At 38.2% G+C, this 72,089-nt stretch overlaps 4 protein-coding genes and 1 long non-coding RNA gene across 6 annotated transcripts in view; 2 read left to right on the forward strand and 3 right to left on the reverse strand.

Annotated features, from left to right (window-relative positions):
- Nucleotides 1-5,617: 5,617 nt before the first annotated feature.
- On the reverse strand, nt 5,618-11,379 carry supt7l (SPT7 like, STAGA complex subunit gamma). Of its 2 annotated transcripts, none has more exons than XM_060879183.1 (5): nt 11,195-11,379; nt 9,507-9,985; nt 8,084-8,408; nt 6,918-7,155; nt 5,618-5,989 (listed from the first exon to the last, which is right to left on the reverse strand). In XM_060879183.1, the coding sequence occupies exons 2-5, from the start codon at nt 9,935-9,937 to the stop codon at nt 5,727-5,729; spliced, it is 1,257 nt and encodes a 418-aa protein (XP_060735166.1). In that variant the 5' UTR covers nt 9,938-9,985; nt 11,195-11,379; the 3' UTR covers nt 5,618-5,726. The 2 variants fall into 2 exon arrangements, with proteins under 2 accessions (XP_060735166.1, XP_060735165.1); XM_060879182.1 differs by having other exon boundaries at nt 11,192-11,379.
- Nucleotides 11,380-11,570: 191 nt separating this feature from the next.
- On the forward strand, nt 11,571-21,885 carry slc4a1ap (solute carrier family 4 member 1 adaptor protein). Its single transcript, XM_060879181.1, has 14 exons — nt 11,571-12,390; nt 12,480-12,684; nt 12,929-13,057; nt 13,145-13,205; nt 13,614-13,753; nt 14,660-14,820; nt 14,970-15,039; nt 15,295-15,484; nt 15,682-15,790; nt 15,892-16,162; nt 17,818-17,913; nt 17,988-18,043; nt 19,944-20,013; nt 21,424-21,885. The coding sequence occupies exons 1-14, from the start codon at nt 11,614-11,616 to the stop codon at nt 21,471-21,473; spliced, it is 2,385 nt and encodes a 794-aa protein (XP_060735164.1). The 5' UTR covers nt 11,571-11,613; the 3' UTR covers nt 21,474-21,885.
- On the reverse strand, nt 14,611-17,938 carry LOC132852130 (uncharacterized). Its single transcript, XR_009649102.1, has 3 exons — nt 17,793-17,938; nt 17,049-17,098; nt 14,611-14,743 (listed from the first exon to the last, which is right to left on the reverse strand). It is a non-coding gene; the product is annotated as an uncharacterized LOC132852130 (long non-coding RNA).
- Nucleotides 21,886-27,126: 5,241 nt separating the features above from the next.
- si:dkey-16j16.4 (uncharacterized) lies at nt 27,127-55,177 on the reverse strand. Its single transcript, XM_060879190.1, has 5 exons — nt 54,436-55,177; nt 39,047-39,128; nt 37,244-37,686; nt 35,487-35,540; nt 27,127-29,535 (listed from the first exon to the last, which is right to left on the reverse strand). The coding sequence occupies exons 1-5, from the start codon at nt 54,502-54,504 to the stop codon at nt 29,410-29,412; spliced, it is 774 nt and encodes a 257-aa protein (XP_060735173.1). The 5' UTR covers nt 54,505-55,177; the 3' UTR covers nt 27,127-29,409.
- Nucleotides 55,178-67,769: 12,592 nt separating this feature from the next.
- The window catches only part of mrpl33 (mitochondrial ribosomal protein L33), a 4,995-nt gene continuing 675 nt past the window's right edge, over nt 67,770-72,089 (forward strand). Inside the window, exons 1-3 of the mRNA XM_060879098.1 lie at nt 67,770-67,900; nt 68,098-68,116; nt 68,981-69,087. Of these exons, the coding sequence (XP_060735081.1) occupies nt 67,879-67,900; nt 68,098-68,116; nt 68,981-69,087 (148 nt within the window). The 5' untranslated portion in view covers nt 67,770-67,878. The remainder of the gene's footprint in view (nt 67,901-68,097; nt 68,117-68,980; nt 69,088-72,089) is intronic.

Here is a 72,089-nt window from a genome sequence, read left to right on the forward strand (position 1 = left end):
CCCCTCTAACTGCTTTGAGACCACGTGAACTGTTAAAAGCACTATACTGTATATTGAATTGAATTGAATTGAATTGAATTCAATTCAATTCAATTGAATTGAATTGAATTGAATGCACACACACATGCACACTTACAAAATGAATTGTAATTCCACAGATTTTGCATGTGTATAAATATCAAGAATATTACACATGTATATACTGTAAATAGAACTTTAGCTTATGTACATACAGTACACACAGCTTTATTTTAATCAATTGTTTCTATTATTATTTTTATGAATCCATTATTCTTTTTATTTAACAGTACTTCTGATGTGAAGGTTTTCCTTCATGTTACTCCTATTACGTAAGCTGCTATACAGGGGATTATTAAAGGTACATCTTATCTCATCTCGTCTCATATCGCTCGCTCATTTCTCAAAAAACTTCATGACAGTCTTTAACATCGGGTTGTATTATATACCTTAAGTATCCATGGAAGGAACATTTATCTTCAGTTTCTTCTGTATCCTTGTAAGGGTTGTGGTGGATCTGGAGCTTATCCCAGAAATATTGTGCACAAAGTGTTGTAATCATGATACTCTCATTTTTAGATAAGCAAGGAAACCAGAAGGAATTCCTTGAAGACACAGAGAGGACATGCAAATTCCACAAAGACTTGAGCTCAGGATTGAACCAGGGATAGACCTGTGGGACCGAGTCAAGTCAAGCCAAGCCTACAATCTGGAAAAGTTTTTTTTTTTTTTGGGACTCTCTAGAATATAACATTCATACTCTATGCAGTCATTTGAATTGTTACATATTTACAGTGCCTGCTTTGGGTGGTGATAACGTACATAAGGTTTTTTTTGGTGCTTCAGCATCACTGTGCCTTCACATAGTAGTAACTCATTTGCACATCCATTATCCCTACTGTTAATACGGTACTTAATATAATCTGAAGGCACCATTACAGTCATTTCAAAGCTAAGCATGCAGACAAAAGACATAACCAAGCCTATTGTGTGATCTTTACAAAGTCAAGAGACAGTAGTAGCTAAGTTACTAAATAATCTTCTGACTCGATACACACACACGAGTTAGATTTAAGAGTATTTGGGTGCCTGTGTGTTCCTGGTGATGAGTGATGGACGCAGGAACCTTTCGTATTCTGTAAGTGTTTTGTGTGGAATTTTGTCGAGATTGCATTCGTTAGCGCTGGCAGACCAAAATTCGAAACGGCTGGAGCTCAGTGATGAGCTCTGCTTACTTTTGTATCAAAAGAAACCACAAAAACTACACATAAACTCTACAATGACAGGACTTTGAAAGAAAAGCAGATATTTTAGATACAGAAAATCATTTTCTTCCTGGAGATTGAGTCGTTTTGTTTTGTTTATAACCGATAGAATAGAATAGAATGCTTGCACACTTCCTAAAGTGAAACGTCTGCTGAGATGAAACCCTCTCAATACGTTTTATTGTGCAACACAATCTCACTCGCACAAGTGGCAGAAATAATTGTGTTTATGAGGTTTACGTGAAGCGTTTCCAACCTCAGAGCTGTAACAGGAAACATTCAAGAAGCACAACTGAACCTTTTTTAGAAAAAGGGAAGGAAGAAGTGCCAATGTTTGTCTAATTTTCATTAAAATCTGTAATAAATAAAAATATTAATCTTTAGAAAATCATCTGTTCTAGGAAATCTGTCATATTTGGCATAGTAATAATAGTTTCCTAAATATCACACCTTCCTGTCATTGATTATTTTCCCATATTTAAATATACCTCATATTTTATTCCTTATATAGTTCAGCTTTTCTTTTATTTATTTATTTATTTATTTATTTATTTATTTATTTATTTATAGTATTAAAGAAACAACAGAATATGTGATAACCTCATGGAGACATTTCCATGAAATCTGGATTGTTTTGTATACCTGGAACAATTCTTTCTTTGGCTGTTTGGTTTACTTTCAATGCCTAAGTAACATCTGTGAAACCTTCCATGTGAAATGTTGTTTTATTTTGTATTAGGTATTAAAACCTGTGTAGCTGCAAATTGAAATTCAGCGATTCAGAGAAGAATCCTCTGTGAATGACCCAGATTGAATAAAAGGACACCCACAGAGCCAAATGATAAATCTGTAGAGTAATTCCTGTTGCTCTCTTAACCAATATAGGTGAATACAGATTGTCAATAAAATCCATGAGATCTATGAGTGCGCCGTGCACTCAGCAGATGTGGGGTGACATAAACCTGATGTTAGCCAGTGAACCGATTACAGAAGCCAGGTGGACAGACTGAAACCCAAACGAGAATAACAAGCCCTGTTTATCGGATTGAACCATAGATTGAGCTGGCAAAGAGTGCAAAATATTTGTCTACACGTGTTTTGAAAATTGTGTCTTGCTTCCTTATTTTATTATTTTTTTTGTGGTCATTGTTTGCTTTTTTTTCCATCAGAAAGATGCAGGTATTTTTTGAGGTCTCTTGAGGATAATTATCCCATCAAGCTCTGAACATGTCTTCCTTTTATCGAGAAAAAATATAGAAGCTGTAAAGAAATTGTGGCTTCGGAATGAAGACGGACAGTTCAGACATGCTTTATGGATCGGTCCACCTGGTTAAACAGAATCATGGCTTGTTCACAAAGCAGGAGGTTTAATACCAAGCACAAGCAAGAAAAATACTGAAAACGTGCTGGGAAGCAGTGTGGCTCAACACTGACCCCTGCTGTTGTCTCAAAGCAGTTTTACATAAGTATAGGAACAGAATTTTATAAATAAATAAATAAGCTTCAAATTAAGTTACTATTTATTTTTAACACCTATCCCTAATGAGCAAGCTGGCGACTGTGGAAAAGGAAAAACTCTCTATGAGACGATATGAGGAAGAAACCTTAAGAGGAACCAGACTCAGAAGGGAACCTCATCCTCATTTGGGTGACACTGGGCAGTAAATAATATAAATGTATATAATGTTCTTTCTTAAACAGATTGTAGTTGGGCAAAATTAAGCAACCGAGAGCTCGATGAAGGTTTGTAATACAGTCCTATATGCTCATGTTGACTTTTCCACAGCTTCACAGCAGCATCACTCTTCTCATGACCATTAGTTAACACAAACTTTTGCATTTTTCATAGTGCCTATAAATATTCTCTTCTTTAGATACAGACACGTCCTGTATAACTGGTTATTTCCGAGTAAAAATATGTAGCTTCCCTTCCATATTCCTTCCTCCAAATATATTCAGCATTCAGAATCCACCTTACCTTTCAGATGCTTTCGGTTTTTTTATTAAACAGTTTTATCCATTGCACTGAAGGATGTTAGCCTGTACAGCATATGTACATTCGTCTGAATGCACTACTAAGACTGGGAAATGGCTCCAAACAACCCCAAGAATAATAGATCTACATTTCAAATCCAGTGACAGGTAACTATTCGTTTTCTATATCGTGTATGCGTGCAATACTGAGCAGCGATTTCAGCTACACCAACAAGCAACGTTTGAATCGAGATGTAAATCAGGTTTGACACAGTTAAGAGTCAAATCCGAAAGATTCAAGTGATTCCTTAGACCAACCTAATGTGGCCTGATGTTTCACTCACTCACTCATCTTCTACCGCTTATCCGAACTACCTCGGGTCACGGGGAGCCTGTGCCTATCTCAGGCGTTAAGGCAGGATACACCCTGGACGGAGTGCCAACCCATCGCAGGGCACACACACTCTCACTCACTCATGCACTCACACACTACGGACAATTTTCCAGAGATGCCAATCAACCTACCATGCATGTCTTTGGACCGGGGGAGGAAACCGGAGTACCCGGAGGAAACCCCCGAGGCACGGGAAGAACATGCAAACTCCACACACACAAGGCGGAGGAGGGAATTCGAACCCCGACCCTGGAGGTGTGAGGCGAACGTGCTAACCACTAAGCCACCGTGCCCCTCCGATGTTTCAGTTTTTATCTTATCCTGACATATATAATCACTCAGTAAATATGTACAGAGATATTTACAGAAAAAAGGAGATTGGAAGGAAGTGGAGCAGAAATGAAATTTGCTTTTATATATTTGATTTCGTAAAGAGTAAAAAAAAAAAAAAAGGCCGTTTGGAGCCAATCAAAACTCTCAAGGAACTGATTTTGAATGCACCAGAAAAGCTACATGAGATTTGTCCCTGGATTAAATGTTACCATATATCACTATTATTCAACTATATAGCTTGTTTAAGTGGTTATGTGTATGTTGTACATTGTGGGATTTTCTAATCAGGGTTTCATTATGGTATAAAAGTGCATATTCTTTTCCTCTTTTTTAAGATGAGAATACAAAAGTATTGACGTATTGAAACACACGAGCCTACTGATTATGCCAAGTTGTTAGTAACAGTATGGCATAACATTTTTATCATTATTTCATAAGATTCAGTTTAAGATGGCCAGACAATCAAACACAGCTACAAATTAAGGGAAAGCTTTAAGCAACTTTAAGTGTCTTGATAAGGTAAACCAGCGGTGTCCAATCTTATCCGGAAAAGTCCGGTGTGGGTGCAGGTTTTCATTCCAAACCAAACAGAAGCCACACAGGAGTCTAATAAAAGCCAAGAACAACTGATTAAACAGGTGGAATCAGGTGTGGCTTCTGCTTGGTTGGAATGAAAACCTGCACCCAGACCGGCCCTTTGTAAATAAGATTGGACACCGCTGATACACCATAGTCCAGATTTTGGAGCTGTACCTGAGAGATGAACAGCATTCAACATCTTTACAAAAATATCTCCTCAGTTGGTGTTTTGATGATGGAGGTTTGAAGCCTTATTTAAACCTTCACTTCACAATCTCCCATAGGTGTTCAAGTGCTCATTACGTTGAGTTCTGGTGAGTGAAGCATATGACTTCAATTCTTTTCATTCTTATCAAACTACTCAGTGAGTCCAGAGGATGGAGGTGGGATCATCCTGGAAGAGATCACACCCATCCGGATAGAAACGGTTTAATAATCGGGTGAAGTATAAAAGGTAGCATATCAAAGTTTAACTTTTGACACTGGGCTCACATGGATGGATAGTATAGCTGTACTGTATATGTGTGAGTATAATGAGTCACTGTTTCATCTACAGCTTGCGACAGAAATCTCACAGAAATTCAAGCACGAGCCCATGAGAGCTCATCCATCTGATACCAACACCGGGTTAATTTTTAAAAATGCACCTGTAATTTTCTGTGCTAATTGATCATTGATGGTAACACAGGATGCTGGTGTATGTTTAGCCTCAGCGGTATTCCTCGTGCAGGTGTCTCGCACACAAAGGCCCGCTTCCACTGTGGCAATCGGAAATGTTCAGTGCTGGAACAGGAACTGTAATAGCCTGTCTGTTTAATATGCAGATTTATGTGTTCTGTAATTAATTTGCCATTATCCCTTGATTGATGTACCTGTACATTCTGAAGCAAACACCGTCTATAATTATTCCCCATGAGGTGATTCCTGTGTCGCTCCATTACAATAAACAGATGCTTGTTTTTCATACACCGAACAATATGACCACGTGACACAGCAAGCAGATAAAACATTTACCAGGAAGCCATTTGCTAGAGTTGACTCTCTTTCTGTCTTCTTAATGTAACCACCATTTATTTATTTTCACTAATACAAAACAACACAAAAGCAAACCATATCTCTTATCACAATCATCTAGACTGTACAACAAGTCCTTGTTTACGCGCTTAGACTTTGCGCAATCGTTTCTTCGGCCGTTGGTTGAAAGGGGATGTGCCTATCAGTGAGTCCGGAGACTGAGAGCCGTAGCTGGCGTCCGTGTCGCCGGGAGACGGAGCTGTTCCTCCGTCGCTCATGGTGGACATCGGGCCGTCTTCGAAGACGTCACTTGTGAGAACGCCGTGGCCTGAAACCTGACCCTCCTCGCTGTCCTGTGGCTCCATCTTTACCTGCTGCAGCTGCCACAAGGGGGAGCCATTTCCTGCTGCACCTGATACATATATCAATACAAAATAAAAAAAATCTTATTTAGCTGTTTAGGCCTGCGCAGTGACATAATTACAGTTATAGGGCTGCTTACGGTTCTTGTGTGTGCTACATGTACAACACCTTCGACTGGTTAGCTCACAGTAAGTTCTTGTGAGAATCTAGACCAGTCACCTCACAGCAATTGAGTGAGTGAGTGAGTGAGTGAGTGAGTGAGTGAATGAGTGAATGAGTGAGTGAGCACCATCTAACATTAAATTATCCAGGTGCTGACTGCAATCCAGCTGTTCATTTATTTCTACTCACACTAAACGATTGCAGCTCCTTTATTCATTACCAGCCTGCAAGCTCATGCTCTGGTTTAGTGATTCAGGAAGCGTTTAACAGGGATACAAGAAGCTACAGCTGCCTACAAAATCACAGAGGTGTCTGTGAATATAATATTCAGACCACCGCAGAGATGAGAGAGAAAAATGAGCGAATGGCAGATCTCGCAGAGTAGCACCTAGCTATAGTGTAATTACCTCCCAGGTCTCCATGTTCATTTAGTCTTGTCTAAATTGCTCTCTTTACAGGGTCTACTCAATGATTTTATATTCAGAAGACTAAAATCTACAATGTCAACGTTTGTCTCGTCCCTGGAGAAAGTCCCAGCCTGAATTGCCTACTGATTTTTAACAAATCCAGCTGTGGTGCCAATTTTAATCCTGCCTGGATATATAGCTCTATATTTGCTTCTTACATTAGATGTTTTTGTGACAGATTAATAGAAACCATTTCCAGATTCCATCAGGGAATTAAACGTTCACACAAAACATTAAGCCATTATCTGCTGTAGTGGATATAATATGCCATGTCCTGGGTGGTGTAAAGTAAAAGAATTCCAAATGAAAGATCCTAGAAGAGCTGTATGTGATTACAGACTAAAGTACCTGAGGTGTGAGGCGAGTGTCCATCCTCCAGTCCACCAGCCAGTCTGTCACTCGGCATCCCCAGCACTCCAGTGGACATCGCTTGCTCGGCTGAAGTCATCTCCCCCTCGGCTTCCTCATTCAGAGTGAAGGGAAGATCACTAATAGGTTCCTCCTTCACTTTAAGCGGCTTGGAATCCTCCAGAGCCTTCTCAGGGTTTACCAGTCTTTCATACTCGTCTGAGAGCTCTTTGCTGACCTGCGCACCAAAAATAGAGCAATTCAGGTAACTGATTACCTACAAAACGTCATCAGTCTATAATAACAGAATGTCCAGCCTACGGCCATATATCTTTTTCTTTGGTTTCTTTGCTTTTTCTTAATCTGATGGTTGATGGAAATCTTTTATTTAGAACGTGTGTATAAAATACTTCAACTACTGGTGACATGGGGAGAAGTCACATGGGCTCAGAAAGTAGTGGTTTATGGTCATCAGAGCTGTAATGCTGATCAGGTGTGGAGCGATTTCATGTATAGAGTCAGACTCATGGCTGAAAATAGTGGAGCCTCTAATGATGCCCGACCATCCTACTGAGTGAGTAGTCTGAAACACTGACGTTGGTTTAGATAAATAACATTTATCCATCTAGCTTTTTGGATGGGTGGAGGTGGCAAAACACTAACATTCTTCAAAAAAAGAAATAAAAGTTAAGGACGACTGGTTATACAATTTATTGCGGTTAGATACCAAAGTAAAATACCCTGACTGCAGAATTCCAGCTATCAACTAATGCTGTTATTCTGTCCATGGAGCCAGAGTTTTGCGATAAGTTTGAAAACCATGACATAGTACACACGCATACACCGCTCAGTTGAATCCACTCCTGTGTGATGAAATTACCTTTATAGAGAGACTGAGCAACAATGGATTCTATAATCCGTGCTTTAAGAAGCTTGAACATATTTATTTATTATAAGAGTTTGTGTTTTTCAGTTTGCACTCATTTTAGCACATCAGTTGAGCTAGAAGAAATTTCCCTACTGCTGCTAATTTATTGTTGTCTGAAATGTTGCTTACGTAGTGAAACCCAGCATTATATTCCTTGTGTTCAGCAATATTTGTTCAGTAGAAAAGTCAGGTACCATGCCAGCCTAACCTTAGAGCTAGTGCTGATAGAGTGGCTTACCTGAAGCATGTAGCTGTGGTAGTCTTTAATGCGGACCTGCCAGAAGCGCTGTAGCGCCAACACACTGCCGATGCCCACCTCGTGGAAGACCTGTTCCACAACATCAGGAAAAGGAGTAGAGCCGAGACGGGCTTCACGGTCCACGGCTACGCGCAGCAGCTGAGTCAGACGCAGGTAATGCTCATGCACCAGGTCAGTCAAGGTCTCCAGCACACTCTCCATGGCTGACTCAAAACCTGCGTGTGCCAACACTGTGGCAACTGATTGGTAAAGCAGCTGGCGGCATGAAGGCCAGCTCAACTCCGTCACTGGCTCTCCTTCACCCCTGTACGGGAAAGAAACAGAATGAATAAGGAAAGAAGAACGCAACATGAACCCATAACGTGATTAATTCTGTCTGAATGTTTCTATGATGTTGAGTCTCTGAGGTAGCAAAACGGCTCCTAAAATGATGTGATATTGTGAAAGCACAAATCAACAGTTAAAGGTGGGGTCTCCGTTGTTTGAGAAAGGCTTCAGAAAACCGCGTTGGGCCGGCAAACAAAATAAAAACAAAACAAATGTATAGCCAATGAGCAGAAAGGGGCGTGTCTTGTCAATATGGGCAGAGAGTGTGTCCAGTGCGCATGTGCGACATTAGCAGAACGCGGTTTTAACATTGACATGGAGGATAAAAACAAAGAAAGAAAGCGAAGAAAGGCTTACGATAAGGCAAGAAGCAGGACCCGTGTTAATATAGGGTCAGCTTTCCAGCGCTGGAGAGAACTGAAGGAGCGGGAAGGCCTGCGATGGGACGCCAAGGTCGCTTTTTTCCTTTTCGATAGGTGAGTAACGTTGGTATTGCTTTGTTACACAGAACTAATATATGCCATCCTTTGCATGATTATGCTTGTGTGTCATTTTTGCGTGTTTATCTGCAATCGTATTGTTCCTCCCTTCATCTATGATAAAGTCACATTTCTTTCCAATAGTTGCCTGGGTTACGTATGTATGTGTGGGCGGAGCTATCAATACAGGGGTGGGACCCATTTGGGTTAGGGACGTGTTTGTTTTGGTGATTTCAAATGTCGACATTGGCTTTCAGACAACGGAGACCCCACCTTTAATTAAGACTAAGGTACACTAATATGCACCATAAGGAGTTTTCATCTGACTTCCCTTATTAGAAAATTTCTGTTTTATTAGGCATTAAAGGCTTTATCTAGATTTCCGGTACAAGATTTACTCAGTTATTTCTATTGTCTAGTGCAAGTTGGCACAAAAACTTTACCAAAAATGTCTTGTAAAATATTTAATATTATATATTTTAAATATAAAATATGAACTTATACCTCGTGCCAAATACCTTTTGTATTTTTTATTTTCTCTTGTATTTACAAATGCAAAACTATGGGACACATTGCAGAACCTAAATCGTATTTACTTGTAGAAGTCGCTCTCTGGGTCACTGTGTCGCAGCTGAAACAGCTCACAAGGGGCTTTGCTGTCCAGAGGCAGCAGATCATCCGGTGCCGCCGGTGTGACCGGACGTGGTGGTAGTGAATCCATATCTTCTGGTTTGATCAGAACCTGAGCCTCAGACCCAGTGCCCGAGGGTTGCTGGCCCAGCTGTGCAGCCGTGATTAGGCTGCGGAGTCGTCTGGCATGCTGGCACAGCTGCACCGTGTGGATTGTGAGGCTGCAGGGCTCAGAGGGAACGTCCAGCATGGTGGTGGGACGAGGACGCCGTGCTGAAGGCTGGTGCAGAGGAGGGTCTTGCATCTCGACTTGGCGAAATTCACGCTGCAGGAGATCGAAGGAGCTGCGGCCTGGTGGGGCAGAGGCCACCGGGAGCTCACCCCAGTAGCGCATCATATTTACTAGATTCCTTTAACTGGTGCCAGAACTTCCGGAGTAAATAATCTGAGAAGAAATTGGTACTGCAGTTAATTTACAACACACAGATACAGTTGGCAGACACAAATCAGACATGTGAAACCTAAATGATTTATCTTACCATAATTTATCAAAAATCACAGATATTTTACTCGGTCACTTGGGGTGTACCACTGTTTACAACAAACACCAATGTGTGTGTGTGTTTGTTTATGTGTGTATGTTTGTTTATGTGTTTATATGTATGTGTGTGTATGTGTCTGTGTGTTTGTGTGTGTGTGTCTGTGTTTGTTAATGTGTGTGTGTTTGTATGTATGTATGTGTGTGTGTTTGTTTATATGTATGTGTGTGCGTGTCTGTGTGTTTGTTAATGTGTGCGTGTCTGTGTGTTTATTTATGTGTATGTATGTATGTGTGTGTGCGTGTGTGTGTGTATGTTTGTTTGTGTGTGAGTGTACGTGTGTGTGTATGTTTGTGTGTGTGTATGTTTGTGTGTATATGTTTGTTTGTGTGTTTTTGTGTGTATGCGTGTGTTTGTTTGTGTGTATGTGTGTGTATGTATGTTTGTGTGTATGTTTGTGTGTGTGTTTGTATGTGTGTGTTTGTGTATGTGTGTATGTTTGTGTGTATGTTTGTGTGTTTATGTGTGTATGCGTGTGTTTGTGTGTATGTGTGTGTATGTATGTTTGTGTGTGTTTGTTTGTGTGTATGTGTGTGTTTGTGTGTGTGTATGTGTGTGTCTGTGTGTTTGTTAATGTGTGCGTGTCTGTGTTTATTTATGTGTATGTATGTATGTGTGTGTGCGTGTGTGTGTGTATGTTTGTTTGTGTGTGAGTGTACGTGTGTGTGTATGTTTGTGTGTGTGTATGTTTATGTGTGTATGTGTGTATGTTTGTGTGTGTATGTTTGTGTGTGTTTTTGTGTGTATGCGTGTGTTTGTTTGTGTGTATGTGTGTATGTATGTTTGTGTGTATGTTTGTGTGTGTGTTTGTGTATGTGTGTATGTTTGTGTGTATGTTTGTGTGTATGTTTGTGTGTTTATGTGTGTATGCGTGTGTTTGTGTGTATGTATGTATGTTTGTGTGTGTTTGTGTGTGTGTATGTGTGTTTATGTTGGGGGTCTCAGATTTTTAATAAGTCTCTTATGATAAATTCTCAGCTGATCCTCTATAATAATAATAATAATAATAATAATAATAATAATAATAATAACATTACAGAAATCATACTTACAACATCAATGATACAGATGTTCGCGGTTTAAAGCTGCTTACTAAGTAGATCACCATCTGGTTTTATAAAGACGATGTAACGCAGTAAAACGCAGCGAAACTTCAAAACATTGCAGAAATCTGGGTTTAAAAATAACTAATAACTCTGAACAAACGCAGGCTTGGCGTAGTGTATGCAGACCCATATAAATGCTTCCGTGTTGCTACGCCGGAGCTGTCGGATTAGTTCCGCTACTGTCGAAAAATTATTTTGTCCTAAATAATATGATACTATGATATGCCTCCTGTTTAATAACAAGATTTCAAAGGGTTTATTTTATTAAAAATTGATATTTACTTACAATAAACTATGTAAAATGACAACACAGCCGCCTTTCAGTCGGGAATAAACACGGAAGACTTACATCGACACACCAAACAGAAATGGCGGATTCTGCGCACGCACCGTTGGAGTCTGAATGCTGCTTAAACCTGGAAAACAAACCCGAGATGGAGACGCTAAAATCACCAGGACACAAAAACGACGAAGCTAAAGAAGAATGCACAAATAACATCGAGGATCCGTTCAAGAAACCGGACATTTTCGCCGCTCCGTCTGTAGCATTGAAGAAAAACAAAGGTGTTCAGAAGCTCGTAGCTGAAACTGACAGCGATGAACCTTTTAAAGAACCTTCAGAAAACCATCATCAGTCCTTAAAACAACATTCTGTAAGTCTAACCCAAATTGAGAAGCCTCTTACAAAAGAAAAGCAGGTCCATATAACACCAAAACCTGAGATCTCATGCAAAAAACCAGCCAAAGTGCCACCAAGTGGTAAATTTCCTCCTCTTCCATACACAGAGCCTCTATGGGCAGGGGTACCAGGCGTCCCTTACACTTTTGAGTTGCTTAAGAATGGTGCCATACTGGACACAGTGCCTCTCACTCAGCAGAGTTACTTTGTGGTGGGACGCTTACCTGTGTGTGATGTCTCTCTGGAGCATCCCTCCATATCACGCTATCATGCTGTAGTGCAGTATCGTGGGAAGTCAGGAGACACCGGTGTTGTTGGAGAGGAGCTTGGATTCTATGTCTTCGATCTGGGGAGTACTCATGGCACCTTTGTAAACAAGAACAAGATCCCTCCAAAAACGTATATAAGGCTGCACGTCGGCCACGTCCTGAAGTTTGGGGGAAGCACGAGGCTCTTTATCCTTCAGGTTAGGAACGTGTTTTAAATTTTACGTCGTCATAGAAGGATGTTTGTTTATGCTTCCTGGGTTTTCTCTCTCTCTCTCTCTCTCTACAGGGTCCTGAATCGGACGAAGAGGCTGAGTCGGAGCTAACGGTTACAGAGCTGAGAGAGCGGGCCAGGAAGCAGAAAGAACAGCTGGAAAAGAGGATGATGGGAGACGGCTCAGACGATGACGATGATGATAAGGAGGAGAAGAATGTTGAGAGCGTTGCTTGTGGAAGAAGTGCTGCAGAAGACAGTGGCTGCTCATGGGGAATGGGTAACAATGCAATCTTTATGACGTTAGATTCTTCTCGAAGGCTTATCTAATGCTAGAAAGACTGATTTTAGCTGTGTGCAGCATGTATTGTGCTCGTTACTACGCACATTACCACTAACCTCAAGTTGCCTTCATCCCAAAGAAAATCGTGGCGTCACATCACATCACCTGTCGATGGATTTAATGATCAGTCTGATCAGTGTGTAGTGTGATTTTTATGTATTTTGTATTTTTGAATGAACAGGTGAGGATGCAGCCCCAGAGGAGGATGAGAATGAAGAGAATCCATTTGCCACAGAGTTCCAAGAGGACCAGGAAGCAGCCTACCTAAAAGATCCCAAAAAGGCTTTGCAAGGGTTCTATGATCGAGAAGGTATAGGCTATGTTACAGTCTTAGTTGTAGCTAGTTTAGCAAATCGTTCTAGCTGAATATGAACATAATCTTTCTTTATGATTTCAGGAGAAGAATTGGAGTTTGAGTATGACGACAAAGGGCATGGAACCTGGCTGTGCAGAATCAAGTAAATAATACAATACTCTTTGTATTACTGAAACAAAACACTGCTGCTGAATTGTGAATTCTGATGAGAACATTCAGAACACCTGACTTGCTTTTCTGGATCTGAAATTCTGACAATAATTCCAGCTGCAAGAGGAATCAGAGGTTGATTTTAAGGAGCTCCTCCAAATCCTTTATTGTATGTTACTCTGTAGTAACAGCGTACACAGGAAGATGTTCCTAAGTAATAAGAGGGACTAGCTTGTTTCATCAACATCGTATAACTAAAACAGCTTGGGAAAATCTTAGAAGTAAATTTAAACATGTCACATGCTAACAAAATAATCAGTAAATAATATTTTTTTGGCTCTCATTTCAAGACGACGGTTTGTAAATCTTTTATTTATTTATTTATTTATTTATTTTGCAGGTTGCCGGTGGACGATGCTCTTGGTAGGCAGCTGATTGCTGAAGTCACACACTCTGGTAGAAAGAAGGAGGCGGCTGTACAGTGCTGTTTGGAGGCATGTCGTATGCTGGAGGTTCGAGGTCTGCTGAGGCAGGAGGCAGGTAAGTGGATTGTAGCAGCAGCCCTGTGCTTATATATAAATATATTCACAACCCAACATATAGTATAGAATTATGATACAAGCTCAGTGTTTCTTTCAAAATTGCTCATGGCTACACACATTCCTGCTATCCTCAAATTAATCTGGAAATTTATACTGTGACCTGGAATATTTAAGGGTCTTTCCAGGACAAGCTGAAGGAAGCCTGTAGGTTGTATTATTTTGTTTAAAAGAGCGTAATAAGCTTTTCCCGTTTAAAAGCCTGTTTGTTTGGTGGCTGATAGACTTGCCATAGAAATGGTCTAGAAATTGCATTTACATTTAGCCAGCTCCTGATTTGGTGTAAATGTTATGCCCTTATGATTCTAAAGATCTGTTATTAAATACCAATAGTAGATTTAGCAAATATACAATATAATACAGTTTATACAAGTGGTATCTTGTTGTGTTTTGGAGATATTGTTCACTGACCAAATAGCTTATATTAAAATAAATTATATATTGGTATCGTTGATGTCACTTATAATAAGTTTATACAGCTCATATTTCTTTGAGTCCAGTTCCTCACAAGCTGTTAAGTTTTTTTTTATGAGGTGTCACTGTGGATCAAACTCCATAAACTCCTGGATTAGTGTAAAGCTGAACTAGTCATAGAAATAGATGTTATGTATTGAACAAAATCTTTTTTTTTTTTTTTTTTTTATTCCAAATCAGTATGAAGTAGAATGCAGGCCAACATCCTTAAATATACTGTATTAAGTGCAATTGTGTATTAAGTGTATTAAGTTTCTGTGAAAATGAAACTTGATCATAAAACTTCACGAGGAGCAGGATATTGGAGTATTTGGTTAAGTGTACACACACAAACATACCATGATTTAATCCTCCTTTGGTCTCTTGACTCCAGTCTCTCGCAAGCGTAAAAAGAAAAACTGGGAAGAAGAAGACTATTACGACAGCGATGACGACTCCTTTCTGGACAGAACGGGTACTGTTGAAAGGAAGAGGAAACAACGCATGAAGAAAGCCGGCAAGATCCATGAGAGGCCCGAGACCTACGACTCTCTGGTATATAATATGTATTACATTCCCTGCTCTCGCAAAGTCACAATCAAGTTCTAAAGTGAAAGGTTTTTTTACTACTACAATTATTGTAGTTACTAGTAAGTATCTTATACTTCTTTTTTTTTGTCATCTTCACATTTGTTGTTTTCAAGGTTGCTAAGCTTGCTGAAGTGGAGAATGAACTGGCTAAGACTGAGAACACACTCAGTTCTTCTGGGAAAGGTGAGATGATGACTGAGTGACTGAGATGACTGGCTTTCTTTTTCTTATTCTGTTTCTCTCTTTTTCTCTCTCACTCTCTCTCTCGCACACACACACACACACACACAAACTATCCATTTCCCACCCTCATTATTTCTTCCTCTACCTCTTTCTTTCTTTCTTTCTTTCTTTCTTTTTTCTTTCAGCTTGTATGCTTTATGTAGTGCTTGCACATTTAATATGCATTATTTAACTAATATATAAATACATCACTAGAGGGCACCAGCTCGGCTACAGAGGACCCTCTGGATGCATTTATGAGTTGTGTGCGCAGTCAGGCTGACGTTGATGTGGTACAAAGGAAGAAGCTGCATGTCCATGTGGCTGAGCTGAAGAAGGAAGCGCAGCGACTGCAGAGGCTCATCGATTTAACCAGACCAACAGAGCTGCCCTCGTTGCAGAGCCGGTGAGGTTTACAGACAGAGGTCCTCAGAAAACACAAGTAAATGTGTGTGTGCATGAACTTGTTTGTGCGTGTGCAACGGCATTGTCCTATACAAGAACCACCTTCTTGAGATGATCCACTGTCCATTATCCTGTACAGGAAGAGGAATGAATGACAGATTAAGAAAGATACATAACTGTGTTCCTCTGTCGTCTCAGGTCTGGCAATGACCCATCAGAGCCTGACAAACCCAAGAAGTTAGCCCTGCCTTTGTTTGGTGCTATGAAGGGTGGAGGCAAATTTAAATTGAAGACAGGGACCATAGGGGTGAGACACCATCCTCACTGTCATCATAAATCATCACACATAAAACTGCTAGGATGAACCATGTCAGTCAATTATTTCTCCTTTCTCATGTTTACAAACAGAAGTTGCCTGCCAAAAAGCCCAACCTGCCGCCTGAGCTCTTCAACATGAAAGAACTACCGCCTGGGGGAGAGGAGGAAGATGACGAGGATGAGCAACAGGATGGAGAGCAAAAGACATATGACACGGACAAAGAGTGTAAAGATGAGGAGAAAGAGAGCACAGCTGCTTCAGAGTTTGATATGGAGCCATCACAGGCTGATGAGACACAACACGATGACACCTCAGATGCTGGAAGACACTCAGGAGAAACCTGTTCACAGAGCCCTAAAGGTCAGTGCGCAACTAAAGCTGATGCTGGATTAATGATTCCTATTACGTTATCGTTGTCTCTCACTAAATAAATCAATAAGAAGAAAAAATGCAGGTCAAAAACAGACATTCTTCAAACTTTTTTTTTTATATTATTTATATTTATGGCATTTGGCAGAGGTCCTTAACCAGAGCAGCTTATATTTATCTCATTTATACAGCTGAGCAATTGAGGGTTAATGGCTTTGCTCAGGGGCCCAAGAGTGGCAGATTGGTGGTCCTGAGATTTGAACTCACAACCTTCTGATCAGTAGTCCAACATTCTTACATTTTATATATTTTGAATATTTGTGATTAACGTAATGATCTAATTTTCTACATCAAATCATTTCTAAATATTTACTCATAATGAAAACATGATTTCATAAGTTATGACGCAAAATATCCCATTTTACACAAAGTACCTCAGTGCGTCGATGAAAAACGCCTGGCGATTGCAGCTTTTTAAGAATTAGTATGATATCTCTAGCATTAAAAACACAGACTGTTAATTTGATGAGTTTAGCCATGGGATATTTTTCTAATTTATGTATATTCAAATTCATTTTCCCTCACTTGTTAGAATTCATATTTCATGTGATGTTTAATGATTGTGTAATCTAGAAGTTGTAAGTCTTTTTTTTCTATCCTGCAGCTTTCTTAGCTAGTTTGCTAAGAATGTTGACCAGTTCTAGCTACCTAGCCAACGGTGCTAGCTACCCGTAGAGCCCTCAATACTGATAAATTCAGTAATTTCTTTTTGAAAATGTGTCTTGTCTATGCAGAAGTTTTGAAAGGATGTAAAAATTAGATAAAATTTGACTCATTACATCATGGAATTAAATATCAGTATTATCATAGTATTTACCTCAGGTTTGCAGTGATTCAGATGAAACTTTGCAGTTAACTACAGTATATCTGTGAACATGTGGTCAGGAATATACAAAACAGAAAGGAAAAGATTTAGGGAAGGTGTTACTTACTTTGAAGGTGATTCTACTTTGTGCTGCAGTGTTAAGTGCTAATAGACTGTTTGTTTATATTGATGATAAATAATATTACCAAGACCCTTTAGCGAGTGTACATAAGTTGAAGGGTTTTGTGTGTGTGTGTGTGTGTGTGTGTGTGTTTTGTGAACACTACTACTTTTAAATAGCTTTAACAGATGCTGTGCAAACCTATAGCAGGATGTTGAAACTCTGCTTAAACCGAACAAAGACAGTATAGCATGTAATCTAAACGTTATATACGATAGAACACTATAGACACAAAATCTTGAAAATTAAGCCCAGGCAATGTCTTTATGCAGTAAAGAGTACGCAAGCTCTCTGAAATGTTAAAAGCTTTTCTTTTTGAATGCGATACCATTTTAGCAGAGATCTTATCCAACAAATACAGGATAAAGTCTGTGGCTTTATGAAGTCAGCTTCTATCAGGAATTCAATTACTCGCATATTTAACAAAGCCTGTGTTGAAACATTTTGTTAGCTCAGCCTATTTTTAATCGTAGTAGTTGCTATTTAGCAGGGCGCTTAAGATGCTGTAACAGACTTTGACCACAAGACTGCACTGTTAGGCTTTTGTCAAATGTAAATAGAAGTCCATTACTCACAATCGGTTGATTTTGTGTTTTAAAGAGAGAACCCAGGACTCAGAGAGACCAACAGTAAAGAGGCCTTCCTCGCATGGAAAAGAGAAGGCTCATTCTAAAGACGCCTCCTCAGCACCTCAAGGTACAATCGTGTTATAAAAGGAACGTGGTCTTTTTGAGCAATACAAAATCCTGAACTTTTTTGAAACTTTCCAGGGGAAGTTCAACCTCCTCGGGGGAAGAAGAGTGGGAAGATGATTGGTCCCAGCAGGGTATGTCGTGTGTGTGTGAGTGTGTGTGTGTGTGTGTGTGTTTTCTCCTTTCAACATGTTTATGGCAAGAGACATTTTAGTATTTTATACAACTCTAGAGATTCCCTAAAGTCTTGTGCCTACACATAGTGCTGTGAGTGTTTGAGTTCATTGGTGCAGTGTTTGCTTTAGGATGACTCACAAAAAAAAAATTGCATTGCTCAAAGTACATTGTGATTTCATGACACATATATGAAGTGTTTTCACTGACAAGCCCTAAAAATCTCCAGATTTATTTGCACCCTTAGTAAAAATGGGTGAAAAGGTTATGAAAAAACTTTTCATGTACAAATGTAACCACATGTGACCGTTATTGGCACCCCTAAAAATTCCTCTGACTAAATTAGAACTCAAGCATGTTCCTGTTTTATATTCCGCTTTAAATTCACCTGTGTTCGGGAACTCTGATTCAACCGACTTCCTCTTTCACTGCTGTATAAATACCTGTGGGGACAAGACAACACAAAGCAAATGAGACACAAATGTATTGATTGTCATAAATTAGGTAATGGTTATAAAATTAGCTACACATCTGGAAATGCCCTGATAATAATTATGGTTTGAAACAACCAGACTTGTAATGAAGCTGTCTGGAAGAGCATATAGCATTTTGTGGTCACTAATGTCTTTACAACTACAATTAGACAACACATTCATGCCAATAAACTGGGGGGAAAAGCCTTTTCTTTCATCTAGACATGTATGTAACCACTGTGAGTTAGTTAAATGATACAGGAAATGGTTCTATGTTAAGACGAGGCAAGAAATACAAAAGGGGGGGGCAGTATGCAGAAAAAAAATCCTAATCCTGACTTAAGAATTGTGGAGGATCTGTGTGAGAATGATGTGGGCTGTTTTTGCTCTAAAGGCTCGGCGAACCTTGTTGGTATTAATCATTGTTGTTCATAAATATATCAACAGAAGATTTATCTTTTTTGTGAATGCCATTATTCAACAACTACTGGGATTTGCTCTTGTCTCTTCCCTACAATTATTTATGAACAAATACGCTGTTACTTTTCAACTGACTATTGCATATGTGTTACTCTTGTAATAGCACACTTTCAATGTATATTTGTTAAAAGGGAAGTTGGGGTCAGAGCATAGGGAGTTGAACAGTGGCAGCTTGGCATCTTGCCCATTGCATTCAAAGTACTGGATGCTCAAAGATTTTGTGACATAGTAGAGACACCATCACATCTTAGCACGAAAGATCTGTACCTATCTAAAAAAAAAATCATATTGAAATATGGATAAACAAATTTTTTTCCACAAATTGTCTGGGTAACATGATAACATCATGGCCTCCATAAAGTGGATCAGTGATTTACATTTACAGCATTTAGCAGACACTCTTATCCAGAGTGACTTACATTTTTCAGTTTATACACCTGAGCAATTGAGGGTTAAGGGCCTTGCTCAGGGGCCCTGCAGTGGCAACTTGGTGGACCTGGGATTCGAACCAATGACCTTCCGATCAGTAGTCGAACATGTTCCCTGATTGAAATCCCATTAAAAATGTGGGAAAATCTAAAAGGAGACCAGCAATTTGGAAAGTCTAATTTAAGGGGTCTGCTGTTACTCTTATTGCAGAAGATGTAGTTGATAAGGTGGTCACACACATAGTAATGCAGGGATGCTAATAATTGTTATACAACGTTTGTTTTTTAGATAAAGGTTCATATCATGTTCATAGATTAAATCTACTTCAGTTAAAGATGAGATGTTTGGAGTGTCAGATCAGGCAGACATACAATAGCTTTAGCAATGGTGCCAATCATTCTAGAGCTAACTGAATAGTGTACAGTATATAGTGTATAATATAATTTACACATAATGATGTATTTTTGTATTCCTCCAGCCTCCAAGTATCGTGTCCAAACAGTACCCAGAGGACGATCCTGATTACTGTGTGTGGGTTCCTCCAGCAGGTACTGTAGCAGTTGCTGGTTTAAGATTTTGCTAATCAGGAAAACGAAAACATAAATTCATTCCATCCCAAACCATTCCTTTTAATTACTGCTCACTCACTAGTTTTCGTTCAGCAAGTGCAATAATCATACTCGGCTTACTGGTTTGTTTGTTTTTTCCATCCTTAGTTCAGAAAACACTTGAAATGCTGATTTGACACAATTTATGCCTAGCCTAGACAATTTTTCAGACCCAAGTCTGTCAGGAAGAGAGTTAAAAAGAGGGAAGTAAATGTTTAACACAGCTTCAACCACCAGCAATTAGTAATTAGGGGAAATCCAGTAATCACAATGCATTTTTGTTTAAATCGCTGACAACAAAGCTATTGCGTTACGATAAGATAAAGTCTTGTTTCTGAAGCCAGCCTAAAACTTTTTGAACTTGACAGTTGGTATGAACGTTTTAGTTCCTTGATCTTGTTGACATTAATGACGTCTTAATACAGAAACTAAAGGCCTCCACTACACTATTGTATCCTACATGGTCTTTCATGAGCTTACAATAAGATAAGCATTACCATTTTGCAGATAGGTGGAAAGACTATTGGAGAAATCATAAAGGAACACTAGGTCCCTATCGGACTTTTATGAGCATGTTTTTCCGTCAATTATTCAGAGGAACGTTTACACAAAGAATGTGACATTCATAAAATTCTGGGTAGTTCAGGAAGAGAAAATCTTCCGATCCTACTAGAGCTCGGTACCTCTTGTTCATGTAAACCAGGTTTGATAAGTTTCACATTGTATAACTGGTGTGAGAAACTGCACTTTTTTTTATAGTGTCAAGTTTAAATACCTGATTTATTTAAACTGTACACAAATCTAGTGAAATTCAATTGTTTTAGTGGCAAAGGGAAATGTGAAACTACACATTTATTTAGGAGGGGAAAAAACTTTATAAGCTTTATAAAAGGTCCCAGAGTTGTCTGTTATCTGCAATGGCTGAGCTGCATTATTGGAAGATTTAGCACGCACCAGGCTTAGAAGGCACTCTTTGGCTGTCTTGTCATACTTCTGCTCTTTGAGCTCACTGATCTTTACCTTTTAAGGAGTTTCATAGGTGTTACTAAATGCAGATCAGCTATGCCATGAACGTGCTTTTGATTGGTGTTTATCAACATGTTTATGTAGGAGGAAAATTAGAAAAGATTGTAGTAATGTACAAGGAATTTTAATTTCAGTTTGTCCAACAAAAACATGACATCACTTTACTAAACGATTGATAAATGAGGCCCATTGACTATTGTTATGCTTTGCGATGCTTCCATTGCACATTTTTGTTTTGCTTCCAATTAAGGCATTAATGTGAGACACGTGTCTGTGAATACTGCTGTCGTGTGTAAACTGCATTTCTCTGCTTTGTTCGAACAGGTCAGACCGGCGATGGACGGACCCATCTTAACGACAAATACGGCTACTGAGAGCCCGGAAGGTTTTATTGGTGTCAGTGTGATTGGTGTAAGGGCAGCTGACAAAATACTCCATTCCCTCAAATGTCTGGATGGTTTATGGTGACTTGAGCACTTGAGACTTGCATTTTCTTGCATTTTTTTGGCTTCCATCTGTGTTCGCACTTACAATGTGTTCTTAGTGCACAGCACAAATGGGTCTGGAAAAGGAAGCCAAGGAGGACGATCGTGAATTGAAAACGCTGCGAGACGTTTCTAAATATTAAATCAGAAAATTAATGGAGATGGGAACACGACGAGCACTTAGATCTTCTGCATTCTGAATCCTGATATGTTCACTCACAGCTAGCTAGTCATACTGGATAATTAAAGGAAAATAACCACCATGAATGACTTGCATATTAAACGTTATAATTATCATGTGCTCATTGGCATCCTGGGTTAGTTTTTTAATTTTTGGTACATTTTTCACTTCCTTCCACGTTATCCACAGTGCCACAGCTGGTGCCAGTTATGTTTGAGATCATTCAATATCATTGTAAAATGCAATAGAGATGAACTCCTGTGATCAGCCAGACAAATATCCTCCAACATCTCACAGGAATAAAGCAACAAATTAGCCCCACAATCACTAAACCTGTTACTGATATTTCAGTATAAATATATTCCATGTGTTCCAGGGTGGAGTTTCCATTACTAGCTAACCTTCTGTGTATTACGGTACTTTAACCCTATTCATAACTCCCCACTCAAGTTTTAAGTGGTGGTCACCATACTGGTCACTATACGTGTAACACTAGCTGTCCTGGCTGAGATGTTAAGCCGTCCTCTGCAAGGTTTTTAAGCCGTTCAGCCAAAACTGCAAGCGTTCAGGCTAGATCTGTGTTCGGCTTGTGTTACCTTAGCTGAGAGAGGGCGAGTGTATTCACCAGCCATCTGGAGGCTTGCTCTGTCTCCTGGCTTTGAGAGCAAGCTGTCCATGAATTAAGTGACAAGTGTGTGTAAGTTCGACGAACATGTCGGCGGAAGGGTGAATGCGCTGTGTATGTGTTCCCTCTATTTGATATTAATGAAGAGTGACTCAGTGTTAAGGGGGCGATTTGGCATAAATGTGTGTTGTTTTTTCCAAGGAAAAATTAAGCCTCCCACAGACTTTACAACTCTCCAGTAATACTTTTTAAGACCGTTATTTAATTGTGCTTTAGTCCTGGACAAGATGTAAAAAAAAAAAAAAAAAAATTGTATTTTTATGACTACTTTTCATAAAATCAATGGCTCAATATACAGTATACTGTGAGAGTTTATATTATTATAGGTATTATTATTACCGTAAATTTATCATCTAGCAGGCCGTTCTTGTTAAAATCCCTGAGCTACATGTAGTATCCATTTGGACAAACATTAAAATATGTGTCACTGAAAAAGGAGTGCTGTCTTAAGTGTATCTTCTGACCTGAACGTATTCAGAATGAAAGAGTAAATTGGCTGTAAAAAAAGAAATTAACAATTAATTAAAAATCACCCAAGTATGTATTACAAATCGCTCTGCTTTTTTAATCTTTAAAAAAAAAAACTCTTACTTTTAGAAATAATAATTATTCAGTAGTTTTATTCTTAATCCTGGCTTTATTTTTGATCTATATTAAACAGGATTTTTTTTCATTCAACTGTATAATACACTAAACAAAATTATAAACGCAACACATTTGTTTTTCCACCATTTTTCATGAGCTGAACTCAAAGATCTAAGACTTTTTCTGTGTACACAAAAGACCTATTTCTCTCAATTATTGTTCACAAATCTGTCTCGGTGTTAGTGAGCACTTCTCCTTTGCAGAGATAATCCATCCACCTCACAGGTGTGGCATATCAAGATGCAGATTAGACAGCATGATTATTGCACAGGTGTGCCTTAGGATGGTCACAATAAAAGGCCACTCTATAATGTGCAGTTTTTAATCCCACAGCACAATACCACAGATGTCGCAAGTTTTGAGGGAGCGTGCAATTTGCATGCTGATGGCAGGAATGTCCACCAGAGCTGTTGCCCATGAATTGAATGTTCATTTCTCTACCATAAGCCATCTCTAAAGGGCATTTCAGATTATTTGGCAGTACATATAACCAGCCTCACAACCGCAGACCACGTGTAAGCACACTAGGCCAGGACCTCCACATCCAGCATCTTCACCTCCAAGATCGTCTGAGACCAGCCACCCGGACAGCTGCTGCAACAATCTTTTTGCATAAAGAAAGAATTTCTGCACAAACTGTCAGAAACCGTCTCAGGGAAGCTCATCTGCATGCTCATCGTCCTCATCGGTGTCTCGAACTGACTGCAGTTCGTCGTCGTAACCGACTTCAGTGGGCAAATGCTCACATTTGATGGCGTCTGGCACTATGGAGAGGTGGTCTCTTCACGAATGAAATTTGGTTTTCACTGTACAGGGCAGATGGCAGACAGCTTGTGAGCAGTTTCCTGATGTCAACATTGTGGATCGAGTGGCCCATGGTGGTGGTGGGGTTATGGTATGGGCAGGTGTATGTTATTGATGGCATTTTGAATGCACAGAGATGCCATGACGAGATCCTGAGGCCCATTGTTGTGCCATTCGTCCACGACCATCACCTCATGTTGCACGATAATTCACGGCTCCATGTTGCAAGGATCTGTACATAATTCCTGGAAGATGAAAACATTCCAGTTCTTCCATGGCCACATACTACTCACCGGACATGTCACCCATTGAGCATGTTTGGGATGCTCTGGATCGGTGTATACGACAGCGTGTTCCAGTTGCTGCCAATATCCAGCAACTTCGCACAGCCATTGAAGAGGAGTGGACCAACACTCCACAGGCCACAATCAACAACCTGATCAACTCTATGCGAAGAAGATGTGTTGCACTGCGTGAGGCAAATGGTGGTCACACCAGATACAGACAGTAAAGCTGCACATTATAGAGTGGCCTTTTATTGTGGCCAGCCTAAGGCACACCTGTGCAATAATCATGCTGTCTAATCAGCATCTTAATATGCTACGCCTGTGAGGTGGATGGGTTATCTCTGCAAAGGAGAAGTGCTCACGGAACAAAGATTTAGACAGATTTGTGAAATATTTGAGAGAGAGAAAGGCCTTTTGTGGACACAGAAGCTCCACAAAAAAAAAAAAAAACTTATTTTATTTATTCTTGTATTTATTTATTTATTTATTTATTTATCCCCCAAAGTTCACAACCTGATTAACTCTCTCTGCCTGTACTTGGTAGGTTCCACTGTAAAAACAGAAAACTTCTGAGCACTGTGACAGTAAGCTCAGAGCCCGAGAAAGTGGTTTCTTTATAATAGAACTGCGGGAGGAAAATTCCTTTCTGAATGTCTGTAAGAGGCAGCCAACTGTTTAGAGCCTGTCTTAAAATACCATCAGGTGTCAAATTGCTTCAACCTGTTTCATCAGCCTAATTTACTACGGCATCTTGAAAAGCACTGAGACTGCGGCCTTCGTGGTTTTAGAGTCAGTAAGCACTTTCACAGACATTTGTAGACGTTCTTTTAAGCATTCTCAGAAAAAAAGAGGAATCTGTGAGTAAACCACATTGAAAACAATGCTCATTGACTACACATCTTGCTACACATTTGCACCATACATCATCCCAGGATTTTTTTAGATTTGATTCTCTAGCACTGGTGGCTCAAGTGGTTAAAGTTGCCCTTCTACACAAAACCGTTTTTACTTGGATTTTTTGATATGTGTTATTTCCATATGTGTTTGTGTTGTGTCGTGAATTTGAACACGAACTGTCACGTCCCCGGTCAGTTCTAGCCACTTAAAAGAAATAAGGGGAGAAATCAGGTCAGTTGGAAAAGCTGCTCAGTGTGACGTAGTAATGATTGAGCTCATTACTATTCATGAGCTCTCCCACTTGAGACCACACCCCCAGAATTCGTGTAGCTCAGTGAGTTTCCTATACAGGAAGGATGGCTGAACGTCAACGGGCTTGTGAAGAAGCCATTCTGCCGCAATTCAAGGTGATTGTAAACAAATTTCCTCTAGCCTAGGCTACTTATTGCGCTGGGTGAATGAATAGTCATGCTCTCATATCCTAGCGGTTAGCCAATCGGAGCCAAGCAGCATAGCTCATTTGAATATTCATGAGAACTGGGTCTTCCTGCAGGCTTTCTATACCACACTAGAATGGCTTGAAACAAGGTAGCCAAGGTATTTTTTCCACAAAAAATGTTAGAGTCCATGGTAAACTTCAGACATTACCGCAAAAGTAATGAAATACGTGTGGCAGGGCACCTTTAAGACACTGAATTGTTGATCAAAGGAACAGGGTTCAAACCCCAGCACTGTTGGGCCCTTGACCAAGGCCCTGCTCCAGAGGCACTGTATCATGGCTGACCCTGTGCTCTGAACCCAACCTCCAAATTTGGGATATGTGAAGAAACAATTTCACTTTTGTCACATGTATGTGAGACAAAATAAAGGCTTCTATCTATTTCTTCTATTCTTTACTGACAACTGTTCACCAACCGCTGTAATTCTAATACTGAAACATAGATATTGATATCTTTCGGTATCTATTTTCTCAGAGCGTTCTTCCTCTGCTCTCACACAATAAAAACATCTCTTAGTGGTTAAAGTGCATTTAATGAACTATAGCAATAAGTGAAGGGTGTGCTGGCAGTGGATGAGTGTCAGGATCCCGTCACTAAAATAGTAAGCCGATTTTAAACACGCTTCACTTGTAACAGAGAAAGATGGCTTGTCTAGCCACATTCTTCACATCTATCTTTCGATCACCCATCTACTATAATTGTGCCACTCCCGACTGGGTTCCACCGGCTTAGCAATACTGCTGTGTATTGACGTCAGCCTACACTCTCACTCACACACACAAACAGAGCTTATCGCTCAGCTTGGGATCTGGCAAGAGCAGGCCGGTGGAATTGGCCCACGCTGGAACCAGTGAGCAGCTCGATGGTGGGTTTGGACCTTTGATTGCTGCCAGGCTTTTACGTGTTATATGACACAGAGCAGAGTCCAATAATGTACTACTGGGCTACACCAGATGATACTAATTAATCCAGCCCTTTATTTTATTCAAAAGTTAATGAATGATGATCAGCACCTAATACGGACACAATTAGACTGAGCTCTTTTATACATTATACACCATCCTCCCTGTCAGAAAAGTGTCTTTCTTACAGAAAGAGTGAGTTGTTCACGAAATCATTTGACCCAGTTGCGTGAGTTTCACAAAACTGAATAAACAAACCAGTTCCTGGTATTGGCTTCAGACTTTTGGACCCCACGCAATGAAAAAACAAAACCATACAAACCATGATGACAATGTACACTTGTGAACTACAGATAAGGGCACAGAAAGGAAGCTTGGATACAAGTATTAGCCTTTTAGTACCAAATCCTGGGTCTTGACTCATTTTGTACCAGTTCTTGAGCACAAAGGCTACTGCTTCAGTTCATGGAACTTCAATTGTGCACGAACCCCACACTGGAAAGATAACACTCATGTTACAAAATGAAGGTAAAGTGTTATCAGATATGTGAAAGGAAAAAGAATGTGTTTTGAAAAACATTCAATGAACTCGAAAAATATGATCTTGTATCAACAACAAAAGAACCATGACAAAATCCAAATCACTGGAGCCAAGAGACATTTATTTCATCTCACTGGAACATGGTGCAAAAAAAAACGTCTACAGGCTTCTTACGTTACAAACGTGTAGGTACTGTTCGACCGGCAGGTGTATATATTTATTCCGCGTGGATATATCTGAATGGGTAACTAGATTAAAAGTGTGGAACCAGTAACAAAGTTCCTTGTAGCTCTCCTACACTTATATCGACCACTACAAGAGTAGGCTACATTCATTGAAAAGCTAGGTATAAATCAATACAGTACATAGTTAACATTTAAAACCTACACAATTACATATGCAAAAAACCTGAAACAAAGCATGTTTCAAAACGTGGTTTATATCCAACATTGTGTTTGTTCTTTACCAAAACAATTCAAGAGTGAAAGAGTAATTTCAGTAAAGAACTAAGACTTAACCCAGGAAAGGGGTAATGATGAATTATGACGAGTATTAAGTATTGACTTTGGTACTTGGTCCAAAACATTCGAACGTGGCAAAGGTGCATCTATCCTGAAGCTCCAGAATATTAGGCACATAACACAGAGTACATTCTCTGACCTTAACCTGCGCTGGATCAGACAGATTCACATGTTTAAGCCGGGTTTACGCTGTACAATTTTGGCCTATTGCGCTGTTGCACACAAACATTAAATCACATTAATTCTTTGGTCATCAGTTGAGCGCATAACACACTCAGCAGGACCAAATTTAGTGCCGTTGTGACCTAAGATGGCTGATAATATGAGTTATTTGTAGTAAAATCTCTGTGCTGAAATGCAGCTCATCTAAAACCCACCAACAGGTAATACATATTAATGTGTAACTCACAGGAAAGCTCCAAATACTTTAGTGGCAATGGTGAAACATAAGTGAAAAGGTATCCCTATCACCCCTAGCTTACTCTGAATAATGTTTCCAAACCCATGACCCCATTTTCTGCATGAGCTCTGATCATACTGATTGATAATGTAAGCACTCATTCTCATCTCTCACTCATTTTCTACCGCATATCCGAACTACCTCGGGTCACGGGGAGCCTGTGCCTATCTCAGGCGTCATCGGGCATCAAGGCAGGATACACCCGGGACGGAGTGCCAACCCATCGCAGGGCACACACACACTCTCATTCACTCACGCAATCACACACTACGGACAATTTACCAGAGATGCCAATCAACCTACCATGCATGTCTTTGGACTGGGGGAGGAAACCGGAGTACCCGGAGGAAACCCCCGAGGCACGGGGAGAACATGCAAACTCCACACACACAAGGTGGAGGCAGGAATCGAACCCCCAACCCTGGAGGTGTGAGGCGAACGTGCTAACCACTAAGCCACCGTGCCCCCCTATAATGTAAGCAGAACCTAGTTATTTTATTTAATTACAGGAGGACTTTAGGCATATAAACTAACTTGAAAAACATTATTGCACAGTCTTGTATATAATTCAGCCAAAAATATATTAGGATCATCTATTGCATGAGATATAATTAAAAAGGCCATTGTAGTCGCACAGTGTAAAACCGGCTTTGGTCTGACTAAATCTGGACTAGTACCAGGGTTCCTTGTTTATTCCCATTCTTCTTGTCAGTGAACAGTACAAATCAGGCAAGCACTACGGCAGACAATGATAACCCACTGATACTGAGTTTACAGGAATTTAATTAATTTTTGATTATTACGAGTGCAAGGAAGTGTAGACTTTCATCCTCTCTGGTAACAATTGTAGTAATACCTTTTATGCCAAAGAAAAAAAAATCCATTCTTTCAATAAAGTCCATCCTCACATTACATATCATGCTGCATCACATTTCCTTTTCAGCCTAAAGCTCTCTGTGTACCCTTTCTGCATGATCTACAAATAGCCAAGATGCACATAGTACAATGGCAATTGAATAACTATACCTGAATATCAGGAAATAGCCAGATGTGTGGGGTTATTCAAGAACCATAAAATTATTCAAAATGCCAGTTTCAGCAGAATGAATCTTTTTGTTGTGGCTCTGTGATAATACAGCGACCATGGCCGTATGTGTGTAGAAAGTGTTAAAGGATAATTTTCCTGAGATATGGTCAGTCAGCCAGTAAGGGTAAAACATTACCCAATTCCCTGATGCTCCTCTACATCTTGGGACTTGTCGTTTTGTCAACTTGGGCACTTTGTTTGGGTTAAAACCCTGCTAAAGAAAAGAATAATAAAACTGTTCTTGTCCTAATATAAGAAATAGGATGTGTTGTCCAACAAGCTGTGCTGTTTCATCTTAAAGTCCAGTGGCTTCCCTCAAGCACATGGAGGCTCCTCGGTGGAGAGCAGGGGACTGCACGGAGGGGCGGTGCTCAGAGAGCGGAAGGCAAAAATGGAGGGATCATAAGAGTATCTGGGAGGGTGACGAGTGCCGGTCAGGTTCTGTAAAGGAAACAAGAAATGAATGATACAGTAAGGCTAAACAGGTTATAACAAGCAGCAGAGAAAAGGAAACCACCTTCTTCTGAGTTAATTGCTAAACAATCCTTCCTGAGCATTAGCTAAACCATAATTACCTAACCTGGGTATTAGCTAAACTATCCTTTCTGAGCCTTATCTTCCATTGCAGGTTTGAACAGCAAATGAATTATAAATTCTACTAAGCAAACATGTATACTTTACTCAATGTTTTTCAGAATACAAGTACGACTTGCAGTCATATACAGTGGAACAAATAAGTATTTGATACACTGCCGATTTTTCAAGTTTTCCGACTTACAAAGAATGGAGAGATACGTCATTTTCATCATAGGTAAACCTCAACATTGAGAAACAAATTTTTTTTTTTAAAATCCAGAAAATCACATTGTATGATTTTTAAATAATTAATTTCCATTTTATTGCATGAAATAAGTATTTGATCACCTACCAACCAGCAAGAATTCTGGCTCTCACAGACCTGTTAGTTTGTTTTTAAGAAGCCCTCCTATCCTCCACTCATTACCTGTATTAATTGCACCTGTTTGAACTCGTTATCTGTATAAAAGCCACCTGTCTACAGATTCCAACCTCTCCACTATGGGCAAAGAGCTGTCTAAGGACTCTAGGGACAAAATTGTAGACCTGCACAAGGCTGGGATGGGCTACAGGACAATAGGCAAACAGGTTGGTGAGAAGGCAACAACTGTTTACACAATTATTAGAAAATGGAAGAAATTTAAGATCTCGCCTCGTGGAGTATCGATGATCCTGAGAAAGGTGAGGGATCAGCCTAGAATTACACAGGAGGACCTGGTCAATGACCTGAAGAGAGCTGGGACCACAGTCTCAACAGTTACCATTACATCGTCATGGATTAAAATCCTGCAGCGCGCACAAGGTCCTCCTGCTCAAGCCAGCACATGTCCAGGCCCATCCGAAGTTTGTCAAAGACCATCTGGATGATCCAGAGGAGACATGAGAGAAGGTCATATGGTCAGATGAGACCAAAATAGAACTTTTTGGTAAAAACTAAACTCGCAGTTTTTGGAGGAAGAAGAAGGATGAGTTCAATCCCAAGAAAACCATCCCAACCGTAAAGCATGGGGGTGGAAAAATCATGCTTTGGGGGTGCTTTTCTGCAAAGGGGACAGGACGACTGCACCGTATTGAAGGGAGTATGGACGGGGCCATGTATCGTGAGATTTTGGGCAACAACCTTCTTCTCTCAGTCAGAGCATTGAAGATCACTGGGTCTTCCAGCATGACAATAACCCCAAACACACAGCCTGGGCAACTAAGGAGTGGCTCCGTGAGAAGCATTTCAAGGTCCTGGAGTGGCCTAGCCTGTTTCCAGACCTGAACCCAATAGAAAATCTATGAAGGGAGCTAAAACTCTGTGTTGCCCAGCGACAGGCCTAAAACCTGAAAGATCTGGAGAAGACCTGTATTTCCTTCCATGTTTTTTCCACACCACCTGCATAAACATGCCTAACTAGACTAAGGAAAATAACCCCACATAGAGGTATGCATCCCCACATCACTGAGATTATTACTTAGATCACTAATGTAGGTGAACTGTTCACTGCTGCTCAGGAGGTCACCATGGACAATGCTTACTACTTTGTTAGACTAAATATTCAACAACTCCAATATTCTCCAATCCTTTCCAGCCAGGATATCTAAGAACCAATAGGGAATTGTGTGTATTTGAGTAGGGATTACAGATTTCATGCCAATACAAATCGCCACTACTAAGACAAAGTAGACAAATAAGGTCAAATTAAATCTGTACCCCTTTTTAAACAGAAAAGGCAAACAAACTCTCAGTTAATTCATGTGAAATGTACTTTTGGCCAGCAAAGTGGAGCCCACTATAAAACTCCTGCTTTTCCTTTCCATGGCCAAAAACCTGTTTCTGGTATTAGCAACTCTGAACTATTTCTCTCCCTTAGAGGAAAGGGTTTGTGTGATTTGGCCCTGATACAATACTTTCTCCAGCCATTTTTGGTGTAGGAGATCATGGGTTATGTTTGCTCCTTCTCTGAAATCAGGAACAATCCCCTATGGATAATATTCTCTGACCACTAGGCAGAAAATTTTCACCAGGAATATAAACGGACCTCCACCAGACAAAACTGCACCAAAATTCAGATTAATGATTTATAAAATGTTTGTTTGATTGATTTTATTTGTTTGTTTGTTTGTTTTTTTGTTGTTGTTGTTTTATTGTTGTTTTTTTTTTGGGGGGGGGGAGTATTTTAAGCATAGAAGAATCAGTTGGGATATGTGAAGAAAGGAATTCCACTGTAAAGTATATGTGGATATAATAAAGACTTCTATGCCCCCCCCTTTCCGTAATTAGCTCACTCTTGTGGCTAAATGGGCAAATCTCAACAACCACTCTCTAAAATCTAGTGAGGCAAAGTGGAGGTAAATTTACTCTACAGTAAAGTGAACCAAGTCTGGAATGGGATGTGAGTATCTGTGGTCATAGATCTGATGGAAGGAGTTTGGGTTGATGGAGGCCTGGCCATGAGGTCAGCGTTCCAGATTGTTCTTCCACACCACATCATGTCTTTGTCAACAGGTTTGGCTCTCTAAGGTCGAGTAAAGATAAATCGTAAACTATAGCAGACAAAGACATCAAATTCAGATGTGTGCTTTCAGCTTTGTGGCAACAGAGAGAACACAAATTAGAGTCCATATGACATATACACACCTACGCAAGGTCAAATCCTTATGTCGTGTCTGAAACAGCCTTCGAGAGTCTTAGAGACACATTACAGGGCTTAAGAGAAGAGGTGTGGGCAGATCAAGTTCCAGTGAAAAGGAATGAAAGTAAAAGTTAACATGTTTTGCATGTGAGTGTCTCAGTATGGCATCAGCCAAAACCACTAGCAGAGAGAAGTGCTGTGAACTCATACAGAACACAACCAAACTCTTTTCCTTTCAAATAACCACATTTCGTGCCTGTGGGACTAGTTTTGCTCTTAATAATAAAACCTATGAGGGACCAACTGAAAGCCTTTTTTGAGGAAGCAAATGTACCTTATAACAGAATGCATTCAATCTGTGTTTGCTTATACTACTGGATCTGATTTGATCATGCACAGCTGTAAATACAGAGAAACCTACTGCCAGATTTAGCTTTCTGCATTATGCTTCCTTCTACCTATGTTCTTTAAGTAACATCCTATTCTATAACTAGAACATAGTATGGGAAAATGCTAACCCCCACTACCCTTCACATCTGCTCAAGCTGAGTATCATCCTTGACAGAGAGTGTTTATGGGCTCCAGTTTCAGCCACAAGATGACCCTTTTCTTTTCTTCTTTCCTTTCCTTGTCTCCCTCGTGTTCCCTAGATCTCCATTTTACAACTCCAGAGGCACTAACTCAGCCCCCATGATAATGACAATTGCGTCTAATGGGACCCCTGGTAACCACTACACCCTCCTCTATCAACTTTCACCTTCACCACAGCCTGAAAAAAGAAGACCAGGTGAATCTATCGTAAACAGGATCCATTTGCCCGACAGAAGAAATAAGAGGGAAGAGGCCTGAATATGTGACAAGTAAGAAATAAATAGGTACAATAATGAGCAGGAGACTGGGAATGAAAGATACAGATACTAGTGCAATCTATACTGCAGAGAAGGGTAAAGGACAAGATATAAAAAGAGCATTGGCTGAAAACAAGAAGGCAAGACAGTAAAAAAAAAAAGGGGGGGGGGGGGCGTGTCTATCCCATTCTCTATGATTCTCTCCAGATCATGGAGATCCTGCAACAGAAGGTGCTCTATAAAAGGAAAATGACTTCATCCCTACACATACGCACACACCAGGGCTTTCGACATGCCTCACTCCCTTTCTCCTCTTTACCTTAATCAAATAAAAGGGACATTCAATCCCTTGTAGACAGATTGCAGATTCTTGAATGCGCTGAGGAGAAAAGCTATTAAGCAACAATTATGTATTAAGCTAATTAGCAGAAACAAATGGCTGTGAGTTACACACACACTGAAAAAAACAAAAATTCAAACACACGTCCTGGACATGAATTATATTGATCATGATGGTTTTTTTTCTAAGTAAGGAATAAGGTCTACGTGCAGATTGGATTGCAGAAAATGAAATGTGGGTGTGTTACAGAGTCCATATATAGAAATGACTCAGAGTGGGTCAGAGTGGGTGGTGTCACTAAAGCTACATATGAAAGTTTTTTAAATGTATAAATATAAATATAGAATCACTAACATTCCAACATAATGCCTTGCATAAGCTTTCACCCCCTCAAACTTTTCAACATTTTGTAGTGTTCCAACTTGGAACTTGCCACCTCACTGCTCGAGGCTTCCTGGTTCAATACTGAGCTCAAGTTACAGTCTCTATGATGTTTCAGAAGAAGAACGAATGAAAATATCAGGATCTAGATATGCAAAATCGACAAAAAATTATCCCATTTAACATGTAGCTATAAATGCACCCAAAGTTGATTTTACTATTTATTGTCCCAGTAGGGTGAATACTTATGCTTTATGTGTTTAATTAACCTTTGTGTCAAAATTACAAAAACCAAAAACAGTCTGCACTTTAAAATTTTGGACATATTGTTGAAATCAAATGGTAATTAAGTCTCAATTCTAGGTTGTAATAATTGGAAAAAGTGATGGGGTAAATATTATATGCAAGGCACTGACTCTCTGTCATATTTATACATTTATGTTATCATTGTAAGTTCTAGGTAGATAGCTACCATAAGTTAGTTTTTAAAGATTTCTGAGAAAATTTTAGGTTATACTTTTAAATGTTCATAACTTTCACTGCTTCTGCTATCCAGCTAGCTATAGTTGACCTGACAGGATATCTGATCATCACTTCTAACAATATCCGGCTCATTAAGATAAGTATTTATGATGAGATTTCTGAGGATATTTTTAAATCGTATTTATAAGTTTCCCTGCAAATTCTAATCGGCTAGTTAATATAAGTTGACAGTGTTCATGCTTAGATTTTTAAGTCATGTTGTGTTTGTTAAGTTTTTCTTGTAATTTGTAGAAAAAAAAAAAATAGTTTTATTTTCCACCTCAGCACATTTGACATGTGATGTGGGGGAAAAACATGGATGTTTCCTCAAAAGCATGTTTTTGTTTTGCTCTGTCAGTGTACATGAAGCTAATAAAAAGCTATATTAACAACAATATTACGGTAAAAGCCTGAGACACAAGATATGCTATGAATTTCAAACGTTCTTGTAGTGGACAACAGCGAGTAGCTGAGCAACAGGCTAGCCAGCAGCCATTAGCAAATAGCAGTGTTATATTTTTAACCACATACTGTGTCTCTAGATTAATTGATTTAAAGCCAATACTGCTATAAGCTAATAGCAGAGAAGAGGGATTTTACACTGTTCAGTGTGCCATGTTGATTTTATGTCACTCTATAAACAGGAAAGGAACTGGTAGCTAACAGGACGAATGCAGAATTAGAAATCAATGATCATAAATTTCATTGCTAATGCTAGCTCATATGTAATAACTTAATATTTCTGTAGAGATTTTTAAGTTCATAAATGTTTAACACAATTAACACAATCCAGCAACTATGCTGACAGGATTTCTGTGAAGATCCAGTCAGCTAACATGAGCTAAACTGATCAGATTTCTGAGGGGATTTTTTAACCATCTTTTATATGTTCATATCCTTCACTGCTAATGCTAGCAGGAATGTTAATCTAACACTATAAAACTGCATATTTCAGAAACCATTTTCCAAAACAGCACTTTCAAAACATGGTCATGTTACAGTATATTATTATACAACTAAACCATACCCACTTTAATATCATTACTACCCTTTAAGCTAGTTCACACAGACTCTTCTATTCATTTTGTATTCAGATTGCACACTTACCCGGATCTTGATTGTCCTTGTTTTCCCACCACAATTCTTTTTCAAGAGCATTTTCTGAAACACAAAACCAAGGCAGAAATATTGACACTGATAAGATCCAGGCTTACAACATTCCCATGTAGACTGTCCTATATTCTCCTGCATCACACCAGTCATGGCCCTCAGCAGTACTTATCTTAAACATTAGCATTGTTGCTAATCTGCTGTTTGGGTAGAGAAGGTTACCATGAAAAGTCTCAAAAGAAATGTCAAAATTCATGACTCCATAATCAATGCACGAAATAGTATAGTGTCTACTGTGTCTATGCTGTGTATGCTGAGTGTATGTACAGAATACCACTTATACATGAGCAATCTAACAATGAAATTACGCTTTACATTATGCAATTGTCGCTAAAAACATGTTTGAGTTTGGCCGATATGACAAAAGCATAAAATCTGTCACACTTTTCTGAGACGTCATGGATTCTGTGATAGCTTTTATCATCATATTAACAGTAAATGCTTGTAAATGAATAAGGATCTGAGTCCCATAAGCAAGGCCCTTAAACATCAACTGCTCAACTTTTCTTCTTAGACCGGGTCTCAACTGAAAGGCAATCTGGATAAAAGATTAGCTTTACCCAATAATAAATGTGAAAAGCTCCCTTAACCATCGAATCTGGTTTCATCATCTGTCATCTAAACCATTTCTGAAGCCCAAACACACACCTCGGCCATGTGTGCTGCACATGAGCAGCTGCGTATGTCTGTAGGATTGGTCTGTATGGATTATTGTAATATAGAGAAATTGGACTGACCCAATGTGGAATAATATCCTAACACAGAACAGCTGTTCCAGCAGTAAAATACAAAGCTCAGCACTAATATAAATTTATAAATTTCCGGCAGTTAAATCATGACTCATGCCATGCTCTAAGGATACAGAATGAATAAAGTTGGCATGGGTGAAAGAAAACAATATGTGAAAGCAATTTCAAAGGGTTAAAAAATGAGAAGTTTTTGGCAGCTACTTCAGCAGCAGCTATCCAACACCGCCTATTCCACTTGAGCAGGCGTTCATGAACTCACACTCAAAGCCCCCGCTGTCTCTTATAATCTGCCCTCACCACAGAAACCTTGGGACATATGGAGGCCCTCGGTATGATACCACTCTCTATTCCTCCCTCCTTCAAAACCCTCAACTGTATTCTCCCATACAGCCTGTTCTTCATCTTAGGAAAACTCTGACAGTCTGTCCAAATAATATTAAACATGTCTGCCTCTTCTTTTTCTCTGTCCTTTTTTACTCTTCCAACACACAAACATATATACACAAGCTTGGCTTCAAGGGGACAGAAACAGAACAAGGAGGGGTGAAGTGACATCTGTCATCCGTTCCTCTCTCTAGAGGTGGCTGGCACAAGGGCCTCATGTGAGAATGTCGGGGTGTGTGTGTGTGTGTGTGAGTGAGATAGAGAGAGAGCCTTTTCAAATCACAAAGAGCTGTACTCTGAAACATCACAATGTGTAATAAGCAGCAGCAGTGGAAACTATGATATATGCATACATTCAAAAACAAGAACAAGAACCCTTCATGTTATTAAGTTGTTGCACATTTAAAAATGAATGACTGTGTAACTCATTTACTATGAATCCCTCCATGTTACAAGAAAAATCTATATCTACATTATATAGTGTTTGTAATGAAATTCCAGCATAAACAATGCACAGAAATGACAAAGTTAATCTGTAAACTATAAAAAGTGCTGTCAGACCTGCTGCATCTTCTCCAGGTCCAGACTCGGACGCCCGGGTTCTCTCCGATGTCTCCAGTATGGCACGGTGGGCTGTTCGAAGTGGCTGAGGATTATGGGTCTGTTGTGTATTCGTGTAGAGGTGTGTGTGGGTTTGAGCCCTCGAGGTGGAGATGAGCTGAACAGCACAGGGCTAGGGGAAGCACCTGGCTCACACAGGTCCTTCACCTCCTCGTCACTGGAGGTGCTGCTGAGCTCACCGTGTCTGTGCCACCTGCATCCTGCATCGGCACCGGCGGAGCTTGCGATGCCTGCTATACGCTCAAGCTCCTCTTCAGAACTATGGCGCTCCATGGAAGGCTCTAGTAGCAACCGCACACGGCAAACACGGCTGGGAGAAAGTAAGCCCTGATTAGGCTGCTGACTGGTTGCCAGAGGGGTTAAAACACAGTTCCTGCGGCGTTCTGGAAGACAAAACAAGCATCGGTTAATCCGATTTTGATTTTTATTCTCAGCACCAAACTGTTTCACAACACATACCTTGATGACCCTTATGATGCCATTCAAAGTTTTCACATGCTTTCAATTATGCATAAATTTTCTAATCAATCGGGGTCATAATATAACTCTTTTGAAAAGTTTTTCAAAAGTTGAAAAGTTGAAAAGTTTTGAAAAGTTGAACCGTTTTAGAATTTGTACAGAAACAGATGTTTAATCATTCTGGCTGAACACATACATGAACCCAACACAAAACATCCAACGCTGCTTTGGATTCTAGTCGTTTTAATGAATTTTATCGACACCAGAGATCTGGAATTAACTGGAAATAAAAACTTGGAAAAAAATAGATAAATGTATAACATTAGCGTTAGCTTCTTCCCCTGCTGCTTACCTAACACATAAATACAAGTAACAAATAACAGTTAGGCCTGGCTTTACATAAAAAGATAAACACTTTAGCCACGTTCTTCAAAATACTTGCTACAGTAATTCATGCAATTAACCAGCCAGGTTTTTCATTCAAAGTTACATTTTTGCTCACTGTGGAAGTAAAGAGTGGTTAGTTGAGTTACTGTAAACTTCCTGTCAGTTTAAAACCAGTCTAGCAATTAGTCTTTGATGCCTCTCTCACCAATGATGTGTTTCAGCCATATAACTGCCTGTAATAGTTGTGTTTTGCCCCATAATTTGTAAAATATACAGTTTGATGTGCGTAAAAATCCCAGGTCTCCAGTTCCAGATACTTAAACCACCTTCTATGGCACCAACAAACATACCAGGGTCAAAGTCACAAAGAGATGACATTTTCCCATTTCTGAGGTTTGATGTTAAGAGTAACTGAAGCTCATGACATGCATTTGCATGAAATTATGCATTGCAATGCTGTGCCATGATTGGCTTATTGGATAATTGCATGAATGAGCAGGGATACAGGTGTTCCAATAAAACTAGCCAGTGAGGGTTAGCATGACATGAATGGCACGTGCTATTATGGGGATGTACTTTTAAGTGTGTTGTTTTCACTTTACATGTACTTTTGTCTTGCATGTAGTGTACTGCTGTGTACATTACATCTACATCTGTACCAGTGAATAATGCCGTAATGTTGAAAACACTGCATCTGGACCAAATTCAGCTGAGGTCAAAGTGAAAATGATCCTTAATAAGTCTGTATGCCACACACTCTAGTATGTGTTTAGATGTGGTACCCAAAGAAAAAAGAAAGAAAGTATGAGTGTGTTTGAGAAAGAAAAAATGATAAAAATTCAGACATTTGCATACACAAACACACACACACAAACACACTCATACACACACACACACCTCGGTCGATCTGTGCCAACTCTTGGTTCTCTCCTTCAGAATCTTCGCTCTCTCCACCGTCCTCACTGCCATGGTAGGAAATCTGTGTTTGGAAAGCAACACACAGACCTCATGACTCGTCCAATATGCAAGTTATGCAAGTTATGACAATGCAATCCTAACACAAAAAGAGCTTGTGGGTAAAGTGCCATGCCTCTTAAAGCCTTACATCTGTTTCTCTACTCTGTTGCATGAAAACATATCACAGCCATTCATGACATCAGAAATGACTTCAGGGAAATTATCCAGATTTTTTAATAAAAAAGTTTTTAATAAAAAAATTTTAAAAATAAAAAAATAAAGAAATTAATTAATTAAAAATTATAAAAATTAAAATTAAAAACTAATTGGCCTTTGGTGTTGTATTTATACCTCATTTCCATGCTTGACACACATTAACCAGTATCACAGACAGCAGTCCTTAGAATCTTGAAAATAATGTGATGTGCTCACGTTGACTAATTCAATTTCATTTTATTTGAAAATCACTTTTGGCATTAGACACTTTACTAAAATCCAGCTGTAGATTTAGATACCATGAGCAAGCCAGAGTCAACAGTAGCAAGAAGAAAAACACTCCCAGGAGACACCATATAGTGGGATTAAATCTTTAAAGAACACATTTGTAATAGAGTAAAGAAAAACAGTGCCTGTATATGCTTTTTATTATCCACTAAAGCAAGGAAGATAGTGGGATTATAATATCACAGTACATAGGTATACATCAAAGGCCAAAGGCAAACTAAGAAAAACTGAAACATCAATAAATAATAATAATAAAGTGGGGGGGTACAAAAAGGGCCACAAAAAGGTCACACCAAAAAATAGGGGTCACAAAAAGAAGGGAGTAAAATTATTTAAAATAATTAAATAAACAAACAAATAAATAAATAATATGCTGCATAAATTTGCCAACTAAATGTCAGCCCCAGAACAAAAACACAAACAACAAATTCAAAATGAGGAACTCTTGCAATGATGGAGAGTCCCACCCAGTTAAACTGCTGTAAAAACATGTGCTGCAAGATAGGTTCCTTTCCTCTGCCAAATCTGCTTCTTTAAGAGTAAAACCCCCTCAGAGAGAGTGAAAGAGAGAGAGAGAGAGTGAGAGATTAGGGGGGCAAGAAAAACAACAGACGGCTCCTAAAGAGTTAAGTAACCCAGTGCAGAGTAATTACCTTGCCTCATCCAAGCCAACCAGCTGCCATCTGCTCTCAAGCAAGAGTACACACACACACACACACACACACACCTCTCTCTTCAGCCTCTTGCTGAGCATACAAGAGGTGAAAATGTCGGAAAGAAAGAGACTCAGAAAGACGAAGCAGAGAGGGAGAGCAAAATGCAGGGAAACTTGGGGTCTTTGTGCAAGAATGGGTCTTTCTTGTGCTTGAAGAAGGATTGTAAGGAAACAAGCGAAGTCTAGGGGCCTAAAGAGAGTCAGCTCTGACAGAGGAACGGTCTTAAGCCTTTTCCACTTACCACTCTTCCATTGAAATTACTCGTTATGTACACTGGGTAGACAATAACAGCTTACCACAACGCTCTTGAATTCTCTAATCTGATTGGTCTGACGGTGTTAATGTGCTTGTTCTAATACGTTACTGTTTCTATAGTAACAACTCATTCACAGGGACTTGTACAGCAAATGTTCCAGCTAATAGAGGACTATTAATAAACAAGGAACAATGTGCAATGATACAGAAACTTTCCTTTTAACTGACATCAATTGACACTTCTTGTCAATTCTTGTCAAAAAGATTCATGGAAGGAGTCTCCAGTGTCAGTGCTTCGCATATTGGGTTTCTTTGTAACATGACAAGCTGAAGCTTTTTGTCTTGAGATGGAAGAGAGAGAGAGAGAGAGAGGAGGAAGGAAGGAACGCTGATGAGGAAATGACTGTTTATTGCCCTTGATTATTCCAGAGCTCCATCATGTTACTTTCCTTACTTACACAATGATGCACAAGTATTTTTGTAATACTGTGTGAACAAATCCAACAGCACGAAGAAGCTAAGTTGATGTTTATTTAAGCCACTCACTATCTGAAAGCTAATACACTCTTCCACAATATTCCCATTTCTACTTTCTACCTAAATCACTGCAGCTGTACAAGACCTGAAAGAAGGAAAAGAATTGTAATGAAATACTATGTAAAGATGTTGAGCAAGCTCTTAACAAAGAACAAAGATTACATTCAAATATTTGACAGACATTTTTCTCAAAAGCAACTGCCAAGTGAGGTAAAAGCCGATCCAAGCACGAAGCCATGAAAAAGGGTGACGGAGATTTAAGTGTTGCAAGAGTGAGTTTCCAAGTTTCCATGAAATGATGAGAAACAAGTGCGAGAAAGAACTGAGAGATTTGAGGTTTGATTGCACTAAAAACACTACAATCACACTAAAAATGGGGCAATATTACAAGTTAAAGTCTTGAACCTCCAAGTGGTTTATCAAATAAAAAACAATGAGAAAAAACTCCCACCATTCATGCTACAGAAAAAACTTATCCAAATATATTTCACCTATATTCGGCTAGGTGTCATTCAGCTGTACAGCAACGCAGCCCATCATTCAGGTAAAGACTTAAACACTACGTCAGACACATTCACAACCCACTGACAAGCAAATTCTCTCCAGCTCATGAGGCCGGTTTCCCAGGAAACAATCCCCAGATGGGAGAAAACAAGCCATGACTATGTTGAGCTTGTAAACTGCAACTTTCCATCCTAAGTTCATCAGAAAATGACTCAAAAGCTGCTTCGGTTATAACCAGTTATAAATTCACGTCTGAGCTGTTAGAGTTGGTTTATTAGCATTCGGTTAAAAGATTAGACTTGAAAAAAAATTAAATGAACCTTCACTACTTGCCATATTGTACAGTATTTCATGTCGCTTCCTAGAAATCACATTCTATATGACGAATCTCTTGTTTTATCAAAACACTCAGTCATTCACTAATTTACGGTATAACATTGCACTGTTGAATTCTCCATTCTGATTGGTCAGATGATGTTGATTCTTTTGCTATATCAGCAGCTTTGACAATACTGTAGACTTAATGGTTTGCATGGAATGTGCAATTTGTAATAAATTACTACCACAGTGACTTGCATGATAAAATTCTATCTATATATGGTGATGTTTTTAATTACATTTACAAAATTTGGTAGACGCCTTATCCTGAATAACTTAAATTTATCTTATTTTATACAACTGAGCAGTTGCGGGTTAAAGTGTATTGCTCAGGGTCCCAGCAGTGGCAGCTTGGTGGACCTGGGCCTCAAAATCACAACCTTCACAAACGCCTTAATCACTGAGCAACCACTTCCAATTACTTGTTTATGGAGTATTTTTGGAAGGAGTCTCCAGTGTTAGCACTTTGTAACAGTCAGCAGTTAAGCTGTAACTATCAGGATAAAGGATAAGGATTTGTAGTTTCTCTGGAACATGGAAAGTAGCCTTTTTTCATATTAACTTCAAGAGAGAAAAATATCAGGTTAGGGAACAGGTGACAGGTGACGTTCCACAACATTTCACATAAATGCATAATCCAAAAATCTCCACATTGGAGAAATGAATACTTGTTCATAGTGTCTTGTTGATTGTCTTCCAACATCTTTCATACTTTTTTCATTCATTCATTCATTCATTCATTTTCTACCACTTATCCGAACTACCTTGGGTCACGGGTAGCCTGTGCCTATGTCAGGCGTCATTGGGCATCAAGGCAGGATACACCCTGGACGGAGTGCCAACCCATCGCAGGGCCCACACACTCTCATTCACTCACACACTACGGACAATTTTCCAGAGATGCCAATCAACCTACCATGCATGTCTTTGGACCGGGGGAGTAAACCGGAGTACCCGGAGGAAACCCCCGAGTTACGGGGAGAACATGCAAACTCCACACACACAAGGCGGAGGCGGGAATCGAACCCCCAACCCTGGAGGTGTGAGGCGAACGTGCTAACCACTAAGCCACAGTGCCCCCCATCTTTCTTACTTAGTTATATGTAAAATTATACCAGATGATAAAGTATTAAGAAAGCCTCTGACCAAATAATGTACTGAAATTACTCTCAGGGCTGGATCAGGAAGCTGTTGCACGATTGTTATGGACTGTAACAGGAAACATGGCATGATCACACATTCACATGACACTGTTGCCAAACTTATTAACAATTTTAAAAAGACTTGGACAGCACATCCAACACTGGGCTGTCATACATTACATAGTCCGCTATGTATGGAGACTTTGGGTATGTGGTATATGACTTATGATACAATAGGCATAAAAGACTTAATGTACTTAAAAGATTTCAGGTGGTAACAGTAACTTCGCTTCACATTGGACTGTAATAACACCCTTACTTGAATATTTTCATATAACTGCATTTATTCCTCACATACAGTATAGCCTGTTAAACTGTATTTATTCCCTATGTATAGCCTGTAGTATATTAAATATTATAAAAGTGAGCAGTAACAGAGACTTTGACCTGAATTTACTTGAGCTGTCACTACATTTCCTAGTAAACCAAAACCCACAAAAATGCAGAAGTAATAAACATGTTGGTCTGTATTGAATAAATGACTTGTGAGTACTATAGCAGTTGTAAAACATCATTTCTTTTTAGATTTATATGCAAAGTTTGCTGTTTAATCAATCTGTAAAATTCCAGTCGAACAAAATTCCTTGCCGTAAATGTGTTTAACGTTGAGTTCATGTGCTATAGTTGTATATATACTGAGATACCCATAGATAACCTTATAAAAATCACTTCAAATACATTACAGGTAAATCAGTCCGTTCATGATTACGCTGAGATTTTTCTGATCGTTGCAGATAAAATGCTTGATTTTTAAATTTGTTTATTCCACTTGCGGAGATTTATTTTTTTTTTCAGAAAATTACTTGAGCTGCCAAAATTTCAAGCACAAGATTCTTCTTAAAAGTAACCTAAACCGAAACTCCTACCTGTAAAGACACATGTAATTACTTTCTGTGATAGCTTTTCTCATGTTTGAAACACATCTGAGAGTACTCAGGCTGAATGAGAATGGTGGCTAGCAAATTACTCATTTGGCCCAAATCTGGAAATTCTGCAGTAATTTTAAAACATATCGCAGGTTCCTGTGAATGTCACAGTGTCTGCTAGGTTCTGCTAGAAAATCCTGGATGGACTGATTAAACAGAAAATTACCATGAGAACAAAGGTGTGTCCTCTTTCTTCTTCAGTTCCTCTTTATTAAACTAAGTGATGCATGAAAAAAACAATGTGTACAATGTGGCAAAATGCAAAAAAAATTAATATAATATATATATATATATATATATATATATATATATATATATATATATATATATATATATATATATATATATATATATAAAACTTTATCAGAGCTTTAACCTTTATTAATCTTTTAGGTTGCTCCATATCCTTAGTTCCTTAAAATTAACAACTTATGTAATTACCCTTTCCCCATTTTTTCTATTATTCTTAAACACAGTGCTTAGCTCACCTTCACATTAATACTAACATCCATTTTATACACATTTACTCAATGGTGCATCAAAGCCGCTAACTTTAAGAAGAGCTCTTCCAATCTCTCCACATCTGCACTGTCTATATTTCATCTCCAGACTGTGGAAAAAGAGTGCTGCGGCACTGGCAGAGCATACGAGAGGTTGTCGGGGTGGGGTGGTGGGGGGTGTAAGGTTTCCCACAGTAAGAAGAACTCTGCACAAGGTCACGGTGTGTGTACGTGCCTGGGAACTGGCTCACTGCACTGAGGGCTGATTTGCTGTGATGGCAATCATGTTACTGTTGACAAGCACAGAGAGATTAGCTAGCATAATGCTTCATGTGCATCATGTGATGCACTGCTATGCAAGCATGTAAGTTCAATATCTGGGAAAACATCTGCTGATACACAATGTAGTGCATCACGCCAGTGACACACTAGGGAAAAACACAACTCCTACAGACACTTATTTTGTCTTCATAAATATCCAGGAACGAGGTGGAGGGAGTAATAAGTGAAATTTATTTTTTTTTCTGCTTCCTTCTGCACAGCTCGAACCCTGTGCTAAGCTTGACATGTGCTGTAGAAATTCAGAAAGCCATAGAAGAGGCTGTTCTCAAACTCTCAGAGTGTCTCACATGGTAATCCTTAACTTGTTTAAGCTCATACTGGACTGGATTTTTCCAATTTCCTTTTCCACAGCTGTCCTAAGAGTTCAACTGAAAACGCTTTTTACTGTTCCAAACGGCTATGTGGCAGACAGAAACAAAGGGGATAATTTCACTGTTGTAATTGTTGTAAACATTTGTTGCAAATAAACGCACCGTAACAAAGAGAAACAAATTGTAAATGGATGTGCTGTTATGTAATCCAAATTTGATTAATAATTTATTATATAATTAGATGTCGTGATTTTTGATCTGTTAATAGTTATGTTTAACGCTGTGAAGCATCTCTGAAATAAGTCTTTCCCAATAAACAGTCATCCCTTCATGAGCATCTCTTAAAGTTAATATGACAGAGAAAAAAAAATACAGCTTGACATGTTACCAACAAGCAGCAACGTCTGTCTGGAAAACTTTCCCATGTCAGAAACAGAAGACTCTTTCCAAAATGCAAAATAAACATCACTTCACATGAAACTTCATCATATTCTATTTATGTTCCCTGTTTCCTATATAAATGTAAGCTGTACTATAGACATGACACACTAAATGGCCAAAGGTTTGTGGACATCTGACACACCATATGTGCTTTTTAACACCCTACTGCAGATTTATTGCTTCTTTTGCTCTTATAATACTCTCTACTATTCTAAGAAGGCTTTAAACTAGATTTTGGAGTGTGGTTATGAATGACCAGCTACAAGAGCATTAATAGGATTAGGCACTGATGTCTGGTGAGAAAGTCTGGGATCTCAAAAATGTTCAGTGGGGTTGAGGTCTACCTTGGCAATCCTCATGGAGCTTACTTTGTGCACAGAAGCATTGTCATGATGGAACATGTCAAGTGAAGCATAATTGTAATATTACAGCATACAAAGTACATACATATGGATGCTCTGGTGGGGTGTCCACAAACTTTTGGCCACACAGATCACAATAATATAAAGACTGCAATAATATAAACTACCGTCAGAGCGGCTGCTAAAGAAAATTAATCAACACCTTCCGTGTTAATCCCATTTGAGATTTCAACATCGCTGTGGTATATATTTCTCTGCTTTGATGGTTGGTTGGTTTTGAGATGTTTGCTAACAGTAAAAGAATGGAATTGTGAAAAAAAATAAAGAAAGCAAAAGACAGGAATACAAGTTTTCGCAAGGAACTACAGTATGCAGCCTGCCAAGTCTAAAATAACACATTTACAGTAAAAGCACATTCACATATCACACTCTAATGTGCAAAAGAATGAGATCCAAGAAGGAAATTTATGTAGGGTAAGTAGACTGGTATCAAGCAATAGAGACGTGAAATTGAAGTGAAGATATCTGGGATGGGTATCGGATAGCTCGGATCAAGCTTTCATTTTCATCTGTGCTCTCCATGCTCTCTGTTTTTTCTTACTGGTAGGAAATAACAAGAGGTTTTCATTTGTGTTATCCATATTTAGGATAATTACATTGTTTTGTGTTCTCCTCTGTTTACCTCCTCCTCAGAGTTTGAGTTTAATTGTCTATGTTCAGACAGTCTGATTATTTTAGCGTATCCATCTTAAGTATTTTGAGGAAGGATGTACAATTTCCACTTGGGTAGCCAGTGTATTGAGGATACAGAGTAAACCGGAAGCCATTTTGGATTCATTCTTCATAACTACAGTTAATTTTCTTCAGGAATTTTCACTGTTTACATGAAAGTATCATGTTAGCATGCTTTTGAATACTAAATCTTGAAGGTATTTTTTCAGTGTGATTTGATTTGGATGTTTATAATCATCTGCATTTATGTTATAAGATAAACTACTTCTACTAATACTATAAAGTTCTGCCATTTTAACACATTTGTCTGTTTTGTAATCTACAGACTGAGAGAGCGAGAGGAAACTTCAAAGGCACACATAAGAAAGCTAGCGCTAGCTAGCTACCATGAAGTGATTGAAAAACCAAGGCCCTAAATGTGACAAAACTGCCTCAGAACAAGAGGTATAATCAACTCTATAATCAAATCAAGTTTCCTGTAGCTTATTGACTTATAAAGTGATAATGAAGGATTCATTCATTCATTCATTCATTCATTTTCTACCGCTTATCCGAACTATCTCGGGTCACGGGCAGCCTGTGCCCATCTTAGGCGTCATCGGGCATCAAGGCAGGATACACCCTGGACGGAGTGCCAACCCATCGCAGGGCACATACACACTCTCATTCACTCACACTCACACACTATGGACAATTTTTCCAGAGATGCCAATCAACCTACCATGCATGTCTTTGGACCGGGGGAGGAAACCGGAGTACGCGGAGGAAACCCCCGAGGCACGGGGAGAACATGCAAACTCCACACACAAGGCACAAGGCAGAGGCGGGAATCAAACCCCCAACCCTGAAGGTGTGAGGCAAACGTGCTAACCACTAAGCCACCGTGCCCCCATAATGAAGGATATGTTAATAAAGGATTTTACCCAGTTACTTTGTGTACTGGAATAAAGAACTCACTCCTCATGTGTGTAGCTGTGCAGTATTGTGTGTACTCTATTGCCTAGCTATGTTTGGAGAAAGATGAGGGCCAAATACACAGACAGCGTTTGGATTTTTAAAGTGATTCGTCTCATGTAATAAAAATGGTCATGGGTTAAACAGGACAGAGTTAGACGTGTGGATGTACATGCATGTAAAAAGGATAACAGCGGACAGTAGGAGTAACTGATGTGACAGTGGTCAAGGGTCAGTTCCTGCTTGGCAGTTCACAGTCATATTGAAGAAAAATAACACACACACACACACACACACACACACACACACACATGACTTCAGCACATTATATTGTAAAAGATTTTGCAATCAAGAGAGAGAATTATATACCTACAATTGTGTCAGAGACATGAATGCTCTGAACATTCTGGAATCAAAAGCAATTCTGCCATTAAGGCAACTGTGTGTAAGTGTGTGTCTGTAGGACTTGATGATTGGTGTGATCATGGCAACAGGAATGAATAAAGTTAAAAAATTAAAATGCAAATGCCTACACCTGCAGTTTTCCTGATGTTTTAAATTCAGCTGCTGACACTGGAGACTCCTTCCATTAATCTTAAATGAATGTCTAATCACAACGTTTTTTTATTGTGTCCAGGCTAGATGTCTGCTGTACAAGCCCCTTGGAATAAACCTTATGAATTGAATTAGCCAATTATGACCAATCAGATTAGAGAATTCAGCAGCATACTTATATAAGCAATAATTACAAAGATCTGTAATGGAACTACTTTCAGATTTTCAGGTTCAAAGATTTTCATGATTTTTATGATGTTAAGATCGCTTTCAGAGAAACAAGGAACCAGAATTGTGGACGTTTGCTGGCAGTAGATGTGAAGTAAATGGTAAAATGGGGATATGGTAGCCTAATGGCTATGTAGTTGGACTACCGCTTGCGAGTTCAAATCCCAGGCCCACCAAGCTGCTACTGCTGGGTCCCTGAGCAAGTGCTCAACTGGATGGATAAGGGTGTGTGCCAAATGCTGTAAATGTAAAATAAATGCCATTACCTATTTTTACAGCATTCTTATAGCATACATTCAAATCATACTTGGAGGACAATGCTTCATAATCAGGAGTTCAAGAAATGGAATACAGCAGCTCTTGTCCAGTGTCTTGTGTAAACTAAAATGACCAGCCCACAAGTCAAGATGTTTATCGCTAAAATCACAAAAACAAGGCTTCCTCTGCACCAATAAAGTCAGCTGTTCATATATTCACAATCTGCCACAGCTCAATCTTTTACCCAAAACTGCTGAATTCTTGATATTTTCTGATTGGTTGATTTAAATTACATATTTGTACTAAAACAACCATCCAATTCCCAGGTACTTGTATAGCTCTATATATTCAAAGGCTATTTAGGATGTGTGTAAGGAGACCTTTATTTTACATTTAACAAAGGAGTCTCTGATGTCATGCTGTTCCTTGAAGTTTTCCAAAATGGGAAAACCTAAAGATGCTTTTGGTTTACCTTTGAGAGAAAGGGGGAAAAAAAAGAGCCCGGTGTTGGAACTGCTGATTATATCTGCTATAACATAAGCGATAACATGAACCAACTTGTTTCACAGACATTCCACAATAATTAAATGCAACTATAAACAGATAAAGACTATGGCATGATGTATACAATAAACAAAAGAATTGTGGTGACATACTGCTTTGGTGTATAAGGAAATTAAACACGTTATGAATATCATATACTGTATATATGAAAAATCAACTTCAGGGCGGTAACATTGTGACATCATACCACCTCGTCATTGGTTCCAATAACATCATGAGTTTTATTCCTTATTGTAAATACTGGAATAAAACAATGAACCTGTTTTCATTAAGGAAGCGTGAACCTGCAAAAAAAAAAAAAAGGAAGGTGGTTGTTTTCCACTTTCCAGCAAGCTATTTACAGCATTTACAGTTTCACACTGTATTGTAACCAACAAGAGTTTGGTTATTCAAAGCAACATGTCTACATTTCATTTTCATCATTAATATCCAATTTGATTTGATTTTCCTTATATAGCCATTTTAACACTGGATATTGTCACAAAGCAGCTATACAGGAATAAAAAAAATACAGACTATAAATTATAAAATTTTAATGAGCAAGCTTGAGACAATGAGGCCAAAGAAAAACTACCTGAGACATTATGAGAGGAGCGAAAATCAAAAGGGAACTTATCCTTATGTGGAGACACCAGATAGATAAATAAATAAATAATCATTTAAAAAATATCTTCTTTAACGGGGTCAAAAGTGTCCAACTGCATAACCAAGAGATTCGTCTGAGTTATTAAATTAGCATTAATACAGGGTTAATCTCCAGATTTATCTTAAGCACAAGATAAGCTCAACATTTCCTTCTCGATCATTACTAATAACATTTTCCCCCTGTGACTGGATATGACTTTGATTCACTTTCCGAACCAGCATTCCTTAACCAGCATGGTAATGATCACTGGCTAGAAAGTCCCATCCTTTTCCTCCTGGCCTGCGTAAAAGCAAACATTTCATAAATTGCATGTTGCGTGCCAGTAGGATTCAGGCCTGTGATTCTCAGCACAATGAACACACTCATTTTAAGTGGGAAGCCCTGCCAGTTATTCACAAGCTTCATGACACTTTAACCAGTTTCCCAGCAACGTCGAAAATATCACCCACCAGCTTGAAATTGTCCCTAACGTTCATATTATAGTTTAATGGCCTTCGTTTAAACATCACAGAGAGCAAATGCTTCAAATGTGACTATTCTAGAATTCTGTCCATGGGAAGGTTTAATGTTTGTCAGGTCAAGCCTGGAAGAAATTTGGAAATCTGGACTTTATATTCTCGCTAGTAAGCAAGTCCCAAATCCATTGTGGGCTTTCTCGGTAATGACTAGAGTGCACTGACCCAAACAAACACAGGAAGGCAAATGATAAACATGGATCCGAGCATGTCTGCTTTGCAAAGAAAACGCAAGAGCAAGAAAGAGAATGCAAATTAAATGAAAGTATGACTATGAGAAATCATATCTATGTTTAAACATGTTTTAAATTAATTTCCCACGCTCAAGCTCGCTACATTTTCCGATTTGGTGCCACGGGTAAACGTTGGCATGTAAGATCACAGCAGTGCATGTGTTATGTGTGTGATAATGCCAAATTATGATTACAGAGCTAGTCTTTGGTAGGGAATTCATTCATGTCCACTGGGCCATATCCGATACACACAGAGACGTGTGGCCTTCGTCAGCTCTCCACTAACAACACCAAAGCTATGCTTGGCATGACCCTGGACTCCAATTAACATAATTGTATTCATTAGTGTAAGCCAAGGGGTCAACCTTGAAAGAGGGCAAGCGTTCACTGGTTTTTGGTTTATCACCCTCCCAAATAATCAGCATTTCCAACATATAAACAGAGACATTTCCAAAGCAAGAGCTAATACTGTTGGCATTTCCAAATCAGTGTGAAACCTAAACCAGGCTTAAAACTTTTTATATGTTATTATTTGATCTACATATACTTGTTTGATCACTATGTGATTGTGTTAGTTAAACTTGTGTTAATTAACTTTGACATGTTCAATCAAATGTTTCAAATATCCAACACTCCAGCATAGCAATATGACTAAAGATACTCGTCTTAGCTATTTATGAGACATTCACCAGACATTAATGTGACGTTTTGTGTAACTGTGGCTACAAAAAAAAAGCTAAAAACCAGAACATCATATATTTATTTTGTCTCTGAATCTACTTTGAAGGCAAATAATCTCATAAGTTCAACAATAATTATTAAACCTCTATAACTGAATAATAATATACCGATAGTCTAGTCTAGATTACAAACTAGGCCAGATTGTTAACTAATGTTCTTATGGAAGCCTTTTCACAAACTAGATGTAAATGAGGGGGAGAAAATAGAGGCAGGTTGTCGTCACATTACTGCGAAACCACAAAGCACTCCACCCTGAAGGCTTTCCTGTGAAAAATTAAAGGAACTTTTTTTAACTGTCTTTTTAAGTGATTTACAGACCATTGACACTGGAGACTCTTTTCAAAAATGTCCTTCACCATATTAAGTCCCTGTCTTAGAATTTAGTGGAGGAAGAATTAATTAGAGTAAGTGCTGTGTAATAAAGTGGAATAATCTATTTACAATTAAAGTATGCAGTTTACCATGCACTGTGTGTGTGTGTGTGTGTGTGTGTGAGAGAAGTGGAATAATCTTCTATTTACAATTAAAGCATGCAGTTTACCATGCTCTGTGTGTGTGTGTGTGTGTGTGTGTGTGTGTGTGTGTGTGTGTGAGAGAGAGAAGTGGAATAATCTTCTATTTACAATTAAAGTATGCAGTTTACCATGCACACTGTGTGTGTGTGTGTGTGTGTGAGAGAGAGAGAGAGAGAGCGAGAGAGAGAGAGCACACTTAACAAGCGTGTTTTGGCTGTGTTTGTACAATTTTCAGTACAATAATTTATACCCCAATAACACTCCAGAAAAAAGAAAATACACAGCTCTAACTCTTCAACTTCAAAGTATTTATGGAATAAACCATAAGTGTTAGATGATGCACAACAGTCTGTTTGATGAACAATGGATATGGAAGTCTAGTTGTGAGTTCAAATCCCAGGACCACCAAGCTGCCACTGCTGGGCCCCTGAGCAAGGCCCTTAACCCTCAATTGCTCAGTTCCTTAAAAAAATTAATAAAATGTAAGATGCTCTGTATAAGGGAGTCTGACTAAATGTTGTAAATGCAGAGCTTATTACATATGGTGACACTGAGCTCCAAGAACAATATAATAAATATCATACAGTACAGACTGATAATAGTGTGATCATAAAGCTTGTAAAAGTATTTTTCATGATTTTATAATCATCACATTATCACCAAGCCCTTTCTGAGTTAGTCTGGGTGTGCTCAGGCACGCTCTGGAAAATTCAAAGATTTTCTAGACCTATCTAGTACACATGGCACACCCTTAAAAGTCTAAACCAGAACCTGTTCTAACAACAACAACACCACACCAACACACACACATATCGCAATCAGTCATCATTAAATTTTAATGACCGTGAGCAAAATTGCATGTATTCATTATTGTTTTTTTATATGGTTCTATTTACTTGGAGTTTATGTCCAAAAAATAGTTATCTAGGTTCTTGATCAATAAAGTATACGAATCCTGTGCATCTGTGCAGAAAAGCAGAACATTAATAGTCACAGCTATGACCCTCAAACATGACGCAGCTATTGACGTTTAGGGCAAAGCAGGCTCAAGCATGCTAGCCAATGTTTCTCACCCTCATGATGGCACGAAGAGTGCAAACACATCCTACAATGGGCCGAAGAGGCCCTGAGCAGCTGCATCCTACCACTTTCCATCATGATGGCACGCATAGCTAATCGGCCATGAAGTGCATGTGTTTCACTTTCCAGCAACACCAGAGCAGACACAAACCACATCTACCTGGAAGGTCATTTATTTACTCAAGGGTGGAGCAAATGGATAAGAGTAAAATTAAAAAAATAAATAAATAAAGGCTTTTTTTTTTGGTAAAACTGAGCCATGGCTTTCATTTTGGAAAAGGCAGAATGTACCAACCCCAGGCCAGCCATTTTCTTTAAAAGCATCAAACATAACAAGGTCTGTTTCCCTTGTGCACCAGTCACCAGTGTTCACGCCGAAAGCGGGTCGACATAAAGATTTCCATCCCTATCCCGATGTCAGAATTAGCTCACAGAAACAGAGCAAGAAGGGGGCAAGATGAAATAAAATATAACCTCTCAGAAAGTACAGTACTACCCACTCAGAGCTTGCTCTTTACACAAATACAGTGATGGATTTAGAATAGCTTGATATAAATAGTTACTGTTTGAAATAATGCTGTGTGTGTAGGCTTGTGCATTTATACATGGTTACTGGTATATTCGAAGGGGTCTCCAGATACCTGTTATTTTAGGAGCTAGACCAATTGTGTAATGTGCCAAATCAAGCTTAATACTTAAGTAGCACTTGCACTGTGTAAAGCATTATTATTATTATTATTATTATTATTATTATTATTATTATTATTATTATAAAACAGAAAAAAATCCTAAATGTTTGTGCTGTAGTTACTAACTGATATCCCATTGTGTTAAATGTGGGGTGTGTGATTTCCTTACAGTGACAGAATCACTATCAAACTATTCAAATGATTACGCATAGAAATAATGTCAAATTGAATGACAATTTCGATAAAAAGTTGTTTTGGTTTTAACAAAAATAAAGGTACCCATTTAGACCGGTCTCAGGGGTTGTTTCTTTAACGTGGGAAGGTGTATGTGCTTTACCTTTTAAAGTAAATCTTTAATGTGGCCTTAATGCTTATATTTTTAAAAGTATACATAAAAAACGTGCAGCCTTGATGGCACCACTACAGAAGCAAGGAAAAGCAGTTTGGTTGTTTGAAAGTGTATGGTTTCAGTAAGTAACTGAAAAAGTATTGCACACTTTTTTATAGTAATATGTCTAATAATGAAAAGGATGGATTATGTTTATGTTGTTTAAATACAGTTAAAGCCTGCAGAAAGTTCAAATTGTTTGTCAGGCCAAAGCATCCTAATTGCTCAAAACAATCTGTATTTCTTTACTTACCTTAAGCTGAAAAGGGTGGATTTCATTGAGAGAATGTCTTCTAAGCTTTTTGGTTAAAGTCTTCAGCATGCTGATGATCCTGATTTCTTTCTTTATGTTTTGTTTTTAAGCTCCTATTCAAACTTCTCCCTCAACACTCCCATGCTTGGCGTATGGAGTAGACATTTAGCTCATAGATCATCTATGAACTCAGATCATCAGTGCTCCAGGGTTTAATCTGTAGGTTTGTAACAGAGATATTAAAAGGAAACCCAAAGAGAAAGCTGAGAATAGATGGATCACAACAACCCGGATTGTTCTTCCTGTTTATGGCCTTCAGCAGCAGCACAAAGAAATGAGCTGGAAACTCCTTTTAGTAGGACATCTTCAACCCCCAGATCCGGTGGGAAACTTTTGCAGGAGATCTTGTGTGACAAGCCGGACTCAGTGTGTGTGTGTGTGTGTGTGTGTGTGTGTGTGTGTGTGTTTGTTTGCTTGAAGATCCTTGCAACAACCTATCCGAAGCTCAAATTTGCCCTGAAAACAAAAGTACTTCCGAAAAAAGTTGTGATCATTTTTGCTCTATTTATTTCACACGCACTCCATACATCACTCCCTCAAGTGACACGCGCGCGCACACACACACGCACACACATATACTGTATACACACACACTCTCACTCACTCACTCACGCACGCGCGCGCGCTCTAGCTCTCGCTATCACACACACGCACATGCATACATCCATGCACACACACGCGCGCGCGCAGAGGCGCTTACGGGAGAACTACACACACACACACACACACACACACACGCTACTTTTCTCCAGCTCACCCGTTCCTGAATCGCTATTGGTTCCTGGCTCTGTGACGTCACCGTGTTGTTTTTCTTAAAGGGCTCGTGAGAAACTCCCAACCGCAACGTTATAATGTAATGGAGAGGCTTCTTAAAGGAAAAGTGCACTCTGAAATACAATATATATAAATATATAGTGAAATGTTTGTGGCGTGTTTAATGAGTCTGGTGCTGATTTGTTTCTTGGTGTACTTACAATATATGACCTAAGGTTTGTTTACACCTGAACATCACATCCATATGTGATCTGGTGCCAGTGTGTGTGTTTCCCTTCACTGGAGCTAAGGGTCAAGCTCCAACCTACTACTGCATGACAATGCCACAATGCATAAAGCAACGCCATGATAACAACATGGTTTACCACAGATTTAGTGAAAGAACACGAATGTCCTGCACCACAATCCTACTGAACACCACTGAAACACATTTACAGGATTTAGCAGATGCCCTTATATCCAGAGCAACTTACATTTTTTTAAATCTCATTTTATACAACTGAGGGCTAAGGGCCTTGCTCAGGGGCCCAATAGTGGCAGCTTGGTGGACCTGGGATTCAAACTCATAACCTTCTGATTAGTAGCCCGACACCTTAAACGCTAGGCTACCACATGCCAATCAAAATACAGCAGTTATGCACATTTGACACCCAAACCAACCTCCTCGGCCAACATCAGTGCCCATCACTGATGCTTTCGTGGCTGAATGAACACAAATCTTCACAGCCATGTTTCAAAAACTCTAGTGACAAACCTTTCCCGAAGGGCAGTGATTATTACAGCAAAGAGCATAAGGGTGTGATAGTCAGGTGTTCACAAACCTTTATCCATATAGTATAGAATTTAGCAATTATGTGCCGCTCTGACATCACTGTTAGCTCCCAAAACAAAACAACAGCTTCTTTTCTTACTGACTGTTTTTAAATAACTAACTCAGGATACCAAAATGCAACACTAAACTATATTATGGTGTTTGTGGGGATGTGGTAGCCTAGTGGATAAGACGTTGGACTACTGATCAGAAGGTCACGAGTTCGAATCCCAGGTTCACCAAGCTGCCACTGCTGGGCCTTTAACCCTCAATTGCTCAGTTGTATAAACTGAAATAAATTGTAAGTCACTCTGGATAAGGGTGTCACCTAAACGACAGGTATGTAAATGTTTGACTTAGTTAGCAGTCTGTGAACTACAAGATTTAGGAGCTGAGTGAACAGATAAAGAGGTCAGAGAGCTAGATAGACTAAAGTGCAGTTGCATCACTCGTATTAGACAGAGATGAACTCAAGGCTAATTCTGCAATCTATTGTACTTGGAACTCAGAAAGAAAAGGAAAAAAAACAAACCCCTAACATGGGAAGGTGCAATGAAATGGTCAAACAACTCAGTATTCCCAGTCATGGATGTATTTTTCTGTTGTCAGGGCAAAAATGTGATGAATGTTTCCCTTTGTGTCATTTACTACTCTGCAAAACTTTTATTTAATGTAGTTTTTCTCATGTGAAAAGGTGTTTTAACACTACTTCCATTTCAATTCCGCAGTTTTGTTTAACCAAGCATAAAGAAGATACAGGACATGACCCATTTTATACATTGCTTCTAATCAGTAATTGAACAGAAGTCATTCATTCATTCATTCATTCATTTTCTACCGCTTATCCGAACTACCTCGTGTCACGGGGAGCCTGTGCCTATCTCAGGCGTCATCGGGCATCAAGGCAGGATACACCCTGGATGGAGTGCCAACCCATCGCAGGACAGAAGTCATTCAGGTAAATAAAATATGTGTATGTACGTTTTGTTTTGCTTTTTACAAATATAACCTTGCTTTACATATCCATGTTTTTTCAAGAGGAACCACTGGAATGTAGAACTCTGGAAAATGTACTTAATCTACTTGGAATGCAGCAAGTGGCATTGTGGGTAATGTAGGGAACTGATAACTACATTGAAAATAGCCCAACACTTTAATGATGAATGAGATTTAACTTACAATTCATCTTCAAAATCTATTGCAAAATGATTAACTTTATAAATTATTAACTTTGTTCTTTCTAAAAATGTTAACAGTAATGGTGGCTGATACATGTACGTATATTTGTATTTAAGGTACAAGTGTTTGTAACATCTAGAGGCCATTTTATTATGAATACCTACTAAAAAGGTCCAGTTTATCCATTCTTATATATAAAAGGCTGGTGAGTTCCAGGTTTTCATTGTAACCAAGCCAGAGCCACACATATGCACTATGTACTCTATAATTGAGTGTATGACATTTAGAAGGTACTGTCTCACGTGGAACACTAACAGTCTTTCATTGTTTCCACATAAATGGCAAATAATTTCAAACACATATAATGTGAAGCTGCTAGCAAAGTTTTTTCACACATGGAGTGAATCACACGTCATCGGTTAATTTAAAATACATTGTAAGGTGTCTTGTTTACTAGAGTCTTGTCGGCCATCTTGAAATCTTTTTCTTATCTAGCTTCAGCAATTGTAGACCCGACCCTCTTCCAATACCTAAGCAAAGCTGTGACCACTGAGTGCATAAAGCAGGGCTCTCAAGTTTTGAAGACAGGCAACAGTGACATCTCAACACACACACACACACACACACACACACACACCACCCCACCACCCTCCCCCAGCCCAAAAAAAAAAAAAAAGGGGTGTTGTGCTTGGTATAAGGATTACTGAGCACAATTTATCCAAATACAAAGTATTTATTCAATTTTCATTTATTAATTTGTGTGTGTGTGTGTGTGTGTGTGTGTAAGAGAGAGAGAGAAAAATTGTGACTGGTGTTGTTTATTGTAAATTTATTGTTGCCTTTTTGGACTCCTTTATCATTTGTAATGTTGCTCCCATTTAAAACAGTTCGGCTCAAGCCCAGACATTTTTAGGGTCATGATTGAGGACAATGTCCCGTCCAGAGACAAGCTGTTTCGTGTTGAGGTTTTGTTCAAACCAATCATCGAAAATACCCTCTGGGCATCAGCATCAGAATGTGGAAGCACTAAAACCAAGGCTGTGATCTTTGATAGCCTCCCAAAACTGGTTCAATCCAGTCACCTTTGAAAAAAGGAACCAGGAGCCTCTATTACTCAGATGATTTCTGGCACCATCTCAGGGCCCCCAGTTTGAGGACCACTGGCACTAGACTACTTGTTCTGAGCAGGTGTTGTCAGTGAACAGGCTGTAAAACTGTTGGCTAAGTTACAGACACTCATGAAAAACTGATGCTGATTATCTGGGAAACATCTCTAACAGCAGTCAAAATGTCATTGTTTGTGTCAAACAATTTGTGAATTTGTTGTAACATTACAACAGGAGATCATGACTTACTCTGTGCTCAAAGTGATGCTCGCAGCTCCAGTGGTTTTCTCTGTGGGTGAACGAGGATGATGCTGAACAATTACAGGATTTGCTTTTTTGTATTGGTTGTTACGTTAAATCTTACCCAGATACAATAGTGCTATTTTCTTTTGGGCTATTGTGTAGCCTCTTTTTTTGATTGGCTGATAAGTGTCAGGCTCGACTAAGAACTCCATGGGAGACGCGCTTGGTTCCTGCCCAGTTCCATAGAGACATACATACATTTTGGGCGCTGCAGCATATTAAATATATGATAAATAGTCAGTTTTTTTGTATGAGAAATACAATGTGTGGCGGGAGAGCGTGACAAAAGACCCAAATGCGTGACTGTCGCTCTCAATGCCTGACACTTGACAGCCCTGAAAAGTGTCTAACATTCCAGAGTTTGGAACGCACCTCAAGATCAACTGATTACATAGATTAAGAATTAAATGTGTTTCCTGCTTAATGGTAATGAAACAATGCAGCCACACCAGCCGTTTGCAGATAAGATTATACACCACTGGTCTAAGAGGACTTTGTATGTCATGTACTATTACTAAACATATTTTACCATATCCCAGTCAAGAATAGCCCATTTCCTTATAAGGTGTCTTTGATTACAATGGCTGCATTTTCCTTTGCATTTTAAGCATAAAATCAAACAGATATATCAAACAGATCAAATGTGGTTAATTTGCATACTTACTAATGGAATTGGGGACATTTGAACATTTCAGTTGATTCATAATTTGTAAAACAAGTTTATACTTTCAAAATGACCTTCACAGAAAATTTTTAATTGGAAATAAATCAGAGAAATTTTTGGTCCTTTCCATGATGTTCAGAAAGTTCAGATAATGCGCTTCCTGTTCAACTGTGACTTGTGGAATTTCATGAGGTTTAGAATGTTCTGCTTTCAGGGTTGACTGAAATGTTGTGCGGCACAAATAGCAAGAACATTTTTCATATCCTGTAATAGATGACTCACGGAAATTGAATGACTTGAGTGTGAGATGTTAAATAGTTTCACACATTAGTGTAAAAATAATGCTTTCATTTCAATGCATTTTAGTGATTATATTTCAAAGTAGACTGGCTTTAATAGACTCAGACAGGAAAAGCACTTGTTAAGCGCCAGAGTTAGGTTGTATTAATGTTTTAATTATTTATCATGAATCATGAACATGAATCATGAAAGTTGCTGTTTAAATATTTGTAAATTTTTATTTTATACACATATCTGCAAATGGAATATCAGTAAGACACAAATGGCTTCCTGATTGATAAAAGACCCAGCTATAGTCAGTAACTACATATATGCTACTCTTGAGCCAGTGAGTTATTTTGAAAGACGCCAGAGTAAAATAATAAGAACTGTGAAATAAAAGATTATTTAAAGGAAGCAAAAATAGTTTGGCATGGCTCTATCTCCATTCGTCTTTTTTATTAAGAAAATAATATCTCTGAATCTACTATTAAAAACATGAGAACATTAATAATCTTAACATCTTAATCCTTATAATGAATGTTAGGGTGCTGAATATCAATAGTGTTTTGGAAGAGATAAAGAAATAGAACTTAAATCAAAAATTTTGGGGATTTTCAACAAGTTTAGTTTGTAGTGTAGTTTAATGTACATAGTATTTTATGCACTATTTAAAAAAATAATATTGGTGAAAATAAGTGACACTGATGTATAATGATTGTGCAGCAAATATGTACTAATATCACCACTAGAGGACAGTGTGGGTCTAAATAATTACACACACCATAGCAATGGTTCTTAAAATTTAGTCTGGGGACCAGCAGGAGTTTTTATTATCTAGACATCTATTTATCTATCCATCATCCATTTTCTGTACCACTTTTCCTAAACAATGTCGTGGGGAATCTGTAGCCTATCCCAAGAGGAAACAAGATGGAGCACATGAAATAACCCATATCAGGGCACACAAAAGACTAGATGCTTTTAAATAATTACCCTCTAACTGAATACTCCTACAATTTTTACTTAAAAAAAAAAATGTGATTAGAAGGAGTTAAGGAGACCTTGGCTGCAAAAGGTCTGAGTTTATTCTTGGTCTGGTTATATGACAAATAATGGTAGCGGAGGTCATTTAATTTCTATCGTTATTAATTGATAACCTTTTTATATTTAACATAGTAAAACAACATAACAACATAAGCTTAGTATTATAGGCTAAGTACCAATAGCAGACAGAACCTTAAAACAAAGTCTCAACAGCTATAAATAAATTGATCTCTAATATAATCTGCATTTCAACAGGTTTGCTCTCAGACAGAACAACCACCAGGTGGCGCTGTTTGACTTTTAAGTACACAACCAGTAAACAGTAAAGCTCTTTCAAACATAATTTACAAATTAGACATAAACGTCTGAAGTTGTTAGTCATTTAAAACATACATATTAATGTGATGATTCTGCTCACATTGTGGCTGATGATGTTGAGGATTATTTAGTAATTATTCTGGACAGTGTTAGTTCTGGTCAGGTCTCTCTAAAAAAGAATCATTTACTTTAATGGCCATAACTGAATTATAAACTCTGATCATTCCAGTATTACAGAATTCAATACAATACTGAATTGTTTAGGGGGTTTGAGACTTTGAGACACAGAAAAAGCCGTCTTCTATTTCCATCCTCAGCCTGTTTGGATTTGCAATTCAGCTGCAATATTAAATCAGATGTTGCGTTATGTGGTATATGTTCCCAGCTGAAAGGCCATCCATGAATTCACACATTTATTTATTTATTTGTTTGTTTGTTTATTTATTTGTTTATTTAACCATGTTTGTGCTTTTCACTACATTTGAGACATGTAGTAACATTGTGCTTAATAAAAATTCTTTTAAAAATGTATAGATTTATAATCATGGAGGAAGTAGATTGAGGATTAAACTGACAAACACCATGTTAGATGGTAGACAAACCACATATAACCAGATATATATCCCCAAATCCCTCAACATGCTCTTTCAAGAAGAGGTTCCTTGGGGTCTCTATACAGCCCTGAGGTTCTGTACTCGGCCAATAGGATATTTTCCTAAAAAAATGGTTCTATGCATAATCCACTGGAGAGCAATGAACCGTTTATAATAAAACATTTCTATAATTTAAAGAATGTGTAAGGTGGAATCGGTGTCATGACTTCTTCGAATTTTCTCTATATGCAAATAATGCTGAGAGATGTTTTGACATATTTTAGAAAAGACATTACATTTGTGGAAATAATTCAAACTGAAATGATTAAAGCACATAATAAGTGGGAGGGGATTTGCTGTGATCAATACCACGTACAATGTTTTTACCGTATTATGTTTAAATGTATTGTATTTTATTGTGTAATTTTGTAAATTACTACAACCATAATATTAGTAATAGTTGTTATAATAGTTATTAAAAATAATAATAATAATAATAATTTTAAAAAACCCTAAATGATTCTAAAAGAACCATCTAACTTGACTTCTATGAACTTTTCTTTTCAATGTACACTTCAATATGGTTTGATCTTTTGGGGATCCATATATGAAGCAATTGATAGACCCTTTTTTTGGGGTTTTATATAAAACCATTTCTTTTAAACTTGTATGCATTATAAAAGTACTCTAAGCATCTGCATCTCACAGATACTTCTTCTGTTATTCCTGTATGTCCGAAAGATCGGAAATCTGTTTCACAAGTATCAGCTTGTTTGATGGCAAGCAGGTGGGAGCTTTTTAGCACAAAAAAGTGGCATAACACCTCTTTTCGCCAAATAAACTTGCTCAGTCAGTGAGCAGTGTGCAGTGAGAGACAAAAATATCACACTATCTATGAAGTCCATGTGAATGTTTTTGCTCCAGGCCACCTTAGTTCCGAAGTGGGAAAAAATAACCTGATGACATAATATAAAGTGTGACCTTCCTGCCCTCTGTGTGAACAGAAAACTTTCCTCGGCCTACTTGTCCTGGTGGCCGATGGCCCTCCAGGTGCTCAGAGCCCACGCCACCTACCTCCTCCGCTGCATGTTCACTCTCACTCCTCCCTGCAGACTCCCTCCCTCTCTCACCCACTGACCCACTGGTGGAAAGCGTGGGCACTGAGCATTACAGACGCCTCTTTTAGAGTGCCAGATGGTTATTTTTTCCCCAAACACTCTAAAAAGAGCATCGGCTTACATAAAACATCATCCGGGAACCTTACAGGATAAAAGGCATGGGTTAGCAAACAGGAAACCAAAGCAAGCTGATTTTGGTATCAGATGTTGGTCTGAGTTTTGTTTAAAACGATTAAGACATTAAAATGAGGAACTATCAGTAAATGTGAGAAATGGTAGAAAAAATGTCTTTTCTTTCCTTTGAGACCGATTTATCATCTGGTTGTTAATAGCTTGTGGGTATAAATAGGGCCTAATTAAAATCAAAATATTCCAAGGACAATTTATTATCTTCTGTTCTGCTACATAACAACAAATCAGGAAGACACTATGTTCCATTATGACACATGCTTACACACTTGTACACACATTAAGCAATATGAACTGCACAAACATCACGTGAACTGAGTAAAACACAGATGAGGTCAGTTTAGCCTTGAGAGGTCAACCATAATGCTAAGGCAATAATGGACAAAAAGAGATAATAGCATGATATCACTCACTGAGGGACTGAATAATGTCTCTTTTTACTTTGGTAACATTTTAAACAGCAGTATTTAAATCAACTCGTGCAAATTTATGGCATGGAAGTGGGTCTGACTGTAGAACAGAAAGAAAGAACAAAATGTACACCCAATATAAGAACAATATGTGTGTACAATATGTACAATTAACAAACAGATAATGAAATCAACATGTGAAAATGTGCAGTATGCTCATAATAATAATTGATTTAAAACAAATAAAAAATTACAAGTGCACATCATCCAGTGAGTTAGATTGACTTACTGATTGTGTGACCGTTCTATTATAGTTTCTACAGCGATGCTAAGTGATTCGCCGTCATATCATCATCATTGCAAATCAGTCTCGGTGTGTAGAAGGAAAATTTCGGATGTCCTAGCTTCTTTTCTACAAATGATTTCAAGATCACACTGTGAGGTGTTTCACATCTGAATAAGAGAGAGTTGAATAAACAGATGATGAACAGACTGGACCTGATTATACTATTGTGTAGACTTGGTGTATTGGAGGACACTTGTGCATGGGGGTGAAATTTCCTGCAAAACACTGCCAGTGGCTGCTAGGTGACCAACAACACCATGCAAACAGGAGCAACCAGTTTTCTTACCACCAGATTTACAGATTTGAATCGGGAGTGTGGGCTTTCTAAAGATAGCACTGCTTGTCAAGCACACACACAGAGAGAGAGAGAGAGAGAGAGAGAGAGAGAGATGTACTCAATTAGTCATTTTCAGAACCTCATTTTTTCTTACATCAAAGCTCAGGCTAATTGCACTAAACACACGACACAGACTTTCACCTGCTCATTCTTTCATTTGCTGCTTGTCTTTAAGCTATATTTTAACAGATTGTAAACAACTGCTATGGCCGACTGCATTTATTTAAAAAAAAAACAAAAGAACCCACAGAAAATACATGTACACTTTTTTGTTTTGGGAATTTTGGAAATAATATGTGTATATTTATATTTCTAATAATATCGTGTTGTAATAGTAACAGCAGAAATAATTATTGCACTAGTATTTGTAATATAGTAATAGTTTAAATAGAATAGAATAAAAAGTGTTCAATGTTATTGTATGGCTTTGACTCCTGTCTTAGGCATTTCCTCTGGACACTCCAGTTTCCTCCCCAGTCCAAAGACATATTTGTATGCTAACTGGCATCTCTAAATTGTCCAAGTGAGTGTGTGTGCGATAGACTGGCATCCTTGTAGGCTGTACCCTGCCTTGTGCACTGAGTCTCCTGGGATAGACTCCAGTACTATGTGACCCAGTAGGATAAACGGTGTAGGGAATAGATGGAGAGTATTAGGTTTATTAATAGTGGCAAGATTCATAGTACATTTCCATTCATGGCATTTGGCAGACACCCTTACCCAGAGTGACATACATTTTATCTCATTTTATACAACTGAGGGTTAAGGGCCTTGCTCAGGGGCCCAGCAGTGGGAGGTTGGTGGACCTAGAAATCAAACTCATGACCTTCCGATCGGTAGTCCAACACCATAACCACTAGGCTACCACATCCCCATAGAAGTATTAGTGTCATGGGAATCTACCAAATGCAATTATTGTAATATTAGTAGTCATATTATTAGTATTAGTATTAGCAGTCATACTAATATTAGTAGGTCCATTCACATTCTGTGTAATCCAACATTACTCTCTTCCAGCTAACACCATTAAAAGTTTGGTTTGTCAGTCAGGGTGGAACCAATAATCTCTTATAGAGGATCCTTCAACACAACCCCTTGAGAAAATATAGAACCCTCAACTGTGCAAAGAACCCTTGAAGATCCTTTTAGTGTAGGCAGCTGCTAAGTTTGTAATGCCTAGATCCAGCTATGCTACCCTCACCTCTCCCTGCCTTTCATGCTTTGTTTATACCACACTCCTACATTTTATGGTCTATTGACCATTTCTCCTCTTCTTTCACTTCTTTTTTTTCTAGGTCTCCTCTTCCCTTCTTCCTCTACATGGTGGATGTCAGAGATCAGTGCTCTCTCTCTCTCTCTCTCTCTCTCTCTCTCTCTCTCTCTCTCTCTCTCGTTATTCTTTCCTCACCTCTCTGTGGGAGCACAAGGCAATCCACTCCCACTCCATCTTGCGTCACGGAACAGAAAGGCTTCCCAAAGTAGAGGCCAGATGGGCAAGTGGCGGCGTCACTCCTTTATTTTCTACTGACAAACACAGATTCGCACAGCCTGTAATTCAGGCGCTTCCGTGCAAAAACACATCGATGAGTGTTAATTTAAGAGCTGAGCACAGCAGGACGTCCATTGGTTTGATGAAAAAACCCGACATGTACGCATACTGTAGAGGAAAGAAAATGCAAGATGTTTTAACCGACTCATGTTGTAGTGTTGTATTTGACAAGCTTGTACTACAACTGTTGTACAAATAGCCTGATTTAAGCACCAGAGCCACAACAGTCATGACTTAGTCAACTCTACCAGAAATATGGCCTAATCATGCAGTCAGGTTGTCTTTAATAAGCCCTAAACATGCCAGAGCTCTAATTTAAAAACCTGTTGCACACGTAGAGCTCAAGGAGAGGCCGTGACAGCATAATCATCTGGCCAATCATCTGGCCATGTGAACTACCATCTCCATGGCAACATGATGCACTTGGATGTCACATCATGGCCAGCTCGAGCACACAAACAAAAAAATTGAGCAAAAAAGTGAGTGAGAAATGCCTGACACCTCATACACATTTCCATTCAGCTTATATTAAGAACAGACTCTGGATCTATACGTATTTCTGCCAGCAAACAAAAACACATCTATTTTTCCATTATCCATTTTACTCATTTGTCCTGTTTTTTTGTTTTCCTTTGTTTTTACATATAAACAAATGAAATAACTTGAGAAAAACAGGAAGTTGCTAGGGTTTCCATTACTTATTAGCCATCCAGAACATATGCCATCATGGACACCAAAGCTGTCTGTTGTTTTTTTTTCCATTTCTCCTTTTGTCTATTTTTAAGCAAGACTGAGGGAATATTTGATATTGCACAAATGATTCTACTTGCAGATACTTGGACCTTTTTACAGCACTTTGATTTCCATCACACCAAGTCCTCATGACGTGCTGCTGATGTCAGTGGTAGAGAGAAAGAGGCAGGAGAACATGGCCTAATTTAGCAGCGTGAATGGGAGAGTGCAGGCCGTGGGTGTTGTGTCTCGGCCTCAGTGACGCAGGCTATTTCACACACTTCCTGCCAGCTGGTGGCACCTCGTGCACCGTCCAACAATTCATTTCCTGAGCACGCTGTGCATGTTTTTGCAGTATCACTTCCACTCACTCTTCCCCAGTCTCCTTCTAGTCTAATATTAATGTAGTAGATTCATTAATTAACTTATAACTACAAGGGTCTACATCATTTTTTGTAATATAAAATCATTTACTGAACTTATATTTAAAGAAAACATTCCTCTTCTATGATGCATATTGAATGTACAGAGGCACAGCAGGGAGTGTTGTTGTTTCACATCTTGACAAGCCCCAGATCTGTGAAAAATTTCACATGTTCTCCCAATGCAGGGATTCCTCTGGGTTCTCTGGTTTCCTTCCAATTTCTTAAAAATATGCCAGTAGGTGGACTTTATTTTGTCTGTAGGTGTGAACGCACTAGCTAATGGCAGCCTGCAATGGACTTCAAACCAGGGTGTTTAAGGTGCTCCATGAATCCACCATGACCCTGATCAAGAAAGCAGTTATTGAAGAAGAAGATGATGATAATTATGATGCATAATGGTGTCACAGTGCTTTTAGTATGCATCTACTTCTTGGTTGATTTATTCAATTTCAGAAAGCATAAAGCAAACATAAACTTCCTGAACAATAAATTATTAAAATAATGTAATGTTAGTAACAATTCAGTTAAAAAAATTATTTCAACAGTTATAGGAATAGACAAACCTTCTGGTACAATTTAGGTGAGTAGGCAAAATTTGTACAATTAATAATTAACAACAACAACAACAACAACAACAACAACAACAACAACAACAACAACAACAACAATAATAATAATAATAATAATAATAATAATAATAATAATAATAATAATAATAATAATCTAATTGACCTACACAATTCATTTTTGAAATTCAAAAGTATATATTGGATTTAAAATAATACATAAAATTGTATAAGAAATATTATATTACAATCGGTATTCACAAGATATTTTAGCCCGAATATTACTGTATGGAGTTTTTTTTTCTCCTAAGGTTTAATTGTAGACAGAAACTGAAGCGTTATTACACTTCTTTATTCATCCGAACCCCGCCTTCTGAACTCCGATTGGCCAACAAAATTCTGACAGCCTGTCAAACTGACCAATCGACGTGAACGCGTAGCACGCTCGGTGAACAAGGATGTGAATTCATAATACGGGTAGTAAAATAATTATTACACGACCATTTTTACGCGTTAAAATGCGTCGCAATACGGGTGGGCTAAACTACCCGGAAGTTCAAGATATTGCTTGCGGAAGTTCTTGCACCTCAGTTCAATGTGACTTTATCGAAACATTTCTGCAAAATATTAAGATAAAATGTTTCTCACTGCCGTGAACCGTGAGTACAAGTTAAAGTTAAATGCTGCTCATATGTAAATACACGATGGTCGTAAAATTTCAGCTCCTTTTACCTTCAGCTTTATATATCTAACTGCGCACGTGCATGACATGTAAATAATTGATTATGTGGTGTTTTGTGATGCCAGGTTTAATAACTCATACCTTTTTTTTTTGTTTGTTTCCTGAAACTTTTAGTTGCTAAGGCCAAATCGAAGTAAGTCATATCAGTTTTTTATAAACAGCAACACATTTTGTCTGAGTATTATTTATTATACTGCTGCTTGTGTAAAGTATCACAAACTGTTTACATCAACAAGGAGGTTTTATTCTCATCATTGTCTACATATTATTGTGCCTTACATACATCTGCACTAGTGTATTTATGTCTGTCTATCTATCTATCTATCTATCTATCTATCTATCTATCTATCTATCTATATACACCACACTGTACATTCTGACTAATATTTCACATTCATATATATAGTGGACTTGTTTATTTAGCTTGCACATTTTTTTAATGCCAAAACCTTATAACCTTATAACCTTCTGCTTGTTGTTCCTTTACAACAATGTCCACACATCTCTGCACTGCTATAACCTTTATATTTATTCACTGTACATATGTTTACACACAAACACACATATATATTGCTGTACTTATGTTTACATACATATATATATATATATATATCATCTCTATCTATATATATATATATATATTACATACTGAACATTTGTGTGTGTATGTATGTGTGTGTATATATATATATATATATATATATATATATATATATATATATATATATATAAACATGCTGTACATAAGCTACTTATATATCTGCACTTGTCTGTTTGCACAGTTGCTACTCTTTGCACTTCTGGTAGATGCAAAACTGCATTTCGTTGCTGTGTATTTGTACTATGCAATGACAATAAAGATCTATCTATCTATCTATCTATTGATCTATCTATCTATCGATCGATCGATCTGATCTGTTGACATTTTATGTCTCATGCTGTAGAGACAAATAGATTGTAGGTCTTCTAAAAGTTATGGATTCTTTTTGGATTTCAGGACTGTTTTGGTGCAGATGATGAGTGCTGCAGGGACAGGTTACTGCTTCAACACCAAGAGAGGACGACTCCGAGAAAAACTGGTGTTGAGGAAACACGACCCTATAGGTACCATTACAAAAGTTGTGATATGAAGGATAGGTATTTGAAGGAAAATTTAATAGTGGATTTTTTAAATAATTATTTATATACTGTATATATATTATACTCTGATGTGTTTTGTAGTTCTGCGGCATCTTTTTGTGTTGTTGTGTTCCAGTTATAAGAAGTTGAGGCTCTGAAAGAGGTTAAAAAGACTTTTAATAAGATAAAAAATACCAAGTTTATAAGGGATCAAAGTCAGGTTTAACTGAAGATCTTCTCAAAATAGCACTACAAAATACATCTTGTGTGCCCTGTCATGTTCAAGGATTTATTTATTTATTTATAAATTGATTCAAACCTGTTGGAGAGGGGGGAAAAAATCATCTAGGGAGTAGAAAGTAAACCCACATGGAGTTGCTTGGTTTACACACAGACCCTTTTTTTATTCATTTGTTTTACAAACATCAAATACAGATTTTATGTTCTAATATTTTGAAATGGAATGGCAGGCCAAAGACCAGCCACATTTAATCCTTTCATTATTAAATCATTTAAAAATGAAGTTGGTTTCCTGAAATCGATGTCCTATGAATGTGTTATATTTTATATATTTGTATATCTCTTCCAATACGAATATACAGAAAAACCTATTATATCTACATGTAGACTTTTTTATCCTTTAATCTTATTTTATTTTAATCTTTATGTTGATAATAAAATTCTAGAACTGTTGCATATTTATATAAATATAATAATAATAATTCTATATTTACTCAAAGAAAATTACAAAAAAAAAAATTAAATGGTGTTCAATGGAGTCTTGTAGAGATCCTGTGTACATATTTTATAAATATATATTAGAATACTGTGATTAATTTAGATAGCAACAGATAATCAGATATCAGATAATGATGTTTATAAATGTTTCGCATCTTCTGTTTTCTCAAAACTGCTTTAAATCGCCTGTCTAAAGGTGCGGGCACTATGACGTAAAGGGCTAAATGAATAGGGTTGTACTACTTAGCACATCCTTCTGGATTGGTGTTTGTTATAGATATTAAGATATTGATAACTCACAATGACCAAGATTCTTATTACTGTTATTTATTATGAGTTGGTGCTTGCATTTTAAAAAACCTCTCATGACACTCTGGAGTTTCAACAATCTCTATAGGTGAAAGTGTAGAAAAGATCAGAGGTGCCATATGCTGTGGCCTTATGCTAGGTTTTCTCCAACAAACTAATTAATTTTACTTAAAAAAAGGTTCAAACGTAAAATGTATTCCCTATGCAAAGTAAACAAGGGTGTAATAAAAGCTGGCTTCTTAATGTTATGACAGATCATTATAATTTAATGCTAACACTTCACAGTATGGTTCCTTAATTAACACTTAGGCACCATAGGAATATTAAAAAAAGGACTATAATACACTACATTGTTGCCTCAATAGTCATAATTTAGTAATTAAATGATACCCAGTGATTAACTATTATGTTAGATTAATATTACTGCTGTATTCGTGTGTATGTTGCATTTTACTGTTGTAGATGTTTACAGTTAAGCTCATTTGATCTAATTTAGTGTTCCATGTACAGCTGTGTGTCATATTCTATACCACTTTGAACTAGAACTTTCACAGCATTCAGGAAAACAACCCTGTTTTCAGCTTTGTGACAGTTTAAGTGTTGTAAAATGTCCCAGCAGATCTAACGGTTTCTATAGATTAAGAACTAGAGTTCAAATTTTCTCAAGAAAATACAGGAACACTTCACTAGACAGGATGGCCAGGAAAAATTGGGACTAAAAAATTGTAGAAGGTTGCATTAAAAGAAAATCTTCAAGTAAAATGCAAGTAAATCGAAGTATTCATTAATCATTAAAGTAGCTGAGTAAATGTACCTTTTTTTTTTTTACAGTCTGCAAGTAAATAATAGATTATTGTGGTAATGTGTTGTTTTTCTGGCTCTTTATTTAAAGCTGCAGGACGTTCGAATTTAGTAAAAATCTCCAAATCAGTTTTCCGTCAATATAACTCATTTGGATTAATAAATAATAATAATAATAATCATTAATGTAATAATGTTAACATCAAGCAATTAATAGCTTATTGTTATTATATTATATATGTGTATTTTTAATTCTATAATATATAGTTCATTAATTAATTGCTTGATGTTAATATTATTGAAATAATAATAATACATATTTACTATTTTTTAATAGTACGAATTATTATTGTTGTTAATATTATTATTATTATATGTTTTTATAATTGCTTTTATAATTAATATAATATTAATGTTATTGAATTCATTAATTATGTAATGAATACTACCAGTATCAATAATCAGCAGTCAGTCACTTACTAGCTTCTTAGTACTTACCAGTGAATCAATACAAAGGATAAGGGCAGAGCTTTATAACAATAATTGTGGAGGAACCAGGAATAAGTATTATTAATGTCAGCAAGTATACGCTTTATGTATGTACATGAAATACAATAGTCATGAAACATTAATATATATTTAGTTATTTTGGTACTGAATAGCTACTGTAACACTCACTGGGATTAAGATTACGCACTGCTGAATTGCTACCTGTTGTTTGGCCAGATTTTATAATATTTCAATATGATGGTTGTTTACAGAAAACATATTAAAATCCAGGGCGTCCAGGGCTTTATGACAGGCAGTGGAACTGAAAGAAAACACAATAAAAGAGATCAGGAAAAAAATAATATTCTTAAGGTGCAATATACAGTTGTTTATATGAACTGTTTTTTATTTAAAAATAAATAGATTTAATCCTGCACTTAAAAAAAGAACATTCTTTATTAACATTCTTAATTATTCAACAAATGATTTTAAAACTTTAAACTCCTACAGTATTTTAAGTAGCATGTGTAAATTCAGAATTTTTTTCTGGTTTTTTATTTTTTTTTTGGGTAGACTAAGCAGAAAATACCCATCTAGTTACTAGCCCTGTTGAGTGAATCATGGCCATATGTTTCACTGTTATAAATTAA

This window comes from Tachysurus vachellii, chromosome 10 (assembly GCF_030014155.1).
Source record: "Tachysurus vachellii isolate PV-2020 chromosome 10, HZAU_Pvac_v1, whole genome shotgun sequence".
Classification (NCBI taxonomy): domain Eukaryota; kingdom Metazoa; phylum Chordata; class Actinopteri; order Siluriformes; family Bagridae; genus Tachysurus; species Tachysurus vachellii.

Bases quoted from the DNA above. Each gene is read 5' to 3' on its own strand.
- supt7l (XM_060879183.1), bottom strand. From the start codon at position 9,937: ATGATGCGCTACTGGGGTGAGCTCCCGGTGGCCTCTGCCCCACCAGGC. The intron at 8,409-9,506 runs GTAAATACGATT...TTTCCCGTACAG, and splicing joins CCAGAGAGCGACTTCTACAA to GGGTGAAGGAGAGCCAGTGA. The intron at 5,990-6,917 runs GTACTTTAGTCT...TATATGTATCAG, and splicing joins ACACTCGCCTCACACCTCAG to GTGCAGCAGGAAATGGCTCC.
- slc4a1ap (XM_060879181.1), top strand. From the start codon at position 11,614: ATGGCGGATTCTGCGCACGCACCGTTGGAGTCTGAATGCTGCTTAAAC. The intron at 15,485-15,681 runs GTGAGGTTTACA...CTGTCGTCTCAG, and splicing joins CTGCCCTCGTTGCAGAGCCG to GTCTGGCAATGACCCATCAG. The intron at 17,914-17,987 runs GTACAATCGTGT...GAAACTTTCCAG, and splicing joins CGCCTCCTCAGCACCTCAAG to GGGAAGTTCAACCTCCTCGG.
- si:dkey-16j16.4 (XM_060879190.1), bottom strand. From the start codon at position 54,504: ATGCTGAAGACTTTAACCAAAAAGCTTAGAAGACATTCTCTCAATGAA. The intron at 37,687-39,046 runs GTGTGTGTGTGT...TTTGTCTTCCAG, and splicing joins GTTGGCACAGATCGACCGAG to AACGCCGCAGGAACTGTGTT. The intron at 29,536-35,486 runs GTAAGTGTGCAA...TTTCCTTTACAG, and splicing joins CAAGGACAATCAAGATCCGG to AACCTGACCGGCACTCGTCA.